Source organism: Wolffia australiana, chromosome 4, assembly GCF_029677425.1.
Source record: "Wolffia australiana isolate 7733 chromosome 4, ASM2967742v1".
In the NCBI taxonomy this organism is placed as follows: Eukaryota; Viridiplantae; Streptophyta; class Magnoliopsida; order Alismatales; family Araceae; genus Wolffia; species Wolffia australiana.
In genome coordinates this window covers 10,471,386-10,537,221 of record NC_135838.1, presented here as the reverse complement: position 1 = coordinate 10,537,221, position 65,836 = coordinate 10,471,386, and the positions used below count along the sequence as shown (strand labels likewise).

General features: G+C 40.6%; 3 protein-coding genes across 6 annotated transcripts; 2 read left to right on the top strand and 1 right to left on the bottom strand.

The window, feature by feature from the left end:
* The first annotated feature begins 8,951 nt into the window (after window positions 1-8,951).
* FLK (RNA-binding KH domain-containing protein) lies at window positions 8,952-13,103 on the top strand. Of its 2 annotated transcripts, none has more exons than XM_078573693.1 (7): window positions 8,952-9,111; window positions 9,993-10,282; window positions 11,072-11,309; window positions 11,631-11,779; window positions 11,845-12,114; window positions 12,548-12,742; window positions 12,832-13,103. In XM_078573693.1, exons 2-7 carry the CDS (start codon window positions 9,998-10,000, stop codon window positions 12,970-12,972), a joined length of 1,278 nt encoding a protein of 425 aa, XP_078429819.1. In that variant the 5' UTR covers window positions 8,952-9,111; window positions 9,993-9,997; the 3' UTR covers window positions 12,973-13,103. The 2 variants fall into 2 exon arrangements, with proteins under 2 accessions (XP_078429819.1, XP_078429818.1); XM_078573692.1 differs by having other exon boundaries at window positions 11,842-12,114.
* Window positions 13,104-16,260: 3,157 nt separating this feature from the next.
* On the top strand, window positions 16,261-45,035 carry KU70 (ATP-dependent DNA helicase 2 subunit Ku70-like protein). 3 transcript variants are annotated; one of them, XM_078573689.1, is made up of 20 exons: window positions 16,261-16,357; window positions 16,460-16,537; window positions 17,305-17,418; window positions 28,202-28,316; window positions 28,964-29,069; window positions 29,166-29,283; window positions 29,372-29,455; window positions 29,529-29,587; window positions 31,301-31,434; window positions 31,513-31,556; window positions 32,054-32,130; window positions 34,993-35,140; window positions 41,275-41,336; window positions 41,484-41,544; window positions 41,857-41,949; window positions 42,024-42,144; window positions 42,642-42,744; window positions 42,887-43,070; window positions 43,189-43,320; window positions 44,732-45,035. In XM_078573689.1, exons 1-19 carry the CDS (start codon window positions 16,295-16,297, stop codon window positions 43,300-43,302), a joined length of 1,878 nt encoding a protein of 625 aa, XP_078429815.1. In that variant the 5' UTR covers window positions 16,261-16,294; the 3' UTR covers window positions 43,303-43,320; window positions 44,732-45,035. The 3 variants fall into 3 exon arrangements, with proteins under 3 accessions (XP_078429815.1, XP_078429814.1, XP_078429816.1); XM_078573688.1 differs by lacking the exon at window positions 44,732-45,035 and adding an exon at window positions 43,637-43,844; XM_078573690.1 differs by lacking the exons at window positions 16,261-16,357; window positions 16,460-16,537; window positions 17,305-17,418; window positions 44,732-45,035 and adding exons at window positions 27,864-28,038; window positions 43,637-43,844.
* Window positions 45,036-45,903: 868 nt separating this feature from the next.
* AUG3 (HAUS augmin-like complex subunit) lies at window positions 45,904-53,468 on the bottom strand. The gene is made up of 18 exons (XM_078573687.1): window positions 53,229-53,468; window positions 53,068-53,104; window positions 52,864-52,967; window positions 52,396-52,591; window positions 49,386-49,452; window positions 49,057-49,160; window positions 48,762-48,846; window positions 48,457-48,514; window positions 48,253-48,384; window positions 48,014-48,083; window positions 47,839-47,896; window positions 47,693-47,748; window positions 47,335-47,487; window positions 47,141-47,252; window positions 46,796-46,937; window positions 46,626-46,695; window positions 46,455-46,550; window positions 45,904-46,359 (listed from the first exon to the last, which is right to left on the bottom strand). The coding sequence occupies exons 1-18, from the start codon at window positions 53,402-53,404 to the stop codon at window positions 46,228-46,230; spliced, it is 1,848 nt and encodes a 615-aa protein (XP_078429813.1). The 5' UTR covers window positions 53,405-53,468; the 3' UTR covers window positions 45,904-46,227.
* Between the last annotated feature and the right edge of the window lie 12,368 nt (window positions 53,469-65,836).

Genomic DNA, 65,836 nt, shown 5'->3' with positions numbered 1-65,836 from the left:
TAATTCAATCATTGATTGATTAATCTATATGTTGATATAATAAATTAATAAGGTTGGTCAATAATTATTGTTGGACCCTAAAAGTCATTACCTATAATGACATATGTGCCTAGAGAGTCACATACAAAAGATTAAAGGACACTGAAAGATGTAATATATTAGTCAGATATTTGTGAAAAAATCCTAATAAGTACAAATAAGGAAGTCACCCATTTTAGGTGTGGACTCAAATAGGCATGGTTATTCAAATTAAATGTACAGATGATGAGTCTATCTCAATTATAATGATGGAATTAATTAAGATAGATTAAAGAGAACTAAGCTTATCACTTTTTTACAAATAGGACCATGTCTTTGGGTCAAGCGAAGCGAAGCCTAATGGCTTGGGGGTGGTGTGATGATATCTAATTTATGGTGATAATTTATCATTGATAATTGAGTTAATCAATAATATTTACTCATAAAATAATTTGACTAGTTAGTGATGGAAATATATGTGGCCAACAAGCCAATCACACGTTCCATATCTCGTTCCATGTTCATTAATAGAACATATTCATTATAGTGCATGTGTGATGCTTATAACAAAGTCCATGAATACATGATCAAACTTAGTGAATTATGATGAGATCGTAATATGGTGATCACTAGTCTTTAAGTATGTGTTCTAAACATTCCTATTAGAAGGATACATGAGAAGCATATCGAAGTATCTGGATAGAATAGCACTATCTAGCTTCATTCATATGATGAGTATGGCCGTTCACGTAGCCATCAGTGTAGAGACACTACGGATATATAGTGGGTGCTCTTTAGTGGAAAGAGTTCACTAGATTGATCTGTACGAATCCTTGAATGGTAATATACCTAAGTGTCAATCAGGTTGATTCACGTCATGGTTGTGTAAGTGGTCTTTAGACCAGAGATACCAAAGCCGTCTTGTGGACGGACGGTTGTACTTTTGGCTATGGCCAACGAGTCTCTAATCATGGGATTCTAAACGGTCTTAGTTCGGGTGCATCAAGAAGTTCACGAAGATTGATTGAGTGGTCAAGATGGGATCGTCCACCCTCAGTATAAGAGGTAACTTGGATGACCGATTAGGGTTTGACAGTTGAACATACCCTAAGTCATCCAAGGAGCGTCAAGTGGATGAGGGATTATACATACACGGTAACTGATGACAAACTGGTTCCATGAGTGAGTCGATACACACTCTGTATCTTCTAGGACACGAGGTGTAGCTTGGCATCCCACGTGTCGAAGACTCGACCTATCAATTAGGTAAAATCGATCCAACATTAATTAATCTATATGATGATATACTTAATTAATTTGGAATGCCAATAAAGGTTATTGGGCCATTAGAGTCATTAACTAGACTGATACATGGGCCTAGAGGGTCACACGCAAATGGTCTTTTGGACGTCGGAAGATATACTTAAGGTTTGGGGATTTTTATGAAAAATACCCACTTAGTATAAATAGGGGATGGCCAGAATTGTTTAGGGGGCCTTTCCCCTTCTTCCCCCATCTCCAAACACCCCTCTCCATCCCCGATGTGATCAGGATGGCGTAACAATGTTGACGGAGGTTGAACGAGGCTTGTCAATGAGAAGGAGGAGATCCAACGTGCCAAGGACCAGATGGATACATCTAGAGGCTGCACACATCACGGCTCACTCTGGGATCCAAGAAAACACGAATGCGATCCGTGGAAAGGTATTTCGTTTAATGTTTTTGTTGATGCCGTTTGATACCGTTCAAGGTTTCTGCTGTAGAACGACTTGATTTGTTCATCCAGATCTAGGCCTCTAGAAGCCAACATATAATGCATCTCACATCTCATAATAAGTAACCCTTATTGTACACAATATGAGGTGAAATGACATCCAAGTATATCTGCTTCCTAATAAGCCCCTAATACTGGTGGATATCCTTAAAGTGAATAATATCAAAATTTTAGGTTTATCGTCAATGGGAGAAGTTCTTGGCTTGCATCCCAATAGACTAGTCTCCTAAAAAAGGTGCTACTGGTTTGGCACCATTCCATCACACTAACATGAAAATTTGATATACAATGAATATCTTGGATTTCCCAACTCTGCCTGAGCAAGACCATCTCCACCAATCCTTGTAATGATTATATCATCCATATAAATGGCAAGACGAATAAGCTCCATGATGGAGCGCACCCAAGCGTCATCGACAACACGTCATCGGAGCCGTCGTCGTCGACATCAGCATCACCGCCAGTTGGTGTCCAGCTCGACCGGCACGCCAAAGCGTATATGAAGATGCCCGGGTTTAAATACCCCGGGTAGAGCATGTGCGTTTTCGTATCTTTGCATTTTTCGCTATCTTTTTCGTTGGTTTAATTTCTGTTCCATGTTCGTCAAGATGAGTGCCCTACTCGTCGTGAGACATCCGTATCGTTTTAATTTCGTATCATTTTCTTTCTTAGTTTTCTTATTCATGTTGTAAAATGGGGTCTTTATTGGGCCCCTTGTTGGACTCTTTGTAAGGGGCCCATCATGGCCCTATATAAGGCCATGGTGAGCCCCATGTTCAGAGCTAGATCTGGATTTCATTTGTTGGCAGTTACCATCGTCGTCCAGGTCTCACCCTGAGGAAGAAGAAGAAAGGAGAAGGAGAAGAGGAAGGGGGGAATCGAAGGTGGGAACCAAAGGGAACAACCCCACTTGATCACATAGCCAGGCGTCGTCCTCCAGATCTCTGTTCAGCCGTTAGCGATCCTTCAATGTTGTCGAATTGACTATCGCATATCATGGACCTGCCTCACGGCCTTCTGACATCCAACGATCCACCGTGCACTGACCCGACGTTGCATTGCTCCCCATGCAGCCTCCAAGGACGCAGTTCATCGCTCCCAGTCGCTGCGCCGCATGCGCGTGACTCACCAGGACTGCCGAGCATCCTGTTCCGCCAGTCGTGTTGCCTCCCATGGTGTTCAACATACTGCACAGCGAGCCACGGTCAGCCGCACGTGAAGTTCACCACTAGAAAGGCTGCGCTATCGAGCAAGTGCATGCGGCGTTGATTGACCCCACGCGGCAATGATGCCGTGAACATGAATCGACCGCGTTCGCCGTGACGTCGAGTGGCCAACACCACGCCAACCAACGATGCATGATAGAGCCGCTGATCGAACGGGATTCAGCGTTGAACTCTTTGCCGCATTCGGTCGCCACATCCCTCAGTTGATCAGCCGTGCTGCTTTAGGCTGCGCCGTTGTGACACAGTCTGCCTCATTACCTCTCTCCTTGTCTCCGACCTCCAACACTCTGTCCCAGCGTTGCACCGCAGCCGCTTATTGAGATATCACATGCTCGTCTCTGGCACTTCTCCACAGCACTCGCTCGTACCGGTTCGTGCTGACAAAGTCACTGACGACGCAGACGCCACCACTAACGAGCTACGATGTTCCTTTGCTCGTCAGTTATATTACTTCTTTCAGTATATTTTTTATTGCACTCCACTGCGCTCGGGTTAGATTAGGTGGGAGACATTTATCAAGAAACTTAAAATTTTGAGCATCTTCCTTGGCACGGGCCGAGCCCGTCCGTTACGTGCGAGCCCCTATGGACTTGTTCCATTCGGCACTGTAGTCGCCATCGTCGCTCCAACGAGTGTCAGAAGGTCACCATCACTGTCACCTGTCGTCTGCTTTGGAGCTTGGAGTTTGGTGAATCTTCACGAGTCGGAGCCTGCATGTACATTCCACTTAGGACAATCGCATCACGTAGTTACATTCACTTAGTGATTTTACCCGTCGGACGACACCATAGACGACGTCCGACATCACTCCATTGACATCTTCATTCAAAAAATTAGTGTGATCTATAATGCATGCCACAAGACACTATGTTTTTAAATTTTGGATAAACCATGCCTAAAGCATTTGTGCCAGGCCATAAATAACATATTTTTTACAGAACTTTAAAGTATCCTCCTATGTAGCATACCTTGGACTTTCCTCTGTAATAACAATCACCATAAAGTCGTCATAGGGAAACACACCTAACACATCCAACAAATGAATATGCTTATCAAAGTTGACGACCAATAATAGAGGTTCACAAAGAGAGTTGAGAAAAAACCCATTCTAGGGAGCATTTTTGTATATTTCACCTCAAATGCCATATGTTCGATATTAATAAGTGAAAATAGTGATCCACCAGTTTAGTTTGAAAAACAGAGAGTATTTTTAGTACCCAAAATTTGGGTTTGGTAGAATAATGTGAAGATATTTAATAAAAAAATTGATGAACAGATAAAATAACATTTGTGTATTATTCTAGAAGATATACCCATGCAACCCAAGAGTAATCAAAAAAATGATAATCGCAAATATACAAAGATGTAATCCTGATGATCACAAATAACATGATACTTATCATAGCAATCACCGAGCTACATTTTAATTCACATTAAATGGTCACATAACCTTTGTGCCCACTTGTAAATGTGTACCTAAGCTTCTGCTCATATAATAACTTCACTCATTCCGAAGTGGCCGCTTGTAAATGCCCAGTGAAGTTTCCTAGCAATATGCTTCATCCATGGGACATTCTCCATAAACTTTAAGTTTCCATATTTATTTAACAATATGTTCAAGGAACCAAGATGAAATTAGATTCCAAGTGTAAATCTATTATTAGAGTACCAATTTGGTTTTTTTTAGATTTCATGATACTTTTAAGAACTTTTTAACATTGGATTTATAGAAAAAAAAAAATTTATATGTCAAAATATGTTTTTCACAAATTTATTTAGATGATTTCATGGTTTGAAATGACACTTTTGTGCTTTAATCTCCTCTCATCATGTGGCATTGATAACACACATTTTACACTATAGTAGCTTAATCTGACCATATTTATATGTTTATTTGCATTAAATTGATTATATATGTGTTAGAAAGATTAAAATGATTAAATTCATTTTTAGAATGATATTTTGGATTTTGTGCATTTTAATATATTTAAATAATTTTTAAACATATTATGAGAGATAGTTTTTTGAGTCAAAGATGAATTGTCTTAATTTCTTACATTAAATTTGTAAAGTCAAAATACATATTTATTTTTAAAATTTGCGCCTTTATTTATTATATGAAATTTGAAAGATTATTTTAAAATTTTTTCCCCAATGCCACGTGTCGCCGTTGGATTTGTTGAACGGAGACCAACTACAATTAAGGTTGATGATTGGCGACATCAACTCATTAACATAATGTGTTATGGCATGCCAATTAGTGACACCATAATGGCATTTAATGTTGAACTGTTTTATTTTAACTTTTTTCAAGGTAGGGTGACATGGCCCCCCCAAAAGGGTTTAGTTGATATATGAGTTATGTTTCATTTTTAGTATTGTTTGTTTCGAGAAAGATATCGATAAATTCCTATATTCATTTTTAGTCTTGTTTGTTCCAATAGAGATGTATGGATCGATGGATCTATGTGTTTATTTACACCGTATTCATGGTTTAGCGAAAATGTGCTAAAGCTCTATTTGGCTATGCCATTTTATGAGTCTCTTCCTTTTGTTGTATGACATTGCCACTCCTTTTTGCAGCATCTACTAATTTGGAACTTAATTTGAAAGCCATATTTTGACCTGGACGTTTTTAAGATGCTGTTAGAAACCAACGAAAGAATGCCTTTTTCCCAAGTGATTTTTTTAAAATCAATAAAAAAAGAACGCCTTTTTTGCAATAAATGCAATGCCGAAGCCGAGGCTCAATTTATAAAGTTTATACTTTTTTAATCTTTAACCAGTCAAAAGTTGTGGTTGGCGCTACCTGTCAGGAGACACATGGTGCCACGTGTTTGGCGCGTGTGTCATCCTATCATTGGCCTTTAAAAGGGAGCATGCTAATGTGGTGCACGCTGATGCTGCACCACATCAGCTATGAGATATTATTAAATAATTTATCTTAATAATATACCGTTATTCCTATCATTTTGTCTTTTTATAGGGATGACACGTAATGCAACGAGAGCCATCAATCACAGGTGATGAGAAAGAATCTAAGCCAGTCATCACATTAAATTACATGACAAGACAAAACCCTTATAGAATGACATGTCAACGCTGATGAGGATGAGGAGAGAAAAATCTTTTGATTAAGTCAACCAATAGGAATTATCCATTTTCCACGCTTGATATCTAACGATCTAGAACTCTGATTAAGCTGAAATTTTAAGGGTAGCTTCATCTTTATGTCCCTTATCCATCATGGTTTGACCTTTAAATTGAGTATCCAATATTTGTAAAAGACATCTTTGAGCTCACTTCCTCCTAGAGAGGTAGATTGAAAGAAAGTGAAGTTTTGAAGTTGTTTGGTTCTAGAAGCGTTGATCTGGATGAACATAATGATTCCCTGTAGCGGAAGACTTCTGACAAAATCATGAATTAAATCACTTGTGCATGGATCACATAAGTGATTTCTTCGATCCTCGAGTGGGATGAGTCGAGTTTTTCATGTGTTCAGCCTTTAGACGTAACAACATGATCCTCAGCACAACGAATCTCTTCCTTCACCTTAGTGAGCTGTGTTCAACCTCCATCGTCGTTGTTACACAGTCCCAATAACATTGTGAATGGAGGGGAGCCATGAAAAGAAGTGAGAAGAAGGGGGAAGGCCCTTGAAAAAGTCTGATCATGTATTCATGGACTTCATTATAAGCATCACACGTGCACTATAATAAATATGAAATATGGTCTATTAACGAACTTCATTATAAGCAACACACGTGCACCATAATAAATATGAAATATGGTCTATTAATGAACATGGAATGAGATATGGAATGTGCGATTGACTTGCGGACAACATATAATTTCCATCATAAGGTCCATCAAGTTGTTCTTCGTGTCTTTGGTGCTTGGAGAGACTTGATAGAAAAGTGGGGAGGCTGATCTACATCAAGAATATGCCTTGGTTCTTGCAAAACATAGAGATCCAAGGTTAGCCTCTTGCCTTACATTGATTATCCTCCATAAAATTTTAGGTGGATCATTTGCCCCTATCACCTATCACTCCCGTCCATCATCAACATCCATCCTCATCCATTATCATTCCTGTGTATCATCCTCTGTTATCCACTTCACGTGTTACTTTGGCCATCACGATCCCGTCTTGCCTTCCCATCCTCCAATATTCTATTAAACCCTAGGTTATAAAACCCAAAATTGTGTTCCTCTTATCATTAACTCCCATCTCGTCTCACTGTCACCACTTCATGCTTTCTTACCCTCTAGTTCTACACGCTTGATAATGATCCATTACTAGCACTATACTTGTCGCATCTTCTTAAATTACTACTACCTCTAACATGATTACTATTTTTTGCCATTCACTACCTCTTACACTATACGTAATCCTTCTCACCTTCTCAAGTTCACCCGATAGAGAGAGCTCTTTCTCTAATATCTGTTCCTTGTAGAGATGATCCTTGCTCATCACTAGATAATTAAATTATTTTATGAGTAAAGGTTTATAAATTATATTGATTAAACTCAATTTCGTAATGTAATTTTACCCCTTAATTTGAGTTTATCAAGCGTTCTTTTTTGTTTTGTGAGCACTCACTCAATACTTGAGGCCAATTACTATGAAAATGGTCATTATGTTATTTCATGTGATGATGTCATACTGTGAAAATGGTTATGGCATGATGAGTAATGGTGCCATAATATGATAATCATAAATGACCTGTTTACTATTAAATTTACAGCAAATGGAAAAGAAAACCCTAATTAAAATCAAAAGAAATATAAAATGACAAGTCAAACTCACAACATATTGATAAGTGTAATATGACAAGTCAGCCACTCGAGTTGTTATAAATATAACCTAGCTGTTAAACGCGATTTACACGAGGCAAAACAAGATTTGACAAAAGGAAAAGTGCATTAAATGTAGTTCAACAATTTTTATTTGATTCTTTATTTAAGTCCATGCCTCATAATACGATTGGAAAAGGGTTTTAAATGGTTATGAAATTATAAACCTGCATGGTTACCCAAGGAGCACACACATAATACATCTAAGAAAAAGTTAAGGCTTGATGACCAATTTATTAAATTGGTATCTTTACTTTTTATCGTGTTAGACAGGCCCTTTCACATAAATATTCTTTTAAATGAATTCAAAGTTGATGTTACACAATTTGATGAAACTAATTCAACGACACGTAATTATTTCATTATGAAAAATAAAAATATTTTCAGTTTAATATTCTCATAAAACATCACCACATTAACAAAGATTAGTTCATTACATGACTGTACTTGCAGGGAACCTCAACTATTTGTTTCCATGTACGTGAACCTTGCAAACTAACATATAACAAGTAAGTATTCAGGTCCCACATATTAATATATTTTTATTGAATATTTGAGAGCAAAAATAGAAGTGGAATAAAAAATTCAAACATTGAGAGTTCCAAAGTTTTCAGCTAAAGCAATGAGGAATGCAAAACACTTCAAATCTAGTTTTTATTCTCTTTCATATGATGATATGTTTCACAACCCCAATGCTAAGTAAATATGTCTTATATTTTTAATAATGAAAATTTAACCCAACACGTTGATCTTTTTGAACGTTCCATTACATTCCTCATTTCTGGGACATTGTATTGATAGAATCCTTGAAGTATTACATGCAAGAGAAAATTATGTTTTAAAATCATACTTGGAAAATTTGTTGTGACTTATATTCCTTGAAGAATGAGTATATTACAGATGAATCAGATAGCATTTCTTCAAATCTAGAACGGGTTCATACTATAATTTGACCCCATTCGCCGCATTCTTTAAATAGCATAATGTTCTAATTGATGAAATTCATTGTCCAAGCGGGCCATGATAAACTTTAATTATATAAATTTCTGAAACTTTATATTCCGCCCCAAATGTGGAATCTGAAAAAGCGCCAATTTGGGCCAGTTTCCAAAACTGTGTTCTTGCCTTAATTTGCCTTCTCCTTCCTTCCTACCCTTCTTCTGCAGTCGACCCAGTGAGCGTTCTGACGATCGTCGTCACCCTTTGCGCACTAACATCGACTGAAGAACGAGGAAGGTAAGAAACTCGGACCCATTCTCCATTTCGTTCTTCCTTCGTGGTGGGTTTTTCCCTGATTCGCAATATCTGTTAGGGTTTTACGTTTCTAATCAAGTTACGTTTTTTTTCTTCCGATGGGTACTTCTGTTCTATCATTTGTGTATCGTGTATCAATCTTTGTCGCAAAAACTTCATTGGGTCTGTTGATATCCGTGAAATGGAAAAATCTTTCACAAATGTTCCTTGGATTGGTGCCTCTAACATGATGTATAATGTAATAAAAATATTCAGTGGGTTTTAAGATTTTTGGCTCCGCGACTGGAATCATGATCTATAGTTTCTTCGTGGAGCCAGTTTCGCGTCTGCCTTCTTTTTCTTGGTTCGCTTTCATTTGTTTCGATCTTCTAAGAAGGCCGTGATTTTATTTTCATCTCCCCGAAATATCCTGTAAACATAACTATTTGTTATCCATATTGTGGTACTAGTCTTCATTCCAGGCAATAAGACAAAAAATTTAAAATCCATGGGAGATTTATTATCCATATTGTTGACGGATGTGCACTACGTCAATCTCGAGGATAGCATAAGAACAAATGGGTTGATTCAGTTTATCAAAATCACATCAGCGTCATACTTTATAATTTCTTTATGATTAGAGCGGCTAACCTGCTCCATGATGTGTTAAATCTCCCATGGGTTATAAATTTTTTTGTCTCCTTGCCTGGAATGAAGATTAGTACTTGCTTCAATCCTTGGGAGGATTATGCTAAACCCTGATGATTTTGTCTACTCACATTAGAAGTTCTTTCATATGTTCTTTACTTAATCATCTGCGCGGACTTCTGACGGTGTTAATGTATTTTTTAATCTGACTTTCGTTTATTTAATCTGTGTTTTAGGCCTTATGATGTCTGCATCAGCGGAGAATGCTGCTGAGCCTGATGTGCCTTTGGAGACGAATGGAACAGAATCTCCACATAAAGGAGGAAATGGTGATGGTTCTGTTGTCGTAACAGGGGAGAGGAGATGGCCGGGATGGCCCGGGGAGAACGTTTTTAGAGTGCTAGTTCCGGCTCAGAAAGTCGGCAGCATAATCGGCCGCAAAGGGGAGTTTGTGAAGAAAATGTGCGAGGAATCGAAGGCCCGGATTAAAGTTCTTGATGCACCTCCTGGAGTCCCTGAAAGAATTGTGAGTTTCTTTATTCTTGAGAAATTGCGAGGATGAAATATTTTTTTCTTCTGAAATTGTCTTAGACAGATATATTTTTCAATTTTGAAAGTACTCGTGTGTATAAATTATCTCAGGCTCTCTAATTTCTAGTTATATTTTAGTTTACTGTTCTTTGAATTTTAGCAATTTACTGTTATATGTCATTGTGTTGAAAACATTCATCCAGATGCAGGTCCCGGAGCCTTTCAAACCTTGTCGGCTCCTTGATATAACTCTCGGAGCCTTTCAAATATTTTTTTTTGCAGTAGTATGTAGATGATATAACATCTTTCATGGATATCTTCTTTTTCGAGGATACCTGTGAATGAGAATTGTAGCATCCTCTCTTCTTTCTCTATTTTTATTCAAACCCACTGTAAGGTCTAATTGTATTGTAAGCACCCAGCCCATTATTTGGTAAGCACTCACCCTGGCGAAAAACTCCTGATCACTTGATGGTTGTTGTACATTTCCTTCACTTACTCTGACGATGACAACTCAGGATGGAGTTTCTTTGATTCTAATTTGTGGCTGATTGTGGTGGAATGTTTTTTAGCATTTTCTAAGTCCTTTAAGTAATTTATTATTTGAGGGAGTAACATTTTCTAAGGCCGTTAAGTAATTTATTATTTGATTGTGACAGCAAGAGTGTGTTGGTCATTATCTATGTTTCTCAAGGAAATTGGAAATGATCAGTGAATATCCCAAAAGCTCACAAATCAAACACCTAATGAACGAAAAATCCTTTTTTGCTATTATTTTTACCAGGTCATGGTCTCTGCCAAGGAAGAGCCGGATTCAGCCCTTCCTCCAGCCATTGATGGCCTTTTGAGGGTGCACAAACGCATCGTGGATGGGCTTGACGGTGACATTGGAGGAGCCCCCAGCGGTAACGTCATCACCCGGCTGCTCGTGGCAGCCTCTCAAGGTGGCAGCTTGATTGGCCGTCAGGGTGCGACCATCAAGTCCATCCAGGAGAACTCAAACTCCGTTGTCCGCGTCCTTGGTAGGGTTGAATCTCTCTCTTCCATCTTTACTACCCAATTTCTAATGTTTGTCATCACTGAGGAGGAGTCATCGTCGACTCGCATCCCGGACAGGACGACGATATCATCTTCGTTGTTCATCCTGAAGAGGATGTGAATGATGACATCATCATTGTCCTTTGTCCAGGCAGGAGGACGATGGGACAAAATTATCTTTGTCTATCATCATCCTTTAATTAGCCTTCGATGACAAGGATCATGAGGAAAATTTTCGTTTGTACAATGACGGGTATTAGGATGATTTTCTCTGCTCCAATTTTCAAATCTCTTCTTTGATGCAGAGGACGCGCCGGGATTTGCGCTGCAGGATGATAGAGTTGTGGAGATCCAGGGGGAAGTCAGTGGGGTCCACAAGGCTGTAGAGCTCATCGCCATCCAGTTGAGGAAATTCCTTGTCGACCGCAGTGTTCTCCCGCTCTTCGAGGCCTCTGTGAGTTTCCTTTTTTGGAAACCTTAAGATTCTTCTTCCATGGCTGATCCAATTTCTTTTAGCAGATGCCCATGTCCAGCATGCGCCCAGAGCAAAGCGGGCTCCCGCCATGGGGCCTGCCTCCCGGGCCCGGTGGCCCAACAGGATTTGGTGGTGGAGGCGGTGGTAACGGTGGTGGTGGCAACCCTCCGTTCATTCCGGGAAGGCCTCACGACAAGTTCTACCCTCCACCGGAGCTCTCCCCGTTGGACAAGCCTCCTTACCACACCCTTTCTGCTTATGGAAGAGAAGCTCCGCCGCTCGCGCCGCCGCCGCAGAGCTCTCTCATCACCCAGGTCTGTTCTTTCTTCTTCGATTTGGGGACGACTTGACGATGTTGACGTGTGGCATGGATGTTGGTTGATGGTATGTTGATGAAATCGTCAACATCAACTTGTTCAATGTCTTGGTCATGTTGCCCGCGGATACTTTCTTGTCGTTAGGGCTGATATTTTTAACTAGGCTTTACTAAGTTGATGGCTGACGTTAATGGCTGTTGACGGTAATGGGTACTATGCACGGTTGATACCAGCCATCAACTTAGTAAAAAAGCCTAGTTAAAAATATCAACGGTGCATAGTACCCATTGTCGTCAACTGTTGACGGTAACCTTGTCCACTTCGTCATCAATGAGGATTGATGATGTTGATTGCGACGAGTGCCAAACCCTCCGATTGCTCCTCTGTATCCTCTCGCTCGCTGACTGACCGAGGAGGGATGATTCTGCAGGTTACGCAGAGGATGCAGATCCCGCTGTCGTATGCAGATGCAGTGATAGGGACAGCGGGGGCCAGCATAAGCTACATTCGACGAGCCAGCGGTGCCACCATCACGATCCAGGAGACGAGAGGCGTACCAGGGGAGATGACCGTGGAGATCAACGGCAGCGCCAGCCAGGTTCAGACTGCGCAGCAGCTGATTCAGGTTCTGATTTGTCTTCCAACTGGAATTTGTTGGAAATTTCATGGCGGTTCCTTGTCAATTTGTTGTTGATTTGCTTTGATTATTTGCAGAATTTCATGGCGGAGGCAGCAGGATCGGCTCCAAAACCGAGCACTGGCGATCAAGGATATGGTTCATACCAGGCACATGGCCCTCCTGCTCATGGCGGGGGGAACTATGGGTCATCATATGGAGCTAGCTATGGATATTGAGATATAGGGATTGAGAGGGAGAAGGTTTAGAAGATGGTAATGGTGATTGTGGGATTAGGATTTCCTTTGATCAATCCTTGTTCTGATATAAGCTTTTCAATAGGTGGGTGAACTGCGAATTTTGTCTTTAATCCCTTCTTATTTAAAGTTATCTTCAAAAACTCTTTGTTTTTGTGAAGGTTCCTTAAACGATTCACAAAAACTCTTGGTTTTTGTGAAGGATGATCCAGTTGGGGTCTTTTATATGCCACCATCAAGGTTTGGGGATGGATGACAGAATAGGATGTATGGCATGGGGGGGTGTTTTGTGAATGGATGATGATGACTAAGGCTTGTGCACAGATGCAGATCTGTCATCCGTCCCATCCCTTTGTCATAAGTCATCCATCTGTTACAGAAGCCTTACCAAAATACAGGTCTGGCCCTGTGTCTTTTGTCCTATTCCATCTTCTGGATCTTAAAGGTATCATTATTTGCCATATGACTACGGTTCAAACAGAAACAATGGCAATCTTATTTCTTCTTTGTCATCTCCATTTTGGGGAGGATGAATAATGGGATGATGACAACTCATCTTTGTCATTGGTGATGAGGAACACTACCATGCCGCCTGAATAGTGCATGATCGTCCGAGACGTGGATAATGGACTGTTTGGGACAGGTTTTGTCTTGTTTTATGTCCCATTTTTTTGGGTCTGTTGGGGAACCATCCCCTCCAAACTCGTCCAGTCCGATGACTGTCTCGTCCAGAATCCTCCCTCCAAAATCAGAATAAAGAGAAAAATATGATAAAACAAAAAATAATAAATTCGTCCTGCATCTTGTCCATTAAGAATTGCCAAAAGTCATCGGTCACTGTGACAGATGATGTGATGGTAATAGAGGGTCTCAGATATCAAAGGACACGGTTTGACCGAAGTTGGCCAGACTGTACAAAACTGGATATTTGGTCAGACTTTTTTAGGGCTGTCTGAACATTTGGTCTGGGCCTTGTTGACCATCCATATAATATAATAAGTCTCTCCCCTTCTCTCACTCTCTTTCCCTATCCTTCTCTCAATCTCTCACTCGCGTCGTCTCCCTCTCTCTCTCTCTCTTCCACTCTCACTCTTTCCCTCTCTCATTTTCTCTCTCTCACAGTCTTACTCTCTCCCTCTCTCCAACTCGCACTCTCCCTCTTGCCAGCTCCCTCTCAATGTCTCTCTCACCCTCTCTCCCTCTCTCCCTCTTCCTCTCATTCTCTCTCTCTCTCACCCTCTCTCCCATTCTCATTCTCTCCCACTCTTCCTCTCATTCTCTCTCTCTCTCTCACCCTCTCTACCATTCTCATTCTCTCTCCCTCTTCCTCTCATTCTCTCTCTCTCTCACCCTCTCCATTCTCATTCTCTCCCACTCTTCCTCTCATTCTCTCTCTCTCTCTCTCACCCTCTCTACCATTCTCATTCTCTCCCACTCTTCCTCTCATTCTCTCTCTCTCTCACCCTCTCACCCTCTCTACCATTCTCATTCTCTCCCACTCTTCCTCTCATTCTCTCTCTCTCTCACCCTCTCTCCCATTCTCATTCTTTCCCACTCATCCTCTCATTCTCTCTCTCTCTCTCACTCTCCGCCGCTCTTCCTCTTGTTCTCTCATCCTCTCTTATTCTCTCCCCTCTCGTTCTTTCTCTCTCTCTCTATATCTCCTGTTCTCACTCTCTCTTTTTCTCCCTCTCAAACGCTCTCTCTATTGAAGTCTCTCTCTTCCTCTCTCCTTCCTGTAGTGCCTCCTCACTCTTTCCCTCTCCCTCTCCCTCTCTCTCCTCTTGCACTATCTCAGTCTCACTCTCTCTCTATCACTCTCCCTCTCTCTTTCTCCCATTCTCTCCTTTTCTCATCTCATTCTCTCCCCATTTCATGCTCCCTCTCTCATCATTGCCCTTTCACTCTCTTTCTCTCTCTCACACACTCTCTCCCTTTCGCTTTCTCAGTTTCCCCTTCTCACACTCTCTCCCTCTCAATTTCTGTCTCCCCTTCTCACCCTTTCTCACTCTCCCCATCTCTCTCTCTTCTCTCTTCACTCGTACTCTCTTATGCTCTTTCACTCTCTAATTATATTCCTCGCACTCTTTCTCTCGCCTTCTCTTACCCTCTCATTATCAAACACTAATTAGGCACCAGAGGCTGACATTAAGAGGAAGTCTGACATTGACTAATCAACACAACTGGCTGAGACTAAGGCCATACCAAACTTAAGATCAAACCATACCGTGTCCTTTCCAAGTCTCAGACGGGTAATGTGACGGGACAACTGCCACACATGACAATGGTGATGGAATTTTTTGTACAGTTCTAGTTCCGGATCCTCCGGGATGTGGACGATGGATGGGACAGGACAATAGATTTCAGCTTCATCCAAAGCATCCCATCCTGGGATTCGTCCATTGAAGAAGAATATCGCCCGCATCCCGACTTTGCCAGTTTCATCCCCTCCAGAGAAAAACTGTCCCGTCCCTCGTCCCCGACAAATAAGAAATCACGTTTAAAATTTTAATATACTTTTTCTAAGTTTTCAAGGGAAATATAGAGGAGAGAGAAAGCAGAGGGACATATGTACAATTACTTTTGGGGGGCATCAGTTTGCGCATGAGAAAAAAACAGGGACTTTGATGCATAATCTCTTCGATCCCTACATTTATGTGCCAGAATACAGAGTTATTTTTTAGTGGTGGGAAAGCTGCAGTAATTCTTTAGAAAAGCCCGGTTCTCTTTGTCTTTGAGCTTTCATTCCTCAATCCACTTATTCGTTCTTTCAAGGAATTGATTAAAAGATGCCACATGGCAGTAATTCTTTAGAATAGCCCGGTTCTCTTTGTCTTTGAGCTTTCATTCTTCAATCCACTTATTCGATCTTTCAAAGAATTGATTAAAAGATGCCACATGGCAAGATCTCAACCGTCGGAAGCAAATCCAATGGAGTTCTGTCTATCCCTTACAGTCCATCCGAGACCTCCGGACGGGACGGTTTTTTTGTCTGACGATAGGAAAACCTTCCAGTCCGTTCGTCCCGGAATGAATTTCCATCCCCGTTTCCGTCCAATCTTGTGGACGGGACGATTTTTTCGTCCTGGGACGAAAGACCGTCCGTCCGCGTCCCTGCACCATTTCAGTCAGTACATTGTTCAACGCCTACAGACGGGACGGTTTTATCGTCCCGGCGGACGGAATTCCGTCTCGTCCGACGTCCCGCGTCCGTACACTGTAGCCGCGTGTCATATAAAACGATCCTCGACAGCGCGGGAAATAATACATACGAAGCTTTAGCATCGTCGAAGAGCAGATCGCCATGGATGTTGATCCCGAAGATCTGTTCCGCGACGATTCGGACTCCGAAGACGAGTTCAACAAGGTGATACTCGTTCTCCGATCTTGTTTTTAACTTTTGATACGGTTCAGTTTCTGGTTTGATTCATTCATCTCTTTTTTGTTTAATCTGTGGTTCTGTTTTTAGGAATTTGAGGCGAACAAAGAGCTCGTGGTCTACCTCATCGACTCGTCCCCCAGCATGTTCGCTCCTTTCAGCGAGAGTGTGAGGGTTTTTCTCTTAATTTTACTGTTTTTTTTTAAATATTGTTTCGTATTCTACCTCATTTTAAATACAGTACCGGATGCTGCTGCCTCATTTTACTTGTGCGCGTTTTCTCCGAGGAAAATTCCTTCGACTTGCGATGTTCTTTAGACTCCCTAATGTCTCCGAATGTTAAAAACGTTGCTGAATTTTTCGTTGTTTTCACTTCTACATACGTTGAAAGGCCGAAACTTTTACCTTGAACTCCTTGTTATGATCTATGTCATGATCAGGTTATGTCTGTCTTCTGCAACTTAACTCCCTTGTGTCCCTGGAGCTTTGTCCTTGTAGATTTACTTGTATCATTTCAGTTTTTGAGGAGTACGCTGTTTTTCTACCTTAGAAATGTCCCTCAATGAGTACCGACACGTCCAAAGTCTATATCAGAAATTCAGTTTTAACGGAATACATCATTTTTTGAAGGAGGTTATTTCGCATCCAAATATTCTTTTATTTTGTCGTGTGTTAAAGTCGATGAATTTATTTTATAACTTTGAAATTTTAGTTGGTTAATCGTAGGGTTTCATTTTAGTAGTATATCAATTAACTTCTCAAAGAATGAATGCCTCATGAGGAAAATTTTTATTATAGTCTGACTGGCATGACCTAGGTTTCATCATTCACGTTTATGAATTTCTGGTACTTCAACAAATGTTCCTTGATCACCAATGTTAATTGAACTCGTAAGTTATATTAAGAAGATGCTCCTTCCTGCTGGTTTATTTCAGGACACAGAAGGGAGTACTTATTTTCATATTGTTGTGGACAGCATCTTGCAGTCTTTGAAGACCCAAATCATCAGTAGATCATATGATGAAGTTGCAATTTGTTTTTTCAACACAGTGAGTCATAATTTTACTAAATGCCTACCAGTACAGATTATCAACCGTTGCTTTGGTATGTACTCTAGGGTTACTTTTTGCTTGGCTATATGTTTTTGCGTCTACTGTTTTTTTTATTTTGCATGCTTCACAAGGTGGTGCCACAGTATGACAACAAAAATGGCAGTCTGTTTACAATGTTTGCTGTGAGGCTATCAACTGGTGTGTAGAATTGGTATGGTAAAACATTTAATTGGCATTAAAAACATTATTGAAAGTCCAATATAATTTCGCTAATGGGAGTTCCTGTTAGGGCTCCGAATTCCCTAACAATGAATACTCTTCGATTCAGATAAAGAATACCGAATTTCGTCTTAGTTCCAACAATTCGCACTTAGGGAAAACCGCTATAGAACTTTGAATGTTCGGGATAACAGAACAAGATAGAAAATAAGTCCTGATGGTGAGAGAGGATAGAAAACTCTCCTAGATTGGAGAAGAAGATCTGCCAGCCGTATCGGTCGAGGCAGCCACGCGAGGAGGATCTCCGTCGTCGACAGTTGAATACTTCTTCATCTCTTGAGCTTGAATGCTCCGCCTATTTATAGCCTTGTGACCTGCTCTTTTGAGTTGCCCAACTTCCCGCCTTATTTCAAACCATCCCGCACGTGGGATTAGTCCGCACGTGCCAGAGTCCTGACCTTTCTCTTCTTCTTTTGGTAGGTTTTCAACGAACGTTTATCAGTTCCACACAGGCCCTCTATTCATTTTCCGAGTTTTACATTTAAAGCTTGAATTTTTTCCTGTATGGACTCTAATACCAAGCAGAACTCCATAGGTAGACGGAAATTTATCTGAGAAGGGAGAGTAGTGGAGAACAACAAGAGGGGAATTGGAGGAATTCTACTCCCCTGGAACTTGGTTAATTGAACAGTAAAACAGACTCAATTAGCATCAAGGGTGCAGTACCTTTACATAAGAGCAAGAAACTAACACAGTGATATGCATTGGATATAAGAACTCAAGGGAGGCATAATGGAGTAACAGGGACTGTCGTCCAGTTTCTCGGGCCCAGTAGCCTACCCCAACAACCAATTTGGCCCCTGGTCAGCCCGTGAAGTGGAAATTATGCCTCACAAGACATTGTTGTAAGGAGGAAAACATCATCCCAATGATGTAGGAGATGTGGGCGAGTTTCCATAAGGGGAGATGATCATCTATTCACATCGGAGGAGAGGAGATCCACAGAAAGTGCTGTTGCTGTATCCGATGTTCGTTCAATTCTGGGCATTCTACAACCAGGCGTCATCAAATTGCAGGGCATCTTCTTCCAGACAAAGATATCCATCCTCTTCAACACTGTGGCCATTCACAACATGTTGTGGGACCTGCTTTGTTGCCGACTGTCGATACTGGTCTCACCGTTAGGAAGCTTCTTCATCTGGGGATATGGTTACCTCTAATGCTGCTATGAGCAGTGAAACTAGATAGAATTCAACATACATTGTGAAAGGTTTATCTAAGACTTTAACTGATGGAATTGGGAAGCATTGGCCCAATCTTGAGGTCCCCGTCCACATGATCAAGGTGGGTTCTCTTTGGTGGGGCCATGTCCACTTGAAGCTCCTGCTGATCCATTTTCATGCACCAAGGTGCTGTCATCACGTGACAAGGGCTGCCACTAATGCCATCTCTGTTCCAGGGATGGATTCATGCTATGTATAACCATTGATGAATAATTTTAGGCAATGTTCCCAGATGTCTTTTGTCCCCTGAATAGATTACAAACACTGAGAATGATCAACCGTGCCATTCCTCTGGTGTCAGGAGGTCACCCAGTGAACCTGTGCTCCTCCCAGTACACCCTACGTGCAGATGACCAAAAATGAAAAGACTGTCCAGGATCTCTCAATGCATTGTTCAACCATGGCAAAGTCCCTATGACAGTGGGGGAATCCTGTTGAAGAAGAAAGAAAAGACCTGGTAATTCAGGGTGGATTACTAAGCGGTGAACTAGATGACAGTTTGATAAGATCAAGAAAATGAAATCCAAAATATGATCTTATTCTGTCTTCGGAGAGAAGATCTTTATCAGTTCGTGTCACGAGACAATTGCAGAACGAGAGAAATGTTCGAAATGTGTACAATGTAGATTCGCGGAGAATGAATAGAAGATAACACGAACCAGGATCGTGAGATCCTTCTTCTGGACGCAGGCTTCTCCTGCTCTCCAGCCTTTCCCCGTGCTCCTAGATGGGAACCCAACAACTTCTTGGAATTTTTTCTCTGTAGGTCTGTCCCTGTCTTTATTTATAGGGTCGTTGACCCTCTTAGTCCTCTTGAGCTGACGTGGACTTATTTCTTTGGTTAAATCGCCTTCTTTTATATTTTTTTGAGAAGAACATATCACAGTTCCACTGTGTTTCCCCATTCCATTGGTCGACGGACTCAACGGTATGAAGACCTTCTCCAAGCTCAGCCTGAAGTTTACACACCACCAAATTCACATGAAGGAGAAAGATGATAGGATCCTTGTCTGGCTCGCCCAAGACTCAGTAGAATTCAAATATTGCAACAAATGTTCTCAATGAACAATAGAGGAGACTGAGGTTCATATAAGAAACTTAAATAAGGGCTAGTACCCCCCACTTTTAACAATATATTCACCAAAAATCATTAAAATTTTGTGGCTACTAGGGTTTGGGAAGGATTTTCTGTGAACCTTGATGAGCAAGTTGTTGTGATGCGAAGCACACTGATAATGGTCGACCTAGCAGTTCTCTCTTGTGCCTTTTTCTGTAGATATATTTTTTTTGAAGAAAAAAGAAGGAATATCACCCGCAATCAGTGATCAACCTGATGTTAATATTATATGTGCCTTTCTTCATGGTACCTGAACAAGGAGATTTATATGGAACTACCCCTGGTTATTGTTAGATCATGTGTATTAAGTTCGGTTTATCAAAATGTACTATTGGGCCCATATCTTATAAATGGGCCCAACCATTGTAAAATATGACCGTTGATTCCAACGGTCATATTCCTCAACGGCCATATCTTATAAAAAGGAGACATGTAACATCTGGTGGGTTAAGTTGTTTTTTGATCAATAAAATTATCTTTCTTTTCTACTCTTCGGTGTTCCAAAATCACATGGTATCAGAGCAGTTTGGAAGCATCGGGTAGCAACGATTTCGTCAAAGTTTCGGCGGCGATCTCTGCACTTGTCAGCGGCGACTTCAGCAACGATTTCGATCTATCGTTCGGCGACGTTTTTAGCGCTCGTCGACGGCGATCTTTGCATCCGTCGGAGGCGATTTCAGAATCTGTCGACGGCGATTTCAGCATCAATAGACGGCGATTTCAGCATTCGTCTGCGGCCATTTCAGCATCTATCGGCGGCGTTTTTCAGCAGTCGTTCTACACGATTTCAGCAGTCGTTTTTCAGCCGTTGACGGCGATTTCAGCATCTATAAACGGCAAGTTCCGCATTCGTCGGCAGCCATTTCAGCACCTATCGGCGGCGTTTTTTCAGCAATCGTTCTCCGCGACGACCTCGACCGCATCTTCTTAGGCGGCTTCCATCAGTCCTTAGACGATTTTTTGGCAGTATCCCTCTACGACGAATTCGGCGCCCTCTGGCGACGATTCTTTGGCAGCATTTCTTTGGCACTCTTTCGACAAGTTTTTTTTTGGCGATTCCTCCTTTTTTCGGCGGCATCTTCTTACGGCGCTTTCAGAAACTTCAGCGACATTCTTCGGCATTGTTTGGCATCGCAGGGTGGCAAGTTCAGCATCTTTCATCCACGGTCTTCTGGTGACATTTCTTCTCCAGAGACCGAAGACTCTGTGAGGTGTTGCAGAAAGTCTGAGTGCACATATTTCAGATGGGAAAATCCAAGCTGGTTGAGCAGGAACCCGAGATCACCCCCTTAACTACTGTTAAGACCGGTGAGACACCCACTCAGTCAAGATTGATTTTACCTGATCTTGACATCAAGTATAATGGGATCAATGGACAAAAGTGGATAACTTTGGTCCAAAGGTCCCTTAAAGCTGTTTACTTGGGGCATCACCTGACAGAAGCCCCCCCTTCAACAGACGCTCCCAAGCTCGACAGAGTAATTTGGGAATCTGACCAAGCTCTTATCACCAACTCTATGATCAAGAATATGGAATCAGACCAGGCCGATGATTATCTACTTATTGACTGCGTACGAGACTTGTGGCAAGAGATCATGTGCTGCAACGCATAGCGATTACCGTGTTTATGATCTTCGAGAACAAGAAAGGGCGTTGAAACAGGGCAGTCTATTAATCTCTTCCTATTCCGCGAAATTAAAAGCAATATGGAGGGAGCTGGACCTTCTCTGGCCCACAGGCGACAAGAACTCCCCATCCTATCTCAGAGAAACCAAATTCAGGACTCTCACCTTTCTGATGGGGCTGAATTCGGAATATGAAAATCTTAGAAGCCAATTGTTGCACAGAGAAAGATTCCCCACCTTGGCGGAAGCTATCTCTGAGTTACAAGGAGCGAAAGAAAAACTTAATTCCAAGGATGGCGAGACATCTACCCCTGTCTCAATGGCTCACTTGGCTAAGAAAGGAGAGCCAAAGGGAAATGTGAATACCGCAGCCACGTCTTCTACCAACTCCCAGCACCAGAAATCTACTCCACAGGAAGGTACTTCCTCAGAACTTATCTGTGGTTATTGCAGGAAACCAGGCCACCTAAAAAGAGAGTGCAGAAAGTTGGCATGGAAGGAAGAACAAATCTGGAAAGGGACGTGGAATCCAGGTCAACACAAGAAAGCCTTTGTGGCGAGTGAAGGAGAGGAACCATCTACTGCCAGGAAGGGGGAGGACGGAAGCGAAATTCAGAAGCTTATTCAGTCGGAAGTGAACAAAATTCTTCAAAATTTTAGCTCCACGTCCCTCGTCCAGTCAGGTATGAAGTTTGCTTTCACTATGATTAGAAATACACCTACTACAAGTTCTTGGATTTTAGATTCTGGGGCGACAGATCACATGTCACCCCACAAAATGCTATTTCAGAATTATGAATCAGAAACTAGTAATCTCAGGGTCTTTACCGCAAATGGGGGGATATTAGAAGTGGCAGGAAGGGGGTCAATTGAGATTAAAGGGAAAACACTGAAAGGGGTTTTACATGTACCAGGATTGAAAGCAAATTTACTGTCTTTAATTCAGTTAGTAAACGATACTGGCTGGCGATTTATTCTAGACTCAGATTCTTGTTCCTTGTGTCTTAAGGAAAGCGGACGGAAGATTTCATCTGTTAAGAGGCAGGGAGGACTTCTCTTGCTAGATGGAGTGGAGGAGGATGACGAGCCGAAATCCACCTATTCCGTCCAGAGTGAAGAGCGGATCATCCTCCTGCATAGGAGATTAGGACACCCTTCTTTCCACATTCTGAAACATTCTCATCCCTACTTGTTTAAAGGAATTGTTTTTGATCATTTAAATTGTGAAAGTTGCCAGTTTGCTAAACACAAACGATCTTCATTCCCAAGTTCAGACCATAGGATGCAATCAGCATTTGAATGTATCCATAGTGATGTATGGGGACCTTGCTCTATACTTGGACTATCCCATCACAAGTGGTTCATCTTATTTGTAGATGATTTCTCTAGATATACATGGGTATATCTACTGAAATCCAAAAACGAGATCCCATCTGTCATCATTAAGTTCTGTGAAATGATGCATACCCAGTTTGGGAAGAAAGTCAAGATATTTAGATCAGATAATGCAACAGAATATTTTTGTGGAAAAGTGAATAATTACATGGAAGAGAAAGGAATAATTCATCAGTCCTCATGTGTAAATACCCCTCAGCAGAATGGGCTTGCTGAGAGGAAGATTGGCCATATAATGTCTTCAGCCCGAGCCCTTTTGTTTCAAGGGAACTGCCCTAAAAATTATTGGGCTGAGGCAGTTGCAACAGCCACTCACCTTATAAATCGAACTTCTTCAAAAACTCTGAACTATCATGCTCCTATTGATTTATTGTCTGCTGAATTTTCGCATTTATCCTTAAGGACTAACCTCCCGGCCAAGGTGTTTGGTTGTGTTGTGTATATTCAAGTGCATCATGCAGGGAAATTGGATCCTCGAGCCTTAAAATGCGTATTTCTGGGATATTTGCCAACCCAGAAAGGTTATAAATGTTATCATCCAAGCTCCAGGAAGATCTTCATCACGGCAGATGTGAAGTTTGATGAACTCAGAATGTTCCATGATGACTCAGAACGGTCAGAAGCATATCTAGAGTCCACTGGGAACACTGAGCCAGGAAGCGACAGTATACAGCAAAGTCTCTCGTCAGCAGCAGAAATCCAAGATACAATCGTGGCTATAAGCACTCCTCCAAGCTCCGCCTGAGGAGGGGGAGGAGTCTTACAGACCACGGGATGATTCTATTGAAGAACCAGTGCCAGCAAGTGAAGAAGACTCAGGAAATAATGGCTGGTCCATTGCTGTAAGCAAGGGAACTCGTAGCTGTACGAAGACTAAACTCTATCCAGTCAGAAATTACCTATCCTACTCCCGGCTCTCTCCAGAGTTTACTCGGGTGGTTCAAGCTCTGCTGACAGTATCTATTCCGAAGAATGTGACTGAAGCTATGTTATCTGCAGAATGGAAGACGGCTATGGAAGAAGAGATGGCAGCACTGAAGAAGAACGGCACTTGGGAGATGGGCCCACTCCCACCTGGAAAGAAGCTAGTGGGAAGTCGATGGGTGTTCTCGGTAAAGTATCATTCAGACGGGTCAGTTGCACGACATAAAGCACGATTGGTGGCACAGGGCTACACTCAGTCTTATGGAGTTGACTACAACGAGACCTTTGCCCCGGTTGCCAAGCTGAACATGGTCCGGGTATTGATAGCACTTGCAGCAATGTTTGATTGGAAGCTTTATCAATACGATGTGAAGAATGCCTTCTTACATGGAGAATTGAAAGAGGAAGTATTTCTGGCACCTCCTCCTGGATATCGTCTAAGTCAAAATTCAGGGGATGTATGTCATCTCAAGAAATCTTTATATGGACTGAAACAATCGCCGAGAGCGTGGTTTGGGAGATTCTCAACAGTTATATTATCAGTTGGATTCTTTCAAAGTGAGGGCGACCACACTTTGTTTATAAAACATGGCAAGAATGGAAAGATCACAATCCTGATTGTGTATGTGGACGACATTATCATCACTGGAGATGACCATACTGAAATTCAGAAACTGGAACATCTCTCATCATCTTTTGACATCAAGGCCCTGGGTCTAATGACATATTTTCTGGGAATCGAAGTGGCTTATTCTCGGTCAGGGATTGTACTCTCTCAGCATAAGTACATTCTTGACCTATTAAGAGAAACCGGAAAATTGGATTGTCGACCAGCAGCTACACCAGTGGATACCAATGTTAAGTTAAAGGCTGCACAAGACGACAGAGACGCACCGGTGAACAAGACTTCTTTTCAGCGGCTTATTGGCAAGCTACTTTACCTTAACCACACTCGGCCGGATATAGCGTTTGCAGTTAACTCTCTAAGTCAGTTTATGAATGATCCTCGGGAATCACATAAAAAAGCAGCAGATCACATCTTAGCGTACCTGAAAGGGTCAATTGGACTTGGACTACTATTTAACAGAGGAAATGAGCCAAGTGTATCACTCTACACGGATTCTGACTACGCAGGATCGTTTGAGGATAGCAGGTCTACCTCCGGGTATTGCAGTTTTATCGGAGGGAACCTCGTCACCTGGCGTAGTAAGAAACAAAAGGAGGTTTCTTTGTCGAGTGCCGAAGCTGAACTCCGAGCACCGAAGAAGGGAGTATGTGAAGGAATGTGGCTTAAAGGTATCTTGCAGGACTTAAGGGTGTTCCCTGACAAAGGGATGATGCTATACTCTGACAGCAAATCGGCAATTTCTATGGCAAAAAACCCAGTTCAACACGAAAGGACGAAACATGCACGGGTGGCGCGCCACTATATGAGGCAAAGTATTGATGAAGGATTCGTTATACCCCACTACATCCCTTCCTTGGAGCAAATTGCTGACGTTTTTACCAAAGGCATTCCTGGTCCACAGTTCCAAACCTTAGTGTCCAAGTTGGGCATGATTAACATCTATACCCAACTTGAAGGGGGGTGTTAGATCATGTGTATTAAGTTTGGTTTATCAAAATGTACTATTGGGCCCATATCTTATAAATGGGCCCAACCATTGTAAAATATGACCGTTGATTCCAACGGTCATATTCCTCAACGGCCATATCTTATAAAAAGGAGACATGTAACATCTGGTGGGTTAAGTTGTTTTTGATCAATAAAATTATCTTTCTTTTCTACTCTTCGGTGTTCCAAAATCACAGTTATTATGAGAATGAATAAGGACAGAAAGTCTGCAAGTTAAAGAAGGCACTTTATTGGCTGAAAAAGTCTCCAAGAGCATAAAGACCATGGGTTGTCATCAGAGTAATGGTGAACATACACTTTCTCTGAAGCACGATGGCGCAGGTAAGGTATCAATTCTATAAGTGTACGTTGGTGACATTATTACTGCATATGATGATGACGTCGAGAAACAACTGTGTTGTATCAAGCTAGCTGAAACATTTGAAATTAAGTCACTTGGAAAACTTAGATATTTCCTGGGTATTAAAGTGGCCTATTCTTGCCAAGGAATATTTATCTCACTACACTTATATATTCTTGATCTGCTCCAAGAAATGAAGATGAGTGGATGCAAACCCACTCCTCTACCCATCGATGGAAATATGAAATTGGGTCTTTACATCTACTTGAATCATACAGAGGTTGATTGGGAAACTCATTTACTTGAATCATATAAGACTAGATATATCCTTCGCAGTTGGGTTTCTGTGCACATTTATGGATAGTAAAAAATCTCGTATACGGACAACTTATCGGGTATTAGCGTATTTGAAGGGTTCTGCAGGGCACAGAATTATCTTCAGTCGAATTAGTGGCACCAATGTGGAGACGTATAAGGATGTAGAATATGGAGCTTCAGTGGTAGATAGAGGGTCTTCTACATGTTATTGAGCTTTTTTAGGAGGAAATGTGGTTACACAGGGGAAAAAGAAATAAGTAGCAGTTGTATTATTTAGTGATGAGGCTGAAATAGAGCTTTGATAGTGAAAAGAATTGGTTAAGTTGGAAATCTTCTTGGAGAAATTGGAATAGCTCAGAACAAGCCCACAGCCGTGCATTATGATAGCAAGGCTGCAATTAATATTGCTCATAATCTCGTTCTACATGATGGACCAAAGATAATGAGTTCATTATGCATTGGATCAGGGAGAAAATCGACCTCTATATGTGAAGTCATCTAATCAAGTTGCAGATGTGCTTACCACAGGACTCTCTATATCTCTCTTTAATTGTTTGCTGAGGGAGCTGGGAGTCAGAAACATATATTTATCGATTTTAAGGGGGGGGCTTTTGGAAGCAACTAGTTCAGTCCAGTCTATTCTCCTTTAATTATTCTATCCCGTTCGAATTATTTATCTGTATTTCCGTTTCTTTAGTCCTTTGTACCTTAATGGGTCCAATGAGACTTGGGCTCACTTGCAACCCTGTAAGTATGGAGAGACCTTAACAGTCTGTATGGAGATGAATTTTCATGTTTTCCATTCGTGTTCTTTCTTAAACCTTAACAGTCTGTTAAGGTCACCACCAACTGGAGTCTCACAAAATGAGCAGTAAATTCATGGCCGAACAGACTAGTCTCCTTCCCAACCTTTATTCCCTCTGAAACCAGTAAAAAATAAAGCCTACTGCGTCATGTAAGATAGTGTACATCTAAGTGATCCTTCCCTTGAACATAACTCCATTACAGTGCAGCCACCCCACGCTCCCCAACAATCCTCCACGCCCCCACCCACCCAATCGATCCCCAACATTTTTCATCGGATGTCACACCCACTCCTGTTAGCTTCTGAAAGCTCCAAAATGCCTGGGAATATGAGCACTTGAAAAACAGATGAAAGTAATTTTCCTTGCCTTGTGTACACATGGGACACTCTGGAGATGCATCTGGATGCAAATGCTTATGGAGGGCCCATATCATAGCTCGCCTCCTGATAAGCAACCATCCAAATATTTTCACTTTTGGTAGAACCTTCTTTTTCCATAAACGTCTGCCTGTACAATTGAATGAGTCCTCCTTCGGTGTATGCTTTCTGAGCTTCTTGTACACTTCCCTAACCGAAAAGGATGGGTCGCTCCATCCCCAGCCATTCTGTGTCGCATCTTAAGGCCTCGAGTATAATATCACCTGCTGCATTCTCATCAATTCCTCCACCTTTTGGTCTTACAGAATGCCTCCGAAAATTGGATTCCATGTGTTGTCTCAGCAGTCTCATACTGATGCTTGCGGGTTCCAGGTTCGGAGGAATAGACGTGGAAACTCCTTTGGGAATGTATCTGGGGCTGACCAGTCATCTGTCCATTAGAGGAATAATGCTTGGTCCCACACTCTGGCATCTTAAAACCTCTTAGATTTATGAAACGATCAGTTTCATGCCCTGCGAGAAAGTGAATGCCCGTCTACATGGAGCTACCCACCATTCCCAGTTCATCTCCTTTTCGGTAAATTTCTCTATGTCAATTCATCCATTCGTGAAGCAGTTCTTTTTTTGGCTTAATTTTCCATTCTGGAATGAAATATTTTCCTTTCTGATTCCTTGCATGTCAAATCCTTGTTCTGCTAGTTCTGTCCTAGTAACTGTTGTTCATTGGTTTTTCTTTTCAGAAAGAGAAAAAAAACTTGCAGAACTTAACCGGAGTGTATTTATTCAATGTGGGGGATCGTGAGCCTCTTGACAGGTCCACGGCAAGTTACCTTAAAGAGTTCAGTAGAATTGAGGGTAAGCTCTGTTACATATTTTGCTGTGTTCACATTACCTTAAAGACTTAAGTAGAATCAAGGGTAAGCTCGGTGACATATTTTCCCTCTTCACGTTCCAAAGTGATAAAAATGAAAGATCATAAAGATGTATGAGATTAGACTTTTTAAGAGTTTCATTGGTGTATTGGCACAAATTTTGTTCATGAGCATGTCAAAGATGCTCTGTAATGCTGGTCGCATTGATTTTTCTAAGAGTTTCATTGGAGTGTCCGCAGAAATTTCATGCATGAGCATGTCAAAGGAGCTCTGTAATGCTGGTCATGTTGGTTATCTTTCACTTAGCTGTTATCTCTTTTATTGCAATTTATCATATCTGTATCTCTTTTCTTCCAAAAAAAAATCATATCTGCATCTCCACATTAACGTCTACAAAAAGAGAATGGAAAATTAAAGATAGTTTAAGACGTTATTTGAAACGTCTAGATTTTTTGGGCTAGCAGTGTGATGCTGATTTATCATTGTCCGGTTAAGACATGGATTTTACCTCTCTACTGTTTATCATGTTTTTCTGTAGAAGTTTCCTCTGGGAAAGTGTAAGATTTTTAGTTGAAAATTAATTTATTAACTGCCTTCAACATTTTTTCCTCACATGTACACCGAGCTCAGAAAAATTTCTTAAGGAGATAGGGAGCTGCTACTGTATTTCTGCTGTTTCCAAGGAGAACACAATCTATAACTCGCTTTGGGTGGCACAAGCATTACTGCGAAAAGGGTATTTACTATTTGCCTCATTTTTTGCAATTTTTTGTTTGTTTTTACTTTGAATCTAGTCTTGGCTCTTAATTCCAATATTTGTAAGTGATCCCAGGTCTTTGAAAACATCCAACAAGAGAATTCTTTTGTTTACAAATGAAGATGACCCTTTTGGCGATGTCTCTGGTCTAGTGCAGAGAGATATGATCAAAACTACCGTGCAGCGTGCAAAGGTTTTTGATTTATTTCATAAGTTTCATTTCATATATTTGACTGGCCTCAATTTTCTTACGGTTATCTCATCTTATCGGTTTTTTGAAGGATGCTCAAGATCTTGGCATATCAATCGAAATTCTTCCAATGAGCCGACCAGATGAAAAGTTTGATGTCTCCAAGTTTTATGCGGTAACAGATCTTACTCTCCATGCGATAGACATATGAAGAAAACTTAATGCTATCTTCAATGTGCTGGCCTCAGGGAATGCTTGGACTGGATGACAAGGAGATTTCCCATTTTGAATCATCTGCAGTTGAAAGGTTCGAATTTAAAATATGTACTCATATTTTCCTTGCTTTTGCATGCACCTTTAATTTCCTCTAATTAGCGCTCCTTATATTGGATATTGTGGGAAAATGCCATGAAGAGAGAGGCAGGGCGATAGGGGCCCACCACCCAATGAGCCAAAAGAGATATGATGAGAAAATTACTAAAGAGCTCACAGCTGTGCCCTCATTTTTGTATTTGTAGGAAAGCTGAGAACTCTTAATACCCATAAGAAAAAGGACACCGCCATGCGGGCAACTGGTTGCCCCCGTCGAATCTTGGGCAACCGGGACACGTGGAAAAAAAACTACGTGTCGGCCCAGGATTGGACCAACCGGTTGGCCAATTTTTTTTGGCGCGCTTCTTTCGCGCTCTCTCTCTCGCCCATTTCATTTTACTATATTCTCTCTCTCTTCCCGGCGATTCTCCAGTCTCCAGAAAGCCCCGCCACCAGTCACCGCTGCCGTCGCCTTCTTCTCCAACACCGTCGAGGGCGACATCACTGTTGGCATCACCACTCCGGCATACGAAATCACCACTCCGGCATCACCGTAAGCTGATCCCTGCATACGAAAGCTTGCACGAGGCCGCTGCGAACATGCAGATAGATGACAGATCCGAGTCTTTGGAATCGTTCTTGCGGTTGGAAGTGGAATTTTTCTCGATAAATTTGAGTCATTCTGTGGAGAGATTCCTCATCTTTGGGGTCTGCGCCTGGAAGACAAACAAAATCATGCGTCGTTTGAGTAGTTCTGTGGATAAATTTGGGGTTTGCAGATAAATTTGGGGTTTGCGGATAAATTTGGGGTTTGCGGTTGGAACTCGAGTTTCGTTTACACCAAAAAGTAGTTCTGGTTTAAAATCAAAATCGATAAAACCAGAACTACTCAAAATCACGAGTCATTCTGTGGATAAATTTGGGGTTTGCGGTTGGAACTCGAACGACCGCAAAATCACGAGTCATTCTGCGGATAAATTTCATTTACACCACAGAATGACCGCAAACCCCAAATTTCTCGATAAATTTGAGTAGTTCTGGTTTAAAATCAAAATCGAAGACAAACAAACCACGCGGCGTTTTACACCGTAATCGAAGAAATCCTTTGCTGCGCCAAAGTCACGAAATCACCGTAATCGAATGACCGCAGAACTACTCAAAATCACGAGTCATTCTGCGGATAAATTTCGTTTACACCACAGAATGACCGCAAACCCCAAATTTCTCGATAACTTTGAGTAGTTCTGGTTTAAAATCAAAATCGAAGACAAACAAACCACGCGGCGTTTTACACCGTAATCGAAGAAATCCTTTGCTGGGCCAAAGTTCCGAAGACGAATTTGAGATTCAAACTTTCAAGGTTTGTCTCGTTCACCAGTCCGTAAAATAGTTGTTCAATATATTTATGGACACCGCTACGCGGGGGTTGTTTCGCCGGAGAATTGCCAGGCCTTGGAGAATCGCCGGACGAGCATATTTTTGCCGGAGAAATGAAATAAACCATATTTTTTTGGAGTTCTTTTTCCACATGTCCCGGTTGCCCAAGATTCCTTTGGGGCAACCGGTTGCCCGCGTAGCAGGGTCGTAAGAAAAAAGCACTTGACATGTTATTTTCTATGTTCCCACAGTTTTGAGTGTTATTCTTTAACTAAACTCTATGTCCTAGGTGATTTTTCTGGCGCTAATGAATCACATTTGTCCAATCTAGGCTTGAAGATATGAGAGAACAACTGAGGAAAAAAATGTTCACTAAGCGCAAGGTCAAAACATTTTTGTTTTCAATTTCTGATGAGATCTCTATTGAAATGAACTCATATGCGTTGATTCGTCCCACTGTACCAGGTATCTTTCTGTCGTAATACTGATGTAAAATTCCTTCGTCTAGTGAAAAGTCGTTCTTTTTGATTCTTTCTTTTTCAGGGGGGGTCACTTGGCTTGATTCTGTTACTAATTTACCTCTAAAGGTAAGCTAACTCCAATTTTTGTCTGAACTTTTCCATTATAATGACAGTGTGGAGAAAAAATATGCTCTGTTTGATCATCAAGCCTCTGGAATGGTTGAAACTGATGAATATGCTAGGAAGGCTCTCCCAGTAGATGTTGTTGGACGAAAGGAAGCAGACGCAAGATTGGCTTTTAGTATGGTGTTTTATGCAAATTTTAATCTTCTATCTTCCTCTCCTCCGTTTAACAAAACTTTACTAGTGTTTCTGGGTTGTCCATTTTCATCTCACGGATGAACACATTTTTACGTATCCTGATAAACATTTTGATCGTAATTTGATAGGCAAACTGAATTCAATGAAATCATTGGTGAATTGGGTACTTTTCTGTTTTTGGGGTTACATTGGGTGTTTTCTTTTTGCCAGCGAAATATCTAAAATTATTTTCATATGTAATCACATTTTAAGAGAACCTGTGTTCCTTCCCCTCGTAATATATTGCTTCTCTGTCCTTTCAGCCAGAAAGGTCATTCATTTGTGAGGACACTGGTGCTCTGCTTCAGGAGCCGGCCAAACGTTTCTTCAAATACAAAGGGTTGATGCCCATACTTGCAGATGGATACCTTTGCTGCATATTTGGTTCATATGTTTGTTAATTTTCCATGCTTTTATGTGATCTTATGTATCTATGTTGATGAGGCCATTGTCATTTATATTTTTTTTAGTATTACATTATGTTATAACCCCAAGTTGTAACTTCAAACTGTCCCCAACTGAAATATCAAGTCATGGATCCGCACATTGTTCTGAGGGTTGACCGGAGAGGATGGAAGAGAAGAAAGGAAATGTGGGAGAGTGGAGTCATCTTGCGGGATGGATGACACTGTGCAATCATGAAGGAGTCCAGATATGTGCTCTCAGGAATGGACATCTACTAGAGGAAGGGTTAGAAGGGGAGGCAGAGATAGTTAGTGCAGGGGAGCACTTACAAGAAGTCAAAAGCTATCTTCTCTCCCTTGTTCGCCTGCTTAAGAGAGCCTGAATTTTGGGCCCGTCCAGGCCCGTCAGTCATCCCGTTGAGTGGGCCGGGGGTCGACATTTGTAGGTGCGAGTACGTATTGCATCACATTGTCAGTCCGATGCTGGTTTAATGCAATATTTATCCGCACTTTAGTTCATAAAAGTCCATGTGAGCGATGTGTTACCATCTACTCCCTCTAGTAGCCCATTAGGGGCATTATCGTCTTTCCCATTCCCTCTAAATATGTAGCCCTTCTTGTTGGAGGGTAGGACTTTAGTTTACAAGTTGTTTCCTCTCGGTAGCTTCTCTCTCCCTCGATGACGTCCACTCCGTCGAGCCCATTCCTTCCAGCGACGTCCACTCCTCCGCTCCTCCACTGCCCTTGTCCCCTCGACGTCGACCTTTCTGCCAGGGCCAGACTGTTCACGATACGATCCTGGCAGGAACGTATCACAATGGTACCTGTTACTGTTTCACTTTACTTGTCATTACGGGTGTGGGTAGATGAGTATGGGTGTCTGATTACCCTATATCATGGGTTCATGGTATTGAAACAGCAAACTTTCCCAATTAGGGTTAACAAAGTATTCTTTGATCCTTAGCTTCTCTGAGTTAGGGTTGCAAGAGTTGGCAGTGGTTTGAGATGGTATCACATTGATCTTTGATAATCTAAGATTGTGATCTAGAGCCACATATAGTCATGCTTGAAACGTTGGGCAAACGACCATCAGAAGAACTCTTTCCTAAATATTTTTGACCCCATACCATCATTCAACAAATTGAACCAGTGATTGACAACCGATACATTCAATGATCAATGATGTTCAATGTAGTGCAGGAAAGGGGAATGAGAGGGAGAGAGAAACGAGAGGTTCCAGGGGTAGAGAAAAACGGAAATGATGAGGAAGGCGAATGGTCGCCGACTAACAGTTGCTGCTTGGCAGGGGAGACAGGCCTGCGAGCACCAGAGAGGGAGAGGCACGACTGGGTCAGGAGAGGAGGGGAGTATTCGAGAGGAGAGGGAGCACTCTATTTGAATATCCTGCCCTAACCTCCGCAGAGGTGGGGCTTTCATCGATATCTTCCTGTGCTGGACCTGCCCGTCTGAGTTGGGATGTGGTAGGGCCTACTTCATTGTTGCCATAAGTTTTTATGGCAATGATGCATGCCCTTTTGTATGCTGAGGAGGGCTCTCAAAACTCACTAATATCAAGAGATAATTCACGGATCTGCAAGACTCCTATAGCCCTTTTACAACCACGGCATCCCCAGAAATTGTCATTGGCCACAGGTTTCTCCAGATAATCGATAACTCTTAATCAAGAAGAAGAGCCTATGAATCTTTGTGGGAGGCCATCCATGAAGTTGAAAGGCAATTCCCAAGTGTCTAAATTGAGGACAATTTGGTTCTCAGGGAGGAAAATATTTTGGTACGAATCTCCAAGGAATGACCTGATAAAACTGTTACCATTATTGTTACGATCCACTCCATCTAGTAAGCCCACTAGGGGCATTCTCGTCGTTCGCATCTCCTTTAAATATGTAGCCCTCCTCATTGGAGGGCAGGACATGAGTTGTTAGTTGTTATTTTCCTTCCAGTAGTCTCTCTTCTCTCGACGACGTCCACTCCGTTGAACCCACCTCTCTGCGACGCCCACTCCGCCACTTCCTTCCTGTTCTCGTTCCCTCGGCGTCATCCACCCCGCCAGGGTTAACCACGTTCTCGATACGATCCCGGTCGGGATCCTATGAAAAACACATGAAGCAAGCTAGTCATGGGCAAGTGTACTTGGAAGGAAGAAGATTGATCCTATTTATTCAAGGGATCTACTCCATTGAGTGGGCTCGATTTACAATTACCTCAAATTTCCTTGGCAAGTAGCTGGAGTGCGGGAGATCCTCCCAATCCTAAACCTCTCCTCTATTTTGCGTTCTGTTTGTTGATGAAGTGCTCCAGCAATGTCAGCAGCAATTCTCCATCTCTGTTCCCATTCTCTATTGTTTGTTCGATAAGTTCTGGAACTTCTCATTCATTGGACATCAATAATTGGATTGCAATTTCAATTTACCAATATATCCCGAGCATATCATTCTCATGAAATCACTGTGGGAACTCATTGTACCAAGTTCACGTCAGATAGTGGAGTTTCTTTCTTGACATTAATTGGAATAATAACAGGTCCACTCCTTGACAAGCTTTAACGACGATCTTGTTTCTTTCCTGTTCTTAGCTCATCCTTTGAAATAATCTTAGTATACCTTTTTTGTAACTTTTTTCTGATGTGTATTTTCGCCACTCCACAAACTTTCTGGTGTTTTGAATTGAAACCTAAAAATTGATAGACTAGTTTTCATTAGAAAATTATGTTGTGAAGGCATTGTCTTCTTTTTTCTGGCTCAGGTTCATGGTTTATTATTGTTTGTGTTTGATTTCAGAGAAAAGATAGTCTTCTCCATTGATGAGTTATCTGAAATAAAAAGACATGCTCCCAGTCGTCTCCGTCTTTTAGGATTCAAGCCTTTACATTGTTTGAAAGATTACCACAACTTGAGGCCATCTACGTTCATTTTTCCAAGTGATGAGGTATTACCGCTAAAGCCTTTAATGAGATATACTTTAAGAGATCATTTGTTACTGAAGCATTTTAATTTGATTCTTTGGTAGAGTAAACGTTTTTCTGTTCTTAAGCAGAGGGATTACTGTTTATTTGCTTTTTTTTGGCATTTAGTCCGAAAATAATTAAAATCATGTTAGCTTTGTAAATTTAGGTAGTATGCCATGTTTGACTTGTATTCTGGGAAGAAATAGTTATAACCGAACAACTTTTTGATACGATCCCAGTAAGAGTATATGAAAGAAGAAAGAGAGGAGGCCAGAAAGGCAGCGGGCCAGCTGGCGCTGAGCTGGCCAAATAACCACCCTTCTTGAAAGGGTAGTTAGTTAGGAAATAAAAGACTATAAATAAGGAGCGAAGGGGGAGAAGAAGGGGGACGGAGCATTTCGGGTTTCTTGAGCAAGGGGGTCGGGAGGAGCAGAGCTGCATTCGGCGAGCTGCCTCTACGGTGATCTTGAGAAGAAGATTCGAAGGCGACGTGGACTTGTACCAGAGTACGAGGAGCGGAATCAAGATCCTTCTGTAAGTCTTAAATTCCAGCCGTTGCTTTTTTCCATTTGGGACTGCATCGTATCATTGGTATCAGAGCTACGATCCTGGCCACAATGACGTTGAAAGAAGTGGAAGCGAGATTGGAAGAGAATGAGGCAGAGTTGGGCGAGCTGAAGGTGGAGCAGAAGAGGATAGCAGATGAAATGAAACTGATCCGCGAAGAAGCCAGAGAAAACGGTGAACTGCTACGACAAGTGCTGCGTACCCTGGCGACATTGAATCAGGGTAGCACATCTGAAGAACGAGGTCCGGAAGAGGAGATCCCGAGAAGCCATGGCAAGAACAAGAACCAAGTACCGGGGGAAGTCGAGACGAGGAACGACACACGATCTGGCAATCGGAATATGGAGCATATCCAACAAGTTAGAAGCAAGATGGAAGCGCCCAAGTTTCGAGACGATGTAGAAGGCTGGGTGAGGGTATGGAGAGGTTCTTCCAAGTCCAAGAAGTAGTATCGGAAGACCGGATCGATGTGGCAATGGCAAATTTGGAAGGCGAGCTCTGCAGTGGTACCTCTGGACCACTGACAGGTACACCTTTCTCGGTTGGAACGATTTCAAGATCCAGATCGGGAAACGGTTCGATGAAACGCTAGCAGATAACATCAAACATCAGTTTATGGATATCAAGCAGACGGGGACAGTGAAGGAGTACCGGAAGGAGTTTGAAAGGCTATCCGTATATCTACCTCCGATGCCAGAAGACATAATGTACGACATATTTTTGAAGGGATTGAAGACAGAGATACAAACAGAGATGGATATCGAAGAATTTGTGGGACTAAGAAGACTTATGGATTTAGCGCTTAAAACAGAGAAACGACTCAAGGCCCTTTGGCAAGCCTGGGAGAACCATAGTCAAAAGGGGGAAGACCACCAAATGCGGGAGTACGCTACCAGGAGAATCACATTCACTCGGTTCAGTCTACAGGAGCAGGAGGAGGAAGTTATCATCAGAACAAGACTAAAATACAAGAGAACACTCAAGGGACACCAGCGTATAGAAGGAAACTGATGTTAACAGGAGAAGAATTTCAAAACGCAGAGAGAAGGGCCTCTGTTATAACTGCAACGAGAAATTCGGCCCGGGACATCGATGCAAGAAAACTCTACAAATCTTGATTGTGAGTGAAGAAGATCGGGATAAATCGGATCCAGATACGGATGCCATTGTGGATATAGAGGCTAACGACATACCACCAGAGTCCCAACTGCTATCCGCACGTCTCATTGAACTCTATGGTGGGGTGGACCAACCCAGGGTGCATCAAGCTGAAAGGGGAACTACGAGGCAGGGAAATCACTGTATTAATTGACAGTGGAGCTTCCCATAATTTTCTTAGTACAGCGATTGTGGGGGAATTCCATTTCCGGAGTGATACGTCAGTGCTATTTGAAGTGACATTGGGAAATGGGAGTCTAGCAAAGGTCAGGGATTATGTGTGGGAGTCCAGTATAACCTTCAAGGCATTGAAATGACTAGCGACTTCTTGCCATTCAAGTTGGGGGGAATTGACATGATCCTAGGCATGGCATGGTTAGCATCCTTGGGATGGACCCATATCCACTGGGAGAGGCATATTCTAAAATTCAGAAGAGGCGACAAGGTGGTGACTTTGAATGGGGACCAGAGCTTATCCAGAACCGATATTAAAAACCACTCTGTTGACAAGGAGCTGATGAGAAGCCAATTATTGATGATCGAATTGTATAAACTAGACACTAGTATCAAGTTGCCTCAAACATCACAAGGTCGTGCTCTAGAAGAGAAGCTCAGGAAGCAATTTTCTAAGGTCTTTGAGCCACTGTCAGAATTACCACCTGCCAGGCCGATCGATCACGCCATACAACTTATACCCCAAGCTCAACCAACCAACCAGAGACCGTACAAATATTCATACTTACAAAAGGACGAGATAGAAAAGATAGTCAGTGAACTTCTAAAGGCGGAATTCATCAGACCATCGCATAGTCCCTTCGCAAGCCCAGTCTTACTGGTTAAGAAGAAAGATGCCGGATGGCGATTTTGTGTTGATTACCGTGCACTTAATAAAATAACTATACCAAATCGATATCCAATTCCTGTGATGGAAGAATTATTGGATGAACTCCATGGCGCATTATTGTTTTCCAAGTTAGATCTGAAATCGGGGTATCATCAGATCAGGATGAAAGAAGAGGACGTTCATAAAACTGCATTTAAAACCCATGAAGGGCATTATGAATTCCGGGTTATGCCCTTTGGGCTTATGAACGCCCCAGCTACATTTCAATCTCTTATGAACCACCTGTTTCATCCGTACCTCAGAAAATTCTTACTGGTGTTTTTTGATGATATATTGATTTACAGTAAGTCATTGGAAGACCATGAGTCACATTTGCAACAAGTCTTTACTGTCCTGGCTGATAATGATCTTCATGTGAATCCCAAAAAGTGTCAATTGGCTTGCAATCAGTTGGAATTCCTGGGGCATTGGATTTCGCATCAAGGAGTTATGGCGGATAAGAGCAAGGTGGAGGCGATGGTGAGCTGGCCCGTACCGAAGAATCTCAAGCAACTGCGAGGGTTCTTGGGTTTGACAGGGTATTATCGCAGGTTTGTCAAAGAGTACTCCTTGAAGGCCGCCCCTTTAACAGCATTGCTGAAGAAAGATGCATTTGGGTGGAATGTAGATGCGCAAGCTGCATTTGATCGACTTAAACTAGCAATGAGTTCTACTCCAGTGTTGGCCTTACCAAATTTTGAATTACCTTTTACCATCGAGACGGATGCATCAGGAGTAGGCATTGGTGCTGTCCTCATACAGAATGGACGACCCATCGCTTATTTTAGTCAGGTCCTTCCCAAGCGGAGCCAAGTCAAATCTGCTTATGAACGTGAATTGATGGCTATTGTCCTGTCAGTGCAGAAATGGCGACACTATTTGACACATTTGCCTTTCATTATCCGCACCGATCAGTACAGTCTTAAATACTTATTGTGTCAGAAGCAGATTCAGGAGCCGTACAGCAAATGGGCTTACAAATTACTGGGGTTTAATTTCGAAATTGAATATAAACCAGGGAAGAGCAATGTTGTAGCTGATGCATTATCCAGGGCCCCATCATCAGTGGAAGTCAATGCATTGCAAGTGTCCAGGTTCCAGCTATTAGACCAAGCGATCATCCAACAGGAGGTGGGTCAGGATCTGAAATTTCAAAAAGTAATTCAGGAGTTGCGACTCAGTCCATTTTCCTATCCAAAGTTCAAATTATACAAGGATACCCTACTGTACAAGGGACGACTGGTGCTTACGGGGACTTCTTCATTACTACCAAAAGTGTTACAGACCTATCATGATTCAGCACCGGGGGGGCATACGGGATGCAAACGAACCTATAAGCGCATTGCTCAAGACTTATACTGGCCACGCATGAAAGATCACATAAAGAGATATGTGAATCAGTGTCATATTTGTCAAACTAACAAGATATCTTCCCTCTCACCTGCTGGGTTATTACAAGCTCTACCCATTCCTGAACGCATCTGGGAAGACATATCGTTAGATTTCATAGAAGGGCTGCCAACATCACACGGATTCAACTGCATTATGGTGATTGTGGACAGACTGAGCAAGTATAGTCACTTCCTACCACTGAAACACCCATTTACTGCCCGAGATGTAGCTGACATCTTCGTCCGAGAAATTGTACGCTTGCATGGGATACCCTCCTCAATTGTTTCAGACAGAGATAAAATCTTTACCAGTATGTTCTGGAAGGAGTTGTTCCGCTTGCAAGGCACCACATTATGCATGAGTTCCTCGTACCACCCCCAAACAGATGGTCAAACAGAGGTGGTAAACAGATGTTTGGAATCATATTTACGCTGTTTTGCTGGTGAGAAACCGAAGTCTTGGTCCAAGTGGCTCCATTGGGCAGAGTTCTCTTATAATACAGCTTTCCATTCATCCATTCAGATGACACCTTTCAAAGCAGTGTATGGGAGGACCCAACAAAACTTTTGTACTATGGGACCCCTTCATCTCCACTTGAGTCTGTCGACACTCTATTAAAAGAGAGAGATGATACTCTGAAAGTGATAAGAAACAACTTACTAGCGGCGCAATCCAGCATGAAACGCCAAGCGGATAAGCACCGAAGAGACCTTGAGTTTCAGGTGGGGGAACAAGTGTATCTTCGATTACGTCCCTACCGCATGAAGTCCTTAGCAAAAAGGATCAATGAAAAGTTATCTCCAAAATATTTTGGTCCATTTCGGATCTTACAAAGGTGGGGCCTGTGGCCTACAAACTAGAACTGCCAGACAATTGTTCCCTACATCCGGTGTTCCACGATCTAAACTAAGGAAAGCAGTGGGTCCAGGCAGGGTCACGCAATTACTGCCTCCTTCATTTACTGATGATTTTGAGTGGCAGCTATCTCCAGCAGAGGTGGTGTCGGCTAGAGACGGAATGGACAAGTGGAAGTGTTGATTAAATGGAAAGGGCTTCCAGAAGAAGATGCATCATGGGAACCTCTATCAGTCATCCGAGGGCAATTCCCCGACATCCACCTTGGGGACAAGGTGATAGTCGATGAGGGGGGAAATGATACGATCCCAGTAAGAGTATATGAAAGAAGAAAGAGAGGAGGCCAGAAAGGCAGCGGGCCAGCTGGCGCTGAGCTGGCCAAATAACCACCCTTCTTGAAAGGGTAGTTAGTTAGGAAATAAAAGACTATAAATAAGGAGCGAAGGGGGAGAAGAAGGGGGACGGAGCATTTCGGGTTTCTTGAGCAAGGGGGTCGGGAGGAGCAGAGCTGCATTCGGCGAGCTGCCTCTACGGTGATCTTGAGAAGAAGATTCGAAGGCGACGTGGACTTGTACCAGAGTACGAGGAGCGGAATCAAGATCCTTCTGTAAGTCTTAAATTCCAGCCGTTGCTTTTTTCCATTTGGGACTGCATCGTATCACTTTTCTTGTTCCACAATAATGTAATTCAGTCAACTACTAAGTCAGTCTCTCTTCAGTTTCAAAAGTTTAACCTTACTGCATCTTTCCAACTTTTTTTGGAGACCTTTTTGGTCTCTTACTTGAAGGCTTCATAGTACTATGTAAAGAAAAGTGGATATATTTTCATATAAAAAGTCCATCTAATGAAAATGGAAATCGTCTGGAAAATTGTACTATAAATCGTATCCCTAACTTAACAGAGCCTTTTCTTATACAAATCGTATCCCTAACGGAGAAGAGTGAGTTAGAGGAAGAAGGGGAAGAAAGGAAGAAGAAGAACTCTGATTGGGTTTCCAAAGAGGAAGGAAGCAGAGAAGAGCAAGTTGAAAGCCGGCGCCAGGAATGCGGCTCTTGCATACTCTTTGATGTGGGATTTAGTCCTTGTTTCTCTTGCATACATTTTGATATGGGTTTTGGATCAAAGAAAAAAAAATAATAATAATAAAAAAAATACATTGTGTTAGCTGTGAAATGGGGGTTTATGATACTAACCTCGTTTTGCCTCTTTCTTTGTGGGGTTATGATTTTTGTTAATCTTGTTCAAAGTTCTCTTGTTCAGGAAATCCTTGGAAGTACTCGTACTTTCGTTGCTTTGCACCGCTCCATGTTGCGGTTGGGCAGGTGAGCCTCCTTAAACTCCACTTAATTGAAATAGTCAGGCATGTTTCTTTCATTTATCTCCTTAAATATATTTTTTAGTTTATTCCAATGGTTCATGACTATTGTGGATACAATTTTTCTTAGCTTGGTTCACTGTACTTTGGCCAGGTTTGCTGTTGCATTTTGTGGTAGCAGTGCTCGGCCTCAGTTGGTCGCCTTAATAGCGCAGGTACATCAATCCCTCTCAATCTGAATGCTTTTCTCGCAGCCGGCATCGTGCATTTTTCAAATTGGTCCCTCCATTTGTTATGAGATAAAATGATACTTTTGTTCCATTTCCGCAACTCTGTTCAATTAATGAGTCAATCAATCTACTTAGTTGCATTTCTCTTACCGCCCATACATATCATGATGGTTGGCGGGACGTTATCTGTAAACTCATGTTGCATCAGTTCATATTTAATATTACAAACCAGCCCTGTATGTTATCATATTTCATCTGTTTATTCTCTTTTAAATGTTCTATTTTCATGTTTCACAGGAAGAAATAAGCAACTCGTGTGGGCAAGTCGAACCGCCAGGAATGCACATGATTTACCTTCCATATTCTGACGATATAAGATACCCTGAAGAGGCGAGAATTTCGGGCTATGTTTCAGTTTCTCTTCAACTTTTTTCGAGGCTCTAACTATGTCTCTCATTTTTCAGCATTATTTGAATGATGATATGATATCACTTTGGGCTACGGATGACCAGATTTCAAAAGCCTCGGCTCTTCTGAAACGCATAGATCTGAAAAGCTTCTCCGTCTGCCAATTTTCTAATCCTTGTATTTTCTTCTGTCTGACTGCATCAATATTTTCTTTCATTGAATATCCTGGTCGTGAAATAAATAGTTTTTTAAAGCCTTTCTGACTACTTTCGTTCCAACGTTTTCTAGTATCATTTGGAGAAAATAAATAAATATTAGTGATGATTTTCTTTATGTGACTTGCAAAGCAATAAAACCACTTTCTCAAGTGTTTGATTTTTCATGAGTTTCTCATTAACTTTAATAAAATTATAATTTGCTTAATATTCACTCTTTTCCAATAAATGTAAACACGTAGTTTTCATAACTATGCATTTTCTCTGCTATTATAAGCTTTCTTTTCTGTGAAGTTTTAAGCACTCCGTTAAAAATATTCATAGCAGCTGGCTTTGATGACGGATTATTTAATAGAAGTTTTTTCTAAAAAACCTGCTCAATATAAGATACTTTTTCCTGTGGGAATTCCGCCTTTATTATTTAATCCAGATTTTTTTCTTTCTTTTCTGCATTTCCAGCTTTGCAAAGGCATTACAGCGTCCTTCAGGCGATAGCATTGGACGAGGACGAGATACCAGAGGTGAAAGACGAAACACTTCCCGACGAGGAAGGCTTGTCAAGGTAAATGACTAAATTATATCATTAATATTATTTCATAAAATGAATTGGATTATTTCATTAATTTCGCTAGAATTTGATTTTTCTCACAAAATAAAAGCAATTAATTAATTTCTGGATCATGGGGCTGGCCCAAAAATTCAAGGCCCGGAATCGTTAAGACCCTGGATGATTTCAAAGTGGCTGTATATGGCAAAGATCATGATAAGGAAGAAGATTCCCTCGCCGCTCAGAAAGATTCCCGAGCTTCTAAGCGGAAAGCCATTGCTGACGTGGCAAGTCAACAAAGCGCCAGTTATGACTGGGCTGACCTGGCGGATAACGGGAAGGTGTGTCTAGCAAGGAAGAGCGCTCATTCGTCGATCAATCTTTATTTTTCGGCCAAAGCTCCTTAATTAATTTTTATTTGTCTTAGTGTGTAATTTAATTATTTTTTTGATTTATCAGCTGAAAGATCTGACTGTGGTGGAGCTCAAGTACTATCTAACAGCTAACAATCTTCCTTTGACTGGGAAGAAGGATGCTCTCATTAGCAGAATCCTAAGCCACCTGCAAAAGTAGTTCCCTAATCTCAATCAGGTAATAGACTATATCTATCTCTCATTTTCTTCATAGTTCTCCCTCTATCATTTAACTTTATTTCAATATCCATCTCGGTAGCTTCTTTGTTCTGTTTATCGCAAAATTATTGCAATAGTTCTATAGGATCTGATTGATTCTTCAATCTTTAATATAACTATATGAATGTTACTCAAAAGAAGCCAAAGGGATGTTCATTTATTGGGGATATGCATGAACAATCTTACTTTCCACCAAACTCTAATTTGAAGGGAGACTCATTACCGAATATACGCTTTTTCCATGGAACTAATACATAAATATTTTTTTTTTCTAGATATATTTTTTATGACGCATGGATCACATGAAATGCAAGCAAGCTTGTTCATAGCACAACCTTATTTCACAATCTATTGTCACCTCTAGAATTCCCTACAGCTATGCGGAGCCTCTGCCAGAAGAAATCCAAAATCTATCTTTATACATGGCTTGCAAAATATTTTTTTTTACAATAACTATCAAGTTGTGGATAGTGTCTCTGTTTATATCTCGATTCGCCAGTCATAGCATATAATATTAATTGCAAACCAGAGGGGTTTCAATAAAGTAATACAATGCATGAACATCACATAATTTAACACAACTCCTCTTGTTGATGGTTGGATGTTTTGCATTCCAGCTATTGATCAATTTGTGAAATGTTGGACTATGGTTTCACTTGTTTAAGATATATCCATATTAAGCATTTGATGAAACATAATGCAATGTTGATAGCACTGCCTGTTAGTTTTTATTTTGTACAATGTTAGGCTACCTCCACATGTTTGGTTCTATCATGTTGAATAGTAGTGCATGTTATTTCAGTGAGTCATACAGTGTGATTTAGTATTTTATAAGAAACATGTATGAAATTCCAACAAAATGATGTTGCTCTTTCTAGGGCCAACCATGATGTGGAATTCTTCAGCACACAAATTCATAAAGGAATATCACTGAACTCTCATTTTTTATATTGTAAAAAGGAAATTAGTGATTTCTCATCGCCGTGCCTTGACATAAAATCTGAATGAAAGTGCATTAAATTTCAAATAACACATATAATCAATATCTTTAGGATTTATACATCTATATACTCCCTTTTGAAACAAACATCTATTTCAGCAACCTTCTGGATTTTGCGTAGAAAATGCACCGAGTGGCTAATGAGGCAGCACATAAGAAAATATGGTTTGTGTTAATAGACAAAACCATTACCTTTTAAACTTAGAAATAGTGCTTTGATATCACAGTGATTATATCCACAAGTTCAAATATTTTGATAGAACTTAGACATGCACACGAAATTACTATTTTGTTGTGGAAGTTATGGTATCTTTTTTTTAAGGAATTTTGGTATATATCCCTGCTGATACAGAATTTGTTCACTCTTTAGTAGGTTGGACATTTAGGATTGAAGACCGGTTTGACCAGACCAAACCGGAACCATAGGTACTCAATTTGATGGTGGATCAAGCAGGTTTAGGTCCGAGGGTCAAACCGGACTGGAACAAGAAATAAATTATTTAATATTTTTTATAAAAATCAAAAATATCAAATCCAACTCGACGGAGAGGTTTCTATTGAGTTCAGTGTAGATGCCATATATTTGACCATATGTGGGCACCCACTTGATGTAGAGCATAATTAACATTATTATTGAACATAAATTTTCTACTTTGACTTTGACATTGATTAGTCAACCTGACCAGACCGGGACTGGTCCGTACTAGACTGAGACCGAACAAGAACAGACTGGTACTGGACCGAAGTTTCGGTAAAGTTAGGTCTTTGCTAAAAACCCAAACTGGACTGGGAGCGTCAAACCCTACTCTTGAGAGTATGCTACATAATTTTAGGAGTGATTCTTGCAGAAATACTCAGAACACATTTATTTGTCTGATCATTTATGGATAAAGCTATACATCATAGTTTAAAGCTTGAGTCAACTTTATAAAGTCATGTATTTAAATATCTTATTAGTTGTACTGTACTTAGCATCATATACTTCAGTTTCTTAGCTCTTTAAGCGATATTGATTTACTCATTTCAGCTCAAACCCAAATTCTTTTGAAACTATCAAGCAATTGATAAGCTCATTGCCTAAAGATCCCAATGTTAAGGACATTTTCTTTTGGATGTTTCCAATGACAGAAAAGAACTTTGACTGATATATTATTCAACTATACGTCAACTTATTTAAAGAATATCAGAGTGATGTGGAATTTATCGGAAGATAAAAGTTGAATGTGAACAAACAAATTACATGAAATTAACAAAAACCAAGAGCCCTAAGTACTTGCAGCGCACTGTGCAAGTGTCTGGCCCAGTAAAATGCCCAATATTTACAAAACCAGGAGGAAAAAATGCACTAGCAAGGGTGAAAAATGCGGGTGCTACCACCAACAAATAATTACATCAAATTAATTACATCAAAAGTCTACTAAGAACAAGTAAATTACATCAAATCAACATCAATATCTATAACAATCTACAGAGCATCACAATTACTTGGCCCCAGTAAAATGCCCTATATTTACAAAACCACAAGGAAAAAGTCTGTTAAAATGAGCCGCAAAGAAATGACATAAAATTAATTACATCAAAAAGTCTATTGGCAACAAATAAATTACATCAAAAAGTCTAGGAGTAAATAAATTACATCAAATTAACAAAAGCAAGAAGCTAAGAACTTGCAGCGCATTGCGCAAGTATTTGTCCCCAGTAAAATGCCCAATATTTACACAACCATGAGGAAAAAAGTCTATTAGCAAGAGCCAAAGACAAGAGTGCTACAGCTAAATTAACAGAGAAAGAAACTTGGTTAATGCAGGCTCCCCTCCAAGTATTCCAACTGCTTTTGATAAGTTCAGTCCTTGAGAAGGGAACAGCTCACTCCACTTGGAGAGCTTGAACGCTGTTAGCCAGCTCTCTAACCTGGCTCCTCAACCGGTCAGGATGGCAGAAGAAATCGACAAAGACCTGCCTTTCTCTGCCGACTTCGACACGGTGATGCTTGATTATCTGCAGAAATGTTAAATCCAATGATTAATCAGCCTGTTTAATTTGTTCTTGGTCATTTTAATGATTATTCATAAGTTATGATAAATGAATGTGACCTCCGCTTTTTGACTATGTGCGCTGGTGACTTCTTCAACAGAAGCGGAGAGATGAGCATTTGCCTTTTCCATTTCATCCAGCGCCATCGTCAGTGGCTGAAGCATTGAAGTAGCACATGTTCATTTGAAAATACTCACACAGATCATCATAATCATAAAATTGAAACATACCCTAGATGTTAATACCGGTTCCTTCGTGGATGAATACAGAACCTGTTCCAAACTTTGCATAAGAGTACACCTGAAACATTCAAAACGGCATAATTCAAATTCAATCTTTCATTTTTTGACTGATGTTTATAATTATTCCTTGTGTTTTAGGCGCCTGAGAAAATACTAACAGCTCGTTTATGCATCTTCTTCTGTCTTCGGGAAGGGAGTTATCCAACTCAAATTGAAGAGAGTACAAGTCTGATTGGAGTGCGGATATCTGCTGAACAAGGGCAGGAGCTGAAACATACGATGCTACAGACCCCGGATTGTCTGCAAGAAATAACAACCAAGTACAACTTTAAACATATGATGATACAAACTTTGAAAAAATATTTTGGCATGAATCATAAATAATGTGTGGTATGATCCCCTATCTGAGAGGTAGTTTCATCATTTGTCTTTTGTGTAATTATCTTTCAAGTATTTTGGGAGAGGATTAGTCAAGGTCTCTATCAAATAACATAAATACTTACCGGAGTAGGTGGACAGAAGATCTCTAACGCCATGAAGAAACACATCACGATCATCAATCGTTCCCTGATCATGTTTCTTAGAAGAAATCTGAATCAATGTTGAGCAGTGCTCCTGAAATTCAATTATCAGAACAAAAAATGTAAATTCTGGCGTTTAAAATTTCCATAAGAGCAACGAGGTCAGCATTTCATACCACTCGGCAGTTGGTAGCCGTAAGGTAACTCTGTAATTCTGATTCAATTACCCTGAGGAGGGAGTATGCTCTAGAGATGTTCCTTCGTTCCATCTCACAAGCAATTTTCAGAAAACAGTGTCTAGCGAGCTGATTAACCAGGTGGTTGATGTACTGCGCAGAAGACAGATAATATGACAGCGGAAAGAGGAACCCTAGACAACAGGAGAGGAAAGTAGGCTGCGCTGAAGCGGATCCCAAAGAGATCTAAGCTTATAATTTGATACGACCCTAGGGTAATCTAAACTTATGGCCATTGTTCACTTAACAATGAATTATTGTATTGTAATCTAGGACAAATGAAGCACAGTAAGCATACCATCTTTTGCCTGGAAATATATGTTCCTTGCCTCATAACCTTCAGATCGTAGTCACCTGAAAGAGCAAGAGTGAAAGCCTGATAGATTAGGAACGAATAATAAGGGAAAATTCTAAGAAGAATGGACTTGATCATCATCGATGGACCTTGGAGAATGTATGTCTCCTGAAGCTGCGCAAGCTCAGAGCACAACCGTGGAACAGCCTGAATAAAGATAATAATTCTTAAAGCAGTCATTCAAAGTCTTGAATTTTTTTTATTTGAGCATTTTGATAGAAATTAGAAAAGAGGAGAGCGAGCTGGTTGATCTGCCGGGCTGACCTCAAAGAGTAATTGCTGTTCTTTGCGAGAAAGCTCTGCAAGTTCTCCAGTCAACTCGGAATGCTTTCTCCTGCATAAAAAATGGAGAATTGAATTGGTATAATATTTTCCCCAATTTTAATAGAAACTAGAAAATATTTTTGCATCCTTAATTTTAAAAATTCGGAGACAAAATTAATTGTATAAAACTCAGCATAAATGATTCTCAGAATTCAATTGTCGTTAATCAACAAATATACCTGAGAAAATTATTGTCCCGTCGAATATGAGCCTCATCTGATGAGATTTGCGTCTTGAGAGTAGATAAAACAGCTTGCTGCCTGGCATTCTCAGCTTGCGCTTCCACCCACTGTTTCTCACTTGCACCAAATCTGCATAACTTTTTTGATAAATATTTCCATAATTGGAATGCTAATATCAATGTTTAAAAAAAAGGTCCCTACATAAAACGGAGCCTCCGTAGTTCAGATATTCGATGATCACCAGGTTTCTCTCGGGCACCTACATAAAACTTAATTCCATTGGTGTGTGGCACAAAATTAAAAAATAATGTAGAAATAATTTTACAAGCGAAATATTAAACGAGGCCATTCGAAACTCTTTAGCAATTTAACGTTCTTGTGAGATCTGTCTATAAATTAATCAGGCAAACGATGATAAAGCAATATAGAAAGGAATATTTCCTGTCAATTTTCATCTCGGAAACTAGAGTAAAATTTACTATTAAGTAGAATATAGTGTACGTCACCTGGAACAGAGGGTGACGAGATATCATCTAGGCTCAACCATGAACACTTGGATTTGCCCTCTTCCTCTATAAGTCTGAATGGTCCCTGGTTCCGATAAAGGTAAACTGCTTTTATATTTTATTTAAAGCTCAAGTAAAACGGTCAATGATACTATTCTTTAAAAATAAAAAGAAATCGTAAATATTCTAGTTTAATCATGAAAAATATTAATTTAATCCCACCGTATATGAAAATAGTATATTAAATTTAAAATCTTTAAAGGATAGTAGAACAAGAGTTTTGAAAGCTACATACCTCATAAAACTGTTTAACAAACCATTCCTTGAGTTCTTTTGCATAAGCTTCGTCGCAAAGGCGATAGGGTTCAAAATTATCGTATGACAGATATATTCTGTCCACTGCATGTAAATGCATTATGCAAATATTTAGAAATCTAAGAAATTTGAAAGTCATGGGATACACAATCTTAAGGAAATTTGATCTCAGGAATTAAGAAACATGATTGATGATGAAAAAATTAAATCTTTGGTCATCACTGAGGACAGGGATTAAAAGCAGAGGCTATCTGATAATACGTGTAACAAGAGTAATGAAAGTGCATAATGTGGAGGAATAGAAAATACCTTTGCCCTTGAGGTACTGCGCCAATTCCTGAGCTGTAGATGCAATTTTCCCCAAAACTGCATCCATCTACATGGAGAGAATGTAAGAAAGAAAGAGAGAAAAAGAGAGGTAACGATCCTCTTTAAATTCTTCCCTTTATTACATCAATAAGTAATTCTCGTAAAGGGATTAGCATTACAGAAGTCAAAATTCAACGACTATTGCAATTGGGTTGGAGAAGGTGACCATCAGAAAATATCCCAATGAGAAGAAATAAAAATGAATCTGACTGCTATATTGTGTCCCTATGTATGCTGTATGAAGTTCACCATCCCAGGACAAACTCATCATCATCCAAAATTGTCATTGTCATTGTCACAGGCATGCATGTCATTGGAAATGTCACAACTGTGAGCCTTGTATTAGATAAACAACAAAGATGATGATAATCCTCATCATTATCCTGACCCAAATGAAAGAGGACTTCATGTCGTCATCATATCCTCAACAAGGACGAGAAGCTAGCAGCAGTGGCCAAGGGGGGGAGAGGGGGGGGGGATGGTGAGAAGGCTAATGTCAGTGTACATATTTAAGATGCAAATCGGAAGCAGATCAGAAATGGGGTGAGGAGGCTGTGGTGCCAGAGTGAACTTGTCGTTCCACCGTCATCAGCCACCTCAAAGATGACAATGGCAATGATGATCATAGGTGGAGTAGACTTATCCTTCCTCCTCATCACCATCTTAGTCGTGAACAAGTGACAATGATGAGGAGAAATTTGGTGGAGACGAATGACAGGGATGATAACTCATCATCATTCTCTTGTCATTATCATCATTGTTATTGAGGGCTGCGAACCCTAATTACATATCACCAAGTAAATAACAACACAGGATACTGCATTACATTTTATTTCGCCATTTCAAGCTACATCAGAAGACGAGGAGGAGAGAAGGGATGTGGTCATGGAGGTAGATAAAAAGATGGAGATGGATTGGAGGCAGTGTTTGAGACAGATATGGCTGAGAGAGGGTGACACTAAGACAAGATTCTTTCATCTCATGGCAAATGGCAGGAGGCGGTCAAATCAGATCTTGAGGCTGCAAGTAGGAAGTCAGGAGTATATCGGTACACATGCCGTTGGTTGAGCCTTGGTAGATCACTTTAAAACTTTCTCCAAGAGAGAGGCACAGAACTGGTGTAAGTGGTGTCGCAGGGGGCAACCATGGTGACACAGGCACAGCAAGTGGAGCTGGTGAGGGCGCCTTCTCAGTGAATGAGGTATGGGCAGCCATCAAGGGGTAATATTGGGAGGGGGCTCGGGGACCAGACAGCCTTCCAATGTTTTTCTACAGCAAATTTTGGGTCTATGTCAAAAACAGAGGTGATGGCCATGCTGAAGGAGTTTAGGAGTGGTGATTATGGCATGGGGAGACTCAGGCATTCACACTTCTGCCAAAATGGCAGGGAGCAATCAGAGTTGGAGATTTTTAGCCAATATTGCTGTCCAACTCCATATACCTCATCATTGCAAAGATCTTAGCAAAAATGTTATGACACCGGATTGGATACATAATTGGACCTTTTCAGTTTGCCCTTATTCTGGGTAGACTGCAATATGCTGGCGATACTGCATTTTGTGGAGGGCTCTGCTGAGGAAGCTAGGAATCTCTCTACACTGTTGGATCTATTTGCCGATTTGTCTGGTCTCTAAATTAATTGTGCCAAATCAACTTTCATCAGGTTTTAGCCATTGTAGGAGGAGACGGTTCAATGTTCTAAGGCCTAGGAGATGCACTTCTTGAAATTGTCCATGTACTATTTGGGCCACCCACTGATGAGGGGTCGACTTTCCAGCACAGATTGGCAACCAGCGATCAAGAAGGTTGAGAGAAGGCTGCAGGGTTGGCAGGCTAGGGTACAGTCAAGAGGGGGACGCCTGGTGCTACTGTGGTCTGTGCAATTATTATATTGTATCTCTCAATCTTTAAGATACCAGTGGGAGTCAGAAAGTGGCTGGAAGGTTTGATACGATGGTTTTTCTGGAAAGCTTCAGAGTCTAGAGAGGGTAGAGGGATGGCCTTAGTCTCTTGGGTGTGATTTGCAGACCTATCAATTGAGGGGGGCTGGGGGTTCTGTAGTTACAAACAATAAACCTGGCACTTTTGACAAAGTGGGTGGGCAAATTATGAGCTGAGGGAAGGATATGAGGTTGAACATCCTGAAGGACACGTATGGCTGGAGGCTAGATTTGGAGGGACAGGCGATACTAGTCAAAGGGCCATCGGCTTTCTGGCAGGGTTTAAGGCAGGCCTTCCCTCCAGTCTGGGAGTTCTTCTCGTCTGTTCTTTGTATGACCAATCACTCAAGCAGTTTGAGCCAGCGAAAAGACTCTGTGGGTGGAATTACTTCTGATAAGGCTTTTTGGGCCTCTCGTCAGGGTGGAGCATTCATGAGAGAGGCCGAGTGGAAAAGTTATTTGTGGTGCTATGGGCCATCTGGCTGCGTCATGATGAGATCATTTTAATGGGAGGATAGCTTTAACGGACAGCACCACGCAAAACATGGCGGGCGTTCTCACGGGCTGGTTTAGAAAGAGCTGAATGGCGGGAGGGGACGATTTGGGTCATATGTGTAAGACCACCAATTCCAAAGGAAAAAAACCCATCATATATTGTTTTGAACTGAGCAGACACCCATGATTATTGTCTTCAAGGTCGTTTAATGAGAACAATCCCTAAGGCCCAAGAAGTCCATCTCCAACCCATTTCAGGCATATAGCAGGCAATTCCCTAAAAGCACTTTGCTTTAAATTCATGTCGCCCAACTGTAAGGAGAGCATTCAAGAAATTGTAGAAGAATTGTCTGGGATATCCTCCATAATGATGCACAGGTGCTGATCTAGGCCAGTTGTCATTCATTCATTCATTGTACCCTAGGTCTCTATCAGATTAGTACGATTCGATTTCAAATGAATCAGGAAAGATGGTACTGTTTTTGAAAAATTATACATTATAAAAACTTGCCTACCTCTGAATTTCTGGTAGAGAGCTTCTCCTCCAAAGCTGAAATACGTCCACTGACAGAGGAAGCCGCATTGACTCGTGTTCTTCTTCCTTGGATCAATGATGAAGCTTGACTCGCCAATAAATTAAATTGGGTCTGAATACGAGACAGTTGTCTTTGCAGTTCTAAACTTTCAGCTTTGAACGCCATTTTTGCTTCCCTAAATGAAATAACATACCCATTAATCCAGAAAACGAAATCCAAAAATAGCTTGGAAGAATGCTCCAGGAAAATTAATAAAACATCCCAGGAAGAGCTAAGAAATCATAAATAAAGACTTTTAGAGGAGAAAAGGAAATGACTAGGGAATAACACTAATAACATTATATTAATTAAGCGTTCACATACAGCAAATCAAAAACTTTTCGGACGCGAAAATTCTACCCCCTATTGTAAATTCACCGAAAAAAAGGCACCGCAGAAGATTACTACCTGATATCAATTAACCTTTCTTCGCCTCCAAAGAACGCATCATGGGTGTCTTTCCTAGCTGAGAAAGCGGAGATGCTATCGTATGCAGAATCCAGATCTTCCCCCTGCAATAGCAGTCCAAAAGACTCCGGTCATCGCCAACTCTAAAATTCTTCAAATTAACCATTCTATTTTTCCAAAATGAGAACGACCCAAAAATTCTACCTCGAGCAGCTTTCCTTCTTGAAGGAGTTGCTTGTACCTGAAACATTTACATACATTATTTACACCCATCAAACAGAAAAACAAAATCAAACCAAAATTATCCTCCGGAGATTCGCTCCCGTGATTCAAAGGAAAATCAACTGCATTCAATCATACGCAACTGGGAAAGTTCAATCGGAGAGAGAACATTAGATGGGCGGAAATTGGAGCATATCCAGCCAAGAATCGCTCCATCTTCCTCGCATTGGAAGGGCCATTCGAAGCTGTCTGGGTCGAGGGTGCCATGCCCGTCAAAGCCCAACGCCACCAGAAGCCCGCACAGCCGCTCTCCGCTCATCTCCGGCTATTGCAAATCGTGGGTCGATTTCAAATGCAGTCGGCATCAACCCAACATAGAAAAGTTGGAAACTTTTGAATGTATTTATTCATATGTATGATAATCATGCAACCCAAGGAATACAAGTTGATTTATACTTTTGAAACTAAAACAAAAACTTTTAATTATCAATGTACTAGGGTGCTAGTGTTTTATTGATATAGCTATTAACTGTGTTCGGGCCTAAATGTCGTAGATTTTTACTGAATATCAAAATATAATGAAGATTAGTTTTATATAACAACTTTTTATGGGGGTGGTGTACCTTGGCACCCCACCGGCTGGAAACTTAACCTATTAATTGGGTTGAATCGATTCTTGATTAGTTAATCTATATGTTGATATAGTTAAATAGTAGAGTTAGTCAATAAATGTTATTGGACCTTTAAAGTCATTAACTAGATTGATTTTTAGGCCTAGAGGGTCACACGCATGAGACTTGAGGGCGTTGGAAGATATACTTTATTGCTGAGGATTTTTATGAAAAATCCTCAATAGGTAGGGGGGCGCCCATATTAGGTGCCTATGCCAGCCAGATTAGGGCACCCCTCCTTTATTCTTTCTATATTTCTCCACTCACTCTACAAGCACTCTATGATGGAGGAGATCCACAAGGTCTTCAAAAGGAAGTGGTGAAGAAGGAGAGGAGATCCAACGACCTTTGTCTTGTGATTACTTCTAGAGGCCGGACAATTGAACGGCTTGAAGAAGCTCTCATAGGAAGCAAGTGAATGGTGGACAAAGTTCCCCATAAGGTAATCCATAGGTAATGTATTCTAGAGATTAAATCTGAATTGATCTTTAGCTTCTGTTGGATTGAATATATTTTCATGCATGAAAACATAGCCTCATAACCGAATATTAATGAAAGACAATGTATAAATTAAGATAACAATGATAGCTATACTAAGAAGAAAATGAAAAATTTGAAGCCTAGGGTTCCGTGCCAGACAACACGTTTTGTGTGTCACACACATCATCGTTGAATACTTAAGAGTTTTGATACTTTTCCCAAGGCACCCATAGTTTGTAAAAGACAGTGAACTTGTATGACAATGACTCTGAGTTAGAAGATGCACCAGACGAGGACTCATTATGACCACACACCAATTCTTTAGGGAAGGTGATGACCAAAGTTGAGGGGACATAAGGTCAGGACATATGATGGTGACCAATGTCAAAATACGAAGGGACCAATGTATTCTGCAGAACTTATCTGACACACATTGAAACCAACATATATATACTTGATTTCCCAATGTGATGGAGCAGCACTCCAAATATGCTCAAGGAAGCTATTGCAAAGCAAAATATGTTTGATGTAGATGCTGCCATCTTCACAACTACAGGGAAGCATATGAATATCTCTTATGATGAATGGGAGCTGCAGAAGGTAATCGGGTTCATGTTGGTTCCATTTGCCTACTCAACAAAACATGTGACCTAGTCGACAGAGTTAGTTGTTGGAGATGTCCTCCAACTAGTGTGATACTATGGTGACACATGGACAAAACCATGATGTGACTCTCTGATCCCGCATTCTTCACTAGTAGGTGATTTCTTCATGACAATCAAGCATCATTCACAAGCGCATGCATTGCCATATAGACAAGACTCGTAGTCTATGAGATGCTACATTTTTTCTCTGTGTGAGATCAAGAGAGTGAGGGCTTAGAAACCTTTTTCTCTGTGTGAGATCAAGATAGTGAGTGCCTGTCCTTCCCTTCTTTATGTGAGTTGCTGAAGCGAGAGATCTAGGTTCCAACAGTTCTTCTTGCCCACAGTCGCACCGACCAGGCATCTCTCTCTCTCTATACATCTCTCTCTCTCTATATATATATATATACATCTCTCTCTTTCTCTCTCTCTATACATCTCTCTTTCTCTCTCTCTATACATCTCTCTCTTTCTCTCTCTCTCTCTCTCTATACATCTCTCTCTTTCTCTCTCTTTCTCTCTATACATCTCTCTCTTTCTCTCTCTCTCTCTATACATCTCTCTCTTTCTCTACCTCTCTTTCTATGCATCTCTCTCTTTCACTCTCTCTCTATACATCTCTCTCTCTCTCTATACATCTATCTCTTTCTCTCTCTCTCTTTCTATGCATCTCTCTCTTTCGCTCTCTCTCCCTATACATCTCTCTCTTTCTCTCTCTCTCTTTATACATCTATCTCTTTCTCTCTCTCTCTATACATCTCTCTCTTTCTCTCTCTCTTTATACATCTATCTCTTTCTCTCTCTCTCTATACATCTCTCTCTTTCTCTCTCTCTCTCTCTCTCTCTCTATCGTACGTTGCAATGCTCACTGTCGGTTGATCGGTTGCTGGCGGTGCCTTGACGAGTGTTGACCGTTGATTCTTCATGCTCTCTAGATCACACCCTACAATCCGTGATCGATAATCGTATTCATTACTATTGCCTGTGACTCTGCTGCCGTGCTCGCCAATTCGATCATCCTTGCCACCCCGAGCTCAGGTCACTCCCTACTTTGGACTCACCGGCCACCTTCTGCAAGCGATACCGACATGTTCTACTGCCTCATTGTCGAACATTGCACTGGCCACCTTACAGGGCCACCTTACAGGGCCACCTTACACCTCCATACGTGCAGCCCTCCCGTAGCCCCTCGGTGGTCTTCATTGGTCTGCATGTGATACTCATTAACGGCATCTCCATTCGGAGCCTCCCTCTCGCCCGGGGATCTCTGGTCTCTCTCAGACGATCGTGAACTGCCACGAGCACCATGGCCTGAGCCCGCAGGTCTCATCTTCTTCCCTTATTTTGAGTATTATTACGTCTTTTAGTGCCTTCCTCACTTACTCCTCTGCCTAGAGAGATTTCGATAAGTGTCGTTGGACTAGCGACCGTACTAGCATTAGGGACTTTCTTCGTTGGTGTCAGACCAGTGTTGCTCACGGCGTGGACGTGCGCGGAGGGTGAACCTCCGCCGCTCTATCGGCCTTCGATCTGATCACTCGAGTCATTGGGAGCTTGCCCATGCTCTGACCCCTCGTATCACTACTTGTGTGTTACGTCCCCGGTCAGTTGGGTTCCCTTAATTGTTCTCGCCAATTTTGGAACACACGTATCATTTATCCTCATTGCATCACGCACTTTCCTCCGCTCCTCTGTGGTGTGACATGAACCGATCGATCCTGGTCCATCGTGTTACATAAAAATCATATCTGAGTCTAGTAATTCAAAATTAAAATTCTAGGGAAAACACACAAAATATATAAAGGTATACTTTCCTCATAACTCCTGATAACCTAACTTTTCCCCCAAGTCATGGGCCATTACTATTTATTGAGGGTAAAAACACACACAATACCATTTTAAAGTTTTGAACAAACATCTTTTTAACCATAACAGTTGGGTGTGGTGTCATTCAGAGGTAGTTTTTGGAGTTGATTTACCATTTTCTCTCACCTGGGTTTTAATTTGAATCAGATACAATCTTTACATAAGACTATCCATGGCCAAGGCCATGTCTTTTGACCCCTCCTGACTATGTATGGTAAAGGCATGAATACAATTTTCACCATTAAATCATTCTCTAGAGTTAAATTCACTTTTGTCTATTTTACTGAAGTTCACTTTTAGATTTATGTGATTGAAATCGATGTTATAGTCTCTCGGTTTACTTCATCTTAAATCAACTTTGCTTGATCAAATGTGAGACCTTAAATTTTATCTCCAGAATATTTTTTCTTTTAGATTTATCAATGTGAATTAATATTACCTAAGTTAAATATTAAATTTATTATAGTATAAAAAGATAAAGAATAAAAAAATAATTATTATAATTTATACTCAACCTAGAGGTACCTTGGGAAGGATATGATGCTTAAATTTGAAATGTTAATCAAGAAATATCTGCCGGGTATTGGAATTCGGTGATAGGAATATATTTGGTTGAAAAACTAGCCAATAATTCCACATATGGTTTAATATTCATTGGAAAAAAATTATATTCATTTAATACAAAAGTGATGGTTATGATGAACTCAAGGAATACATGCTACGACTATGTGATTTTTAATGAGATAATTGTACATTGATTACAAGTTTTCTAAATGTTCCCGTTGAAATGATATTCAAGATGGAATTCCAAACAGTCTTAGCTTAGAAACAAAAATAAGTTAGCACATATGATTGAGTGCTCAAAATATGGTTATATGCCCTTGTTTTAAGAGGAGACAAATCTATGAAGTCCTAAGCCAATGCAATATAATATTATAGATAAGTTCTCTGATGAATTTTGAACGCACTATTACTAGGCGGGATTACCAATTAGGGTCTGACAGTTGGCCATAATTGAAGCCATCCTTTGATCATAAAATGGATGAAGGATTATACACATATTACCACTGATGATAATAAAGGTCTGATGAGAAAGTAGATACTCTCCTCAGTATCGTCTAGAGTGCAAGGTTTACCTTGACACCCCAGGGGCTGGATACTCATTCTATCGGTTGGATTGAATCAATTCTTGATTAATTTATCGATATGTTGACATAATTAATTAATTAGGTTGTCTAATAAATGTTAGTAGTCCACTATATTCGTTAACTTGACTAATACATGGTTATCGCGCATCACACAAATGATGTTTTGTACATTAGAAGATATACTTAAAGCTAATTACCATTAAGTATAAATAGGATAATTCCTGAATCAAATTTACTTAAGTAAAAAATTTTCAGATAGCCGTCTCTTTTCTCCATACTTTTCTCCCTTCCCAAAATGACTAGAATGGTTAAACGATGACGACGAAGCAATAATGGGTCTGATTTAAATGAAATAATATATTTGACGTTAAGAGAATCATTTGGATTTATCAAGAGGCTAGATAATTGAAAAATGCAACATGCATAACCTAAGGATCTAAGAAATCGTCGATCTAATCCATGCAAAACTGATTTGGTCAGTGCGTTTTGATATGTTTAAAATATTAGTAATGATTCCACTTTGCCTTCCATCGTATGAATTGTGAAATGATCATCATGGCCTAAGAAACAAATATCTACACAGCAAACTCTAAAGGATATTAGTATGCAAATAATGTGGTTGTTGAAATAAAGGGTGAGCTTGTTTGTCTCACTTGCATCACAAACTGGCTTCCCTGTAGGCTTCTAATTTAAACAACATAATAATCAAGTATTGAAATAGATAGAAAAAACTGTCAACCAGTAGGAAACTAGAAAAAGTATCAAGTGTGTAGTAATATGTTGGTTTAAATAAACCACATTCATAATTTCTTGAAGAAGTAAGTTCATGTTGTAGATACTAGTAATCATCACAATGTCAATTCCTTATTTGACGCCCTTCTAATGTACAATATACATAATTTGGATGAGAGTGAGTCTTCTCATTGACTAAACCACTATGGTAGTGCATCAATTAAAATTGTGCTGCACACACAATATGTCTACACACATGCTCAAATTTCATGCTTGTAAAGAGGATTGTGCCACAATTGATGGTGAGTACAAGATGCCACTATGTGTACCCTGCACACAACGTTTGGGCAGGGATTCCTATCATTTTCCTAAGTTAATAATTATGTAGGGTTGATGCCAATCTTGCATGAAGCATAAGATCAGGAGTGTGCCAGAATGGGGTAGAGAGACCCCTTGAGGCATGTGCCTCTGGATGTTACAAAGAGGTGTTGGAGCACATCCTTTATTGAAGGCCCACATGCACATGGTGCACCAAATGGGATTGACTATGCACGTGTATGTGCTACAGGAACGAAGTGGCATAATATACGTTCCAGCGGTAGGTAGGGGAAAGATGACCAGGTGCGACGGGGGGTGCTTTCCAGCTATATATGATGCAAGGGAAGGGAAGTTGTGTATGCCACACTAGAGTGCAACCAGGCACAACTGACTCTTTCAATTCGCTAATGATATCTATTAGGTGCTAACCTAACTACTTCCACTGTGCTGGTGAAGGTTGCTGGACTTGGCATAAAATTTTTGGGTAGACACATGGCTAAAATGTGAATTTGGCCCTGCAGGCTTATCCAAGTGACACTTGGAGTATGCCAAAGAAAGGTCCAGATCAGTAAGTCTAACTAGATTGAAAGACAAGTCGACACTAGATTCACATCATACAGTCCTATCAGCTCAGAAAATATACCAAGCAAGCCCGTTTGTGTGCTTTTTGGCTTTTTTTTATCAAATTCAAGATGGAAAAATGATGCACATAGAAAAAGAACGAGAGACATAGAGAGGGAGAGGATGAGAGAGAGGGAGAGGAAAATGGAGAGCAAGAGAGGGGCGAAAAAAAGAGAGGGAGAAGGAGAGAGAAGGAAGATAGAGAGAGAAGGATATAGGGACGGAAGGAGAGAGGGAGGAGAGAGAGGGATAGGGAGAAGGAGAGAGAAAGAAGATAGAGAGAGAAGGATATAGGGAGGGAAGGAGAGATTGAGGAGAGAAAGGGAGAGGGAGATGGAGAGAGAGGGACAGGAAAAGTGAGGGAGATGGAGAAATAGAGAGAGTGATAACACCCTAAATTTGGTATTTAATTCAAGAAATCAGCACAATTTTATGCATTTAAAGAGTTTAAAATAGGGTTGTTATCATATATTTATATGTTAATTAAATTTTCCAAGTGAATTCTGATTTTCCCTAATTTTTTTGTTAATTTATGAATTTTATGGAATTTATTTAAGATTGGAATAGTTCTATTTAAATGTAAATGGCAGGTTTAAAAATTAATTATCATGTTAACTAATGCAGGATGAATTACTGAAATTTCTAGATTTTTCCAGAATTTTATTGGATTTCTGGGAATTTATTCAAGGAAGAAATGAAATTTTAATTAAAAAGGTTATATTTTTAAGGAAAATAAGAGTTTTAAGTCTAAAAAATTGCAGCCAATGGGAGATCGACACATCATTGAGAGTAAGAAAAAAATAGTTATATAATGAATATTGATCCAATGGCTATGAGTGGTCAAAAAGTATTTATTCATAACTTTTGATCCTGAAGTCCGATTGAGGTCAGTGTTTTGTGAATTCGCACATCTCGACTCCTCTTTCTATCTGTACAATGGGATCATCCAGATGAAGCTTAGATTGACTGCTAAAAATTAATAATTAATTGGGGTTAAATGATAATTTTTATCATTTAACTTGTATAAAAGCAGAATTTTGAGTTGCGGAGGTCATTCTGTAGGTGGTTCTTTCACAGCTTCAAGATAGAGAGGAGCTTCATCCTAGATCACTTGTATTTGGTACTTTGTAGTATTTGACTTTTAGTGTGATTTGGATTAAGTTTTAGTGAAACTTTTGATTATTCTTCTTGATATTGGTCTGAATATCTGAATCACTAGACTTGAGCAGAATGTAAAAAGCCTTACTTGGATCAAGAGGTGTGAGCATTGAGTTGATCTGACTATTCCAATTTCAAATTAAGAACTAGAAAAATTATGAAAAAGGTTTCAATTCTAGGGAGACTAGGGTGTGTTTATAAGATAGTCGTTAGTGAATTTGGTTCCCAAATCCCCCCAAACAAATTAAGACCAAATCTCCTTTTATCCCCTCCAATTGGCCTCTTTGATCCTTTTTATTGGATGAAAGAAGTCAATCTAGAGCTCCTCATTTCTTCTATTCTCCCCATCTCTTCTCCCCCCCTTTCCAAATTCCTAACCTAATTAAGGTGTTTTGATCTTCATTGAAGATTAAATTAACTCTAATTATGGTCAAATCATTCAAGAAGACCACTAATTGACTTCCTTGTTAGCTTCCCTTGGACGATACCCATATTTATCACTATACATCTTAAGTTAGAGTTTTATAAATTTTATTGTATACGCTAAAATAAACAACGATAAGGGATTATAAAATTGCATAATTTGCCCCCTAATTTTTGGCTTATCAGAGAGGAAAAGAGAGAGGGAGATGGAGAGAGGGAGAGGGAGGGAGAGGAAGAGAGAGGGGGAGGAAGAGAGAGGGAGAGGGAGAGAGAGCAGAGATTGAGAGGGAGAGAGAAGCAGAGAAGGAGATAGAGAGAGAGGGAGAGGTAAAGAGAGAGGAAGATGGAGAGAGAGGAAGGTAAAGAGAGAGGAAGAGGAAGAGAGAGAAGAAAAGAGGGATAGGAGAGGGAGTGAGAGAAAAGAAGAGAGAGAGGGAGAGTGAGAGTGATAGTAAGAGAGAGGGAGAGTGCAAGAATGAGAGAGAGATAACAAAACTCAGTTACAGAGAGAGAGGGATTGAGAGAAAGAGAATGAGAGTGAGAGATAACAAGAGTGAGTGAGCGAGAGAATGAGAGAGATCAAGGGAGCGAGAGAAAGATAATGAAAGTGAGAGATAACAAGAGTGAGTGAGAGAGGAGTGATACAAAGAGAATGAGAGAGATAGCGAGAGTGAGTAAGAGAAAGAGGGAGAGAGAGAGGGAACGAGATAAAGAGAACGAGAGAGAGAGATAACTAGAGTGAGTGAGAGAGAGGAGTGAGATAGGGAGCAAGATAAAAAGAATGAGAGAGATAACAAGAGTGAGTGAGAGAGAGAACGAGAGAGAGGGAGCGAGTTATGGAAGGCAAATTGCATAATAAATTTTAATTGTCGTTGTAAATTTAATTTTCCAACTATCAAATGAATTTGATAAAAGATATGAGCTTATTCAGATGTATAGTTTGAGTAAGGCCGTCTCCACAGGGATTGACCTTTAGAGATATTTTTAATAATTGATTTGTTAGTTAATAGGAGTAAAAAAATAGAGATAGTAAGTATAAGAAGAGACAAGTAGTTAGTATGTAGAGGGAATATTAGTTTAATAACATAACTAGAGAAGAGAAAATATCAGATATTATATGTATATATGTTTTATAGATACTAATAATGATAAGGAAGTAAGATGTAAGCTATTATATTAAAGATGATAGAAATATAATTAGTGAAGAAGTATAGAGTACTTAATAATAGTAATTAGTCTAATAAGAGAGAAGAAGTATGAAGTAGAGGGTAGATAGATAGGGAAAACTTATTTAATTAAGTATAGATAGGTAAGCTAGAGAAGTACTTATATATATATTAAGAATATACATAGGGAGAAAATTAACTAATTATCTAACTATAATATAACTAACTAAGTGGTTAGATAAGTATAAAGGAATGACAAGAATATGTTATTATGGAATTTCATAGATGATTAATTAGTTATTATATTGTTACTGTGTATATTGTATTTTCTTTGTATTTTTTTTTTAGATTTTTAGGGTCAATTTGATGGGCGAAAACAGGGTGTTAAGCGACAGTTTTGTCGAACACCCTTGAGATGTTCGACAGAATGCCCGATAGAACACCAAAATAGGATTGATTTTTATTTTTATATGTTTTTTCAACAAGTAAAAATAGTAAGAAATAGAGGTAATTCCGTCGATATCTGAGCGGTGTTTGATGGAATGCCTCTAAGAGGACAAGATAAGAGAAAATTGATATATATATTTATGTCTCTGTGTGTATGTATATATTTATATTTTTTTATAAGGTTGATAGAGAAGAAACTTATATAGATTGATAAGTATTCGTCGAACACACAAGATGTTCGATGAAATGCTAAAATGAAATTGCTAAACCAGATATCCAAGAAAACTTGATCAATCTCCAATCCTGAATAAAATAACGCATTCAGAGTATACTAAAACATAAAATTCAACCGAAGAGAGTCATGACGTACCTGAATCGCCCTGATCTGAAAATGAGAGTGGGGGCGCTGATCTCCTCCACAGAGCTTCGGGTTATGAGTGCCCTCATTCTTTTCCTCCGTTCGAGTGCGAATCCAAGACGCTGAGACTTTTCTTTAGCACCGTTCTAACCTCGATCAATGCTCAGAGGGGTGTCACACCCATCCCTCCCATTCTCAACACTGCCGGAAGGGATCCTCGCCACTGTGAGGCTTATGGACAAAAGATAGGGGATTCACGGAAACATTCCTCTTTTAAAGGGTCAAGAGAGGTTCTCTCAACCCTTTAGAGGGGCAGGCTTGCTCCAACGGCCCGGCAGAGGCCGTTGGACCAGCCTGTGGTCCCCCCTTTAGCGGCCTCCGCCGACCGGCCAACGAGGCAAGCGGCTGGGGGCAAAGTGGACGAAATTGCCCACCAAGCCGTAGGATCGCCCCCTCTACATGGTTGACGGCTTCAATTAATTCACAGCCATGGACCATTCATGATCGGTGTACCCTGACCATGTCAGCTCGCCCGCCAGCTGTCTTGTTGTGATTCGCTGGCTCGTGTGGCCCCCGTATCCATGTCAACCACCTTGGCCAATCAAGACTCTAGAAAATAAAAAATAAAATGTAAGATAATAAAGGCTGATCTCACTGTCTGATCATCTTTGAGAAGATCGGATGGCTGACATCAAGCCTATTACTTAGGAACGACCATAAATGATAATGGCTTTGGGCCAAGTCGGCTCGAAAAACGGTCATGTTTGTTTTATAATTTAATAAGATCACAGCCTGAGGGCCGCGATCTTTTTGTTGCTAATCAACCCAGTGCGATGTAGAGCTGACATAGGCATTGGGAAATAGATTTCATATTGGAAAATATAGAAAGTGCGGCGCTATATAAATTTTGATGAGTCTTGTGTATTGATTTAAAATGTCATACCCCTATGGTGCACCGCAGACCTGCTTCCTCAATGTTCCCCTAAGTGGGCCTCCATGTGTTTTGTGTGGTTAGCTGGGTTTGCCTGCCAGATGCTGCCCCTCGCCAACTATGGGCGGGCTTGAGTGCTCGCGCTCGCCCGCTTGTGGCTGGTTTTGGCACTGACGCTTGGTCGACCCTAACAAGCCCAATCAATCCGTATTTCTTTTAGATATTCTTTTGTTTTTTTTTAATTTTCTCTCCTTCCTGTAATATAGATAATATACTAAATAATACATTTGAAATTCACAATGTCTTAAACATATCTTAACTAAGAAATTATTGAGTATGTAGAACATGCATAAAAATGACATTAAAATGCGTTTTTTATCATTTGCTCTATTTAGTGGTTGAAATGCAAAATTCTTGTAGAATCGAAGATAATACGCATGAAACGATCCCAGAATTACTTCAAACTGTGTATGATTACATGCCAGATTTTGGGTCTATCAGCGAGATAAAGAGAATGAGATAGATAACAAGAGTGAGTGAGAGAGAGTGAGTGAGATAGAGTGAGATGGAAAATGGGAGAGAGACAACTAAAGAGAGATAAAGAGAGAGAGAGAGAGCAAAATAGAGAGAGAGGGAAAGAAAAAGAGTGAGAAAAATATCATAAAACTAATGTGATATAATAACACTATAACAATAGCATTGATTCTCATCACTAGATGCAATCTATATGCGTCTACAACCCAAATCTTTAGTGGTGGAACACCGTAAGACCAGACCAATATGCAGCTCATGGGTAGAATATTTCAAACAGTAGGACCACCTATGTTGTTGGGTTCTAGAGGCCTAGATATGGATGAAGAAATCAAAATATTCTACAGCAGAAGACTTGAACGGAATTGAACAACATCATTAAAAATTTGAAACAAAGTACCTTTTCACGGATCGTATCCGTGATTTCTTGAATCCCGGAGTGACGATTCGAGTTGCTCAAGTGTGCAGCCTCTAGACATATCTATGCAATCCTGGTCACGTCAAATCTTCTCCTTCTCATTAACGAGACCCATTCTACCTCCACCGTTGTTGTTACGCCGTTCTGATTGCATCCAGCATGGAGAGGGGTGTTGGGAGAGGGGAGAAGAAAGGGAGGGCCCATGAACAATTCTGGCCTTGGTGAATTTCATTCAGGGCCTTCCCCTATTTTTAAAAGTGGGTATTTTTCATAAACCCCCAAAACTTAAGTATATCTTCCAACGTCCAAAATACCATTTGCGTGTGACCCTCTAGGCCCATGTATCAGTCTAGTTAACGACTTCAGCAGCCCAATAACTTTTATTGGACTTCAAAACTAATTAACTATATCATCATATAGATTGATTAATGTCAGATCGATTTAACCCAATAGATAGGTCGAGTCTCCAACACGTGGGGTGCCAAGCTACACCTCTTGTTCTAGAAGATACAAAGGAGTGTGTATCGACTCACTTCATGGAACCTATTCATCATCTGTTACCATGTAGGTATAGTCCCTCATCCATTTGATGCTCCTTGGATGACTTAGGGTATGCTCAACTATTAAACCATAATCAATCATCTGAGTTAGTACTGATGCATTCGAACATTTTCAGAGAACTCTTCTCTGAAATTTCACTGCCTTGGCCGAGGACTTCATCGCATCGCCTTCCTTGAGCTGTAACCTCTTATACCGAGGGTGGATGGTCCCATCTTGACTACTCAATCGTCTTCATGAACTTCTTGATTTACTAGAACTAAGACCATTTAGAATCCCCG

Coding starts and splice junctions, on each gene's coding strand:
- FLK (XM_078573692.1), top strand. CDS start 9,998: ATGATGTCTGCATCAGCGGAGAATGCTGCTGAGCCTGATGTGCCTTTG. Junction 11,780..11,841: donor TCCCGCTCTTCGAGGCCTCT/GTGAGTTTCCTT, acceptor AATTTCTTTTAG/CAGATGCCCATGTCCAGCAT. Junction 12,743..12,831: donor CTGCGCAGCAGCTGATTCAG/GTTCTGATTTGT, acceptor GATTATTTGCAG/AATTTCATGGCGGAGGCAGC.
- KU70 (XM_078573689.1), top strand. CDS start 16,295: ATGGATGTTGATCCCGAAGATCTGTTCCGCGACGATTCGGACTCCGAA. Junction 16,538..17,304: donor TCGCTCCTTTCAGCGAGAGT/GTGAGGGTTTTT, acceptor GGTTTATTTCAG/GACACAGAAGGGAGTACTTA. Junction 28,317..28,963: donor AGAGTTCAGTAGAATTGAGG/GTAAGCTCTGTT, acceptor CACCGAGCTCAG/AAAAATTTCTTAAGGAGATA.
- AUG3 (XM_078573687.1), bottom strand. CDS start 53,404: ATGAGCGGAGAGCGGCTGTGCGGGCTTCTGGTGGCGTTGGGCTTTGAC. Junction 47,897..48,013: donor AACAGCAATTACTCTTTGAG/GTCAGCCCGGCA, acceptor ATCTTTATTCAG/GCTGTTCCACGGTTGTGCTC. Junction 47,488..47,692: donor ATATTTCCAGGCAAAAGATG/GTATGCTTACTG, acceptor TCTTCTGCGCAG/TACATCAACCACCTGGTTAA.